General features: G+C 35.6%; 3 protein-coding genes across 9 annotated transcripts; 2 read left to right on the top strand and 1 right to left on the bottom strand.

Annotated features, from left to right (window-relative positions):
* The first annotated feature begins 271 nt into the window (after positions 1 to 271).
* Positions 272 to 6,010, top strand: KCS10 (3-ketoacyl-CoA synthase 10). Its single transcript, XM_006843835.4, has 3 exons — positions 272 to 822; positions 4,465 to 5,090; positions 5,194 to 6,010. Exons 1-3 carry the CDS (start codon positions 409 to 411, stop codon positions 5,741 to 5,743), a joined length of 1,590 nt encoding a protein of 529 aa, XP_006843898.1. The 5' UTR covers positions 272 to 408; the 3' UTR covers positions 5,744 to 6,010.
* A 17,871-nt stretch (positions 6,011 to 23,881) lies between these two features.
* Positions 23,882 to 32,906, top strand: CPN20 (chaperonin 20). Its single transcript, XM_011624828.3, has 6 exons — positions 23,882 to 23,980; positions 24,164 to 24,337; positions 31,396 to 31,575; positions 31,886 to 32,041; positions 32,394 to 32,471; positions 32,581 to 32,906. The coding sequence occupies exons 2-6, from the start codon at positions 24,170 to 24,172 to the stop codon at positions 32,752 to 32,754; spliced, it is 756 nt and encodes a 251-aa protein (XP_011623130.1). The 5' UTR covers positions 23,882 to 23,980; positions 24,164 to 24,169; the 3' UTR covers positions 32,755 to 32,906.
* A 3,660-nt stretch (positions 32,907 to 36,566) lies between these two features.
* LOC18433752 (auxin response factor 19) lies at positions 36,567 to 48,461 on the bottom strand. Of its 7 annotated transcripts, XM_020666743.2 has the most exons (14): positions 47,647 to 48,288; positions 47,320 to 47,556; positions 45,910 to 46,031; positions 45,704 to 45,802; positions 45,564 to 45,620; positions 45,277 to 45,432; positions 45,087 to 45,171; positions 43,268 to 43,358; positions 42,828 to 42,992; positions 42,296 to 42,494; positions 42,027 to 42,165; positions 40,046 to 41,496; positions 39,535 to 39,725; positions 36,567 to 37,832 (listed from the first exon to the last, which is right to left on the bottom strand). In XM_020666743.2, exons 2-14 carry the CDS (start codon positions 47,360 to 47,362, stop codon positions 37,652 to 37,654), a joined length of 2,979 nt encoding a protein of 992 aa, XP_020522402.1. In that variant the 5' UTR covers positions 47,363 to 47,556; positions 47,647 to 48,288; the 3' UTR covers positions 36,567 to 37,651. The 7 variants fall into 7 exon arrangements, with proteins under 7 accessions (XP_020522402.1, XP_011623129.1, XP_020522403.1 ...); XM_011624827.3 differs by having other exon boundaries at positions 47,320 to 48,461; XM_088854092.1 differs by having other exon boundaries at positions 36,733 to 37,832; positions 40,046 to 41,510; positions 47,320 to 48,288.
* Between the last annotated feature and the right edge of the window lie 23,628 nt (positions 48,462 to 72,089).

Below are 72,089 nucleotides of genomic sequence, written 5' to 3' on the forward strand. Positions count from 1 at the left end.
ACGAGTTTAGTCAATGGAAACAAACAAGTAAAGAAGAAGAAAAGCAAAACCCAAGAAAGACGTAGAGAGACAGAAGAGATATAAAAAAAAAATAGAGAGTGAGAGAGGGGCATATGTGCAGCAACTGTTATTTACTTGTGGACATTTACTTCCTCCATTGAATGTAGTTCATGGCGGTTCCAACTGCACCACATGGTTTGGTACACCATTAAGACAACCTCCAACTACCCCTAATTACATATAACTCCCCCTTCGTCCCCTTTGCTTTCTCAGTCTACAAAACCACTTAAATAATCCCCATTCTCTCCCCCAAGCTTTGCATGATCCACCCCCTCCTCCCCCCAAGTTTCTCACTCTAGAAACCACCTCTACCCTTCCAAAGTTTCTCTCTCTAGAATCCCCTCAGGCATGGCCGGGGAGCAGGCCTTCCTCTCTACGGAGATCGTCAACCGGGGTGTCGAGGCGTCCGGCCCCGATGCCGGATCCCTGACGTTCTCGGTTAGAGTGAGAAGAAGGCTTCCTGATTTCTTGAATTCTGTTAATCTCAAATATGTGAAGCTTGGATACCACTATTTGATAAACCATGCAGTTTATCTCTCCACAATTCCAGTTCTGGTGCTGGTGTTCAGTGCTGAGATCGGGAGCCTTAGGAGAGAGGATCTGTGGAGTAAAGTTTGGGAGGAGCCACCGAGGTATGATCTCGCCACTGTGCTCGCCTTCCTCGGCGCACTCGTCTTCACGGTGTCTGTGTACTTCATGTCGCGACCTCGGCCCGTCTACCTTGTCGATTTCGCTTGCTACCGGCCCTCAGATGAGCTCAAGGTGAACCCCTCCTTCTCTCTCTCTCTCTCAAACACACATCTCTCTTTTCTCTTGGTTGTTCGATCGTAGGAATTGAACTTGAGATGTAGCATTGTTAATCTTTTGCCGTCAAGCACTTAGCTCAAGCTTGATTTGTAACTCTCACTTTTGAATGCACAATTACATGAGAAAATATACAAATGGATCATTTACTTTTAATACAAGAATGTCGTAATCAATTTTGTCCATCAGACTTCAATTCGGATGGTTGTAAACTCAAAAATGAATTTCTCGATCCTTGGGAATACATCAAGCCCTCAAATGACTAGTACCTATCGTGACTGCGTTGTACAAAAAAAAAACAGTCTCATAATACACAATCTAAATATTTTATAGGACGTTGTTAGCACGTGGGCCAGGCCTGTACATATAGAAATGTGGGTCTATTAATAAATCTATATTTGAAATTGATTTTTAGACTTAATTTTTAAAGATGGAGATCATAAACATGAAAAAATAAATAAATTTTAAAAACTAGAAATAATAATTCTATAAAAAAAATATTTGGCCTAACTCTAAACTAGAGGAATTAGAACCAAGTTAGTAGATGTTTATAAGTATTTCCATGGAAAAGATTTACCAAATCAATCCTAAACTTTGAACTATATGCAATAGGATTTTGCTTAGACTGAAGTTCTAAATATCACCAATCTCCATGGAAAGAAAAAGAGCAGATACCAGGACCCCATACTTGTTCTCAAGCAACAGAGCTGCTTAGCGTGTCAGTAGATGCATTTCAGGCTTTAATAGCATAGTGGCACACATACTGAGTTAGGTGAAGTATTCAAAACTTCTATTCTTGATGACGCGGGATATGTATAGTTATGTTTATGTGTGTGTATAGGGAGAAAAACTTCTGGATCATTACAATTATAATTTTATAATTATAATTTTATAATTATAATTTTTTGAGAAAACTTCTGGATCACCTTATAATTCATCAAATTGCAATTCAAGCATTATAAAACTTTTACATCGATCATCTCAGATTGAACATATTAGTTGTCAAAAAAAATTAGAATGTTAAGCTCTAAAAACCGTGTATATTGTATCAAATTATCTACACTGTCCATTTCACCGTAAAATTAAGTGTTCATAGATCTATAAGACTTGTACCATTTTTTTAGTTTCAAATTTTATTATCAACATCGGAAATTGATTTATATCTATCATAGAGATCTTCCTAGCTAAAAGTGCTTTCCAAATGAGGATTTGACATGATGCTTTATTTTATTTACATAAAGCCTACACCCAGTAAAAATTTCATTCATATATATATATATATGGAAAAGGCTGGGATTAGCCCACTAGCTCATATGAACATATGAGCCTAACGACCCAGATTGAAATGGGCCGATCTGACTATCACAGGTGTCTGGTAATGTTGAAATTTTAATTTTTTTCTACAAATTCAAATCACTTAAAATTTTAATAATGTGTTCATAATAAATAGTTGAATTTTTAAAAAATATCAAAAAAATATTTTACATGAAATAAATTGACCAAAATACCCCCGAAAAGTTTCCGCGCTATTTTGGTTATTTTTTGTGAATAATGTTTTTTATATTTTTATTGGGTGCGTATTGATGAGAAAAACACACGCTTAAAATTTCAAATGATTTGAATTTGTAGAAAAAAAAATTAAAATTAAAATACGAAATGAGGTAGTAACGGGTAGATTTTAGCTTATATTTAATCTAAGCCGTTGGGCTCATATATTTATATGAGTTAGTGTGTTAATCCCAGCCTTTTTCATATATATATATATATATATATATATATATATATATAGGCCTACAAGTAAAAAATGAATAGTGATTTTGCCTATTTCATCACTGTTCAAAGTTCATCACATAGTTACGATTATCTGGTAATGTTTTATTTTTCATTTTTTTTCTACAAATCAGGTTGATATGAAATTTGGAGCGTATTTACATCTTAGAGTGGCGTACCTAGTAAAAATATAAAAAATTTAATTCAAGAAAAAAAATTGATCAAAATACTCCTAAAATATTTCGAAGGTATTTTGGTCAATTTATTTCATGTAAAATATTTTTTTGATATTTTTAGTAGATTTGTCTATTTTTTATGAACACAGGTTTTAAATTTCAGATCATTTTAATTTGTAGAAAAAAAATTAAAAATAAAATACTATCTGACAATTGTGACCGTATGATGAACTTTGGATGGTGATGAGGGTAGGAAAAATTACTATTTGTTTTCGCCTATATACGTTTTGTAGTATCTTCCTTATATATATATATATATATATATATATATATATATATATATATATATAATTGGGCCTAGGCTTTATGGAGACAAAATAAAACATGACATCAAATCCTCATTTGGAAAGCACTTTGAACAAGGAAGATCTCTATGATAGATATAAATCAATTTCCAACATTGATAGTCTTAAGTATGTAGTTTATTTGCATATAGCATCAAGTGAATGTCGACCGTTAATCGTGGATCTAAAGCACAAGCTGGGGTCCTTTGTATTTAATGCCCTTACTTTCGGGCATCCTGTATTAAACAGTAAGGCCCCGCACTCTGTTTTTTCTCCACATGACAGCAGGAGATTTTACTACAATAATTAAACCATGGTTATTAGTATGCAGACAATGAAATATTAAAAGACACTATTTTTACGAGTCTTAGGATTTATATGTATATATATGTTCCCTCCTTGTGATCTATTTTTGAAATGGATTTTGGATTTAATTTATTAGGTGCATATAATCTCTAACAGAGATATCATTAGTATATAAAAAATACATTTTAAAAACTAAAAATGATAATTTTTGGAGGATGCAAATGTAGTTATACGTCCCCCAACGCATAAAGCACCTTTCCAAGTTAAAACCATGGTGTTAATGTGCACATGATAGCCTTTAGGCATTCCAGACTTGGAGTCAAGATTTAATGGTATTGTACGAGTAAATTTGTACACTTGCTCCCTCAAGCAAACTTTATAAATGAAAGTTATATATATATATATATATATATATATATATATATATATATATATATATATATATATATATATATATATATATATATATATATATATATATATATATATATATATCTTAGATTTAGTGAATTTGGTTATAATATCATTGTCAAAGCCTCTTTCCAACTAATTGGTATATTTTCTTATAATATTTAGATGAGAATTTTCAAGAAATAAAAAAGAATTTTGCAATTTTAAACACTTAAATCGTGTAAAAAGTGGACAATTTCTTAGGAGATATTTTTCAGGGTCACATAGAGTGGGAAAGAATATGCTTTTATTTTATTTTTTACTTCTTTGTTAGGTTTGGTCACTCAGTCATCAAGGTTACATCCCCAAATATTATCTTAGGCAGGGTTTTGACCGTGGGAGTAAATGTATAGTATGCTCCTAGACAAGGTTTTACTTTGAACCATGTACATGTGCATCATTATTGACTTTTGCATTTCTCTCATATGTCAAGCACAAACCACAAATTTACCAAGAAAAGATGGTCATTTGTATTCCCCCAACATTAAAAATGGGCCTTCACAATTAATTATCAGTAATTAATTCATGTTATCCTTTGTTTTGCTGCAAAACAGGTATCCAAAGAGGAGTTCATCGAGCTCGCTCGAAAATCCGGCAAGTTCGACGAAGCAAGCCTCGAGTTCCAGAGCAAAATACTGAAATTTTCTGGCCTCGGTGATGAGACATATGTCCCTAAAGCTATCGGTTGCCCTGAAAACACTGCCACCATGAAAGAGGGCCGGGCCGAGGCCTCTACTGTGATGTTTGGTGTGCTCGATGAGCTCTTCCAGTCATGTCGGGTCCGCCCTAAGGACGTCGGGATCCTTGTAGTGAATTGCAGTCTCTTCAATCCAACCCCCTCTCTCTCAGCTATGATAGTGAACCATTATAAAATGAGAGGAAACATACTTAGCTTCAATTTAGGAGGAATGGGGTGTAGTGCTGGGATAGCAGCTTTGGATCTGGCTCAGGACATGTTGCAAGCTAACCCTAACAATTTGGCTGTTGTGGTGAGCACTGAGATTGTTTCCTATAGTTGGTATTCCGGAAACAAGCGCTCGATGCTCCTTCCCAATTGCTTCTTCCGTATGGGGTGTGCAGGGATGTTGCTGTCAAACAGGCGGCGCGATAGCAGGCGCTCCAAGTACAGGCTCGAGCACATCGTGCGAACACACAAGGGTGCCGATGACCGCAGCTTTAGGTATGTGTTGTGGTTGCCTCTATGTGTTTGTGTTCTCAATGAGTTATTGAGTGTGTCTGTGTGTGTGACACAGTTTCTCTGCTCATGTGGCACTGTATTGTAGGTGTGTAATGCAAGAAGAGGACGACCAAAGGCTTAAGGGCCTCTCCGTTAGCAAAGACCTCGTGGAGGTGGGTGGCCATGCCCTAAAGGCCAACATCACAACCCTAGGGCCACTAGTGTTGCCCTTCTCTGAGCAACTCCTCTTCTTTGCCTCTCTAGTATGGAGCTACCTCACCAACAAGGGCAAGGGCAAGGCCACCAAGCCCTACATCCCAGACTACAAGCTTGCATTCGAGCACTTTTGCATGCAAGCCTCGAGCAAGGCCATTCTCGATGAGCTCCAACGTAACCTCGAGCTTAGTGACAGAAACATGGAGGCTTCGAGGATGACTTTGCACCGATTCGGGAACACTTCAAGCAGTAGTATCTGGTATGAGCTTGCATATTTGGAGGCCAAGGGGAGGGTCAAGAGGGGGGATCGGGTTTGGCAACTCGCTTTTGGGTCGGGTTTCAAATGCAACAGCGCTGTGTGGCATGCGCTACGTGGGGCGAGACCCGCTCCACATAGCCCATGGCTCGACTGCATCGACCGATATCCGGTTCAGCTCTAGGAGTGTCTGTGATGGCTCATGCTTGAGTTTTAGGAGAAGAATATGCCCCCTCTTATGGAAAATTGATGGGGAAATTGTCTGAACTATTGCTACTGCTTGACTATGATAGTCAACTATAAAAACTATGCCCTTGAATTCTTTCAACTTTTCATAATATTTGTGTTTACGCAATAGATGAATGTTGGCGTCATAAAAAAACATGTAAACTTGTTATTGTTGCTCCTTGTGTTTATGATTTGATAGAAATGTCCCTCTTTTTTAACCTACTATCCTTCTTGTGTCATGGTTAGTGAAAATGTATATCTCCTTTTATTTTATTTTATTTTTTTTTGTTACAATTCAACTTTATTATATGAATATTGGGTCGTTTCGATACTAGGGCACACAAAATCATGTTTCGTATACCTAGGGTATGTTGGTATTTTTGGTTTGAAAAATATTTGTGTTTTTCAAAAACAACAAAATGATTTTGGAGGTTTTTCTTAAGCGGATTTTGTAGAGAGAAAGTTGTGGGTTTGAGTCCCATATTGAAGAGCAGGGAGTTAATTGATTTGTATTTAAAAGTACGTATTTTTATGCATTATATTTTTAGTACAAATGAGAGAATGATAATGCATATGCAGAGCATTTGCACGTATGAGGGCTAAAGGCTTGATATGTTTTTGTAAGCCCAACCTATGTAGGACAACTAACGATCATCTAACCATTGATGAAATGGAGGCAAAAGAGGTTGTAATAGCCACCAAATCAACGATCATCTAGTCGTCGATGAAATGGAGGTTGTACTCCCATTAAGGGATGGAAGTTACCTATGTGTATGTAACTTGTAACTGTTAGTGGTATATATAACCACCACTACAGTAAATGTGCATGTGCAATCTCCTTGCGGTTCTATATTAAGGGATATTTTTGCCGTACAAGATAAAGTTTCCCAGCCACTTGCATCTATCTCAAAACACCATTTTCTAAATTTCCAGAGAGCAAAACTAGTGGGATAACCTCTTTCTACTTGATTTTGACTCTTTCTCTAAACTATCAAGACTTGGGTGTCTAGTGTTTGAGTTCCAAACTCAGGTGCATAGAGCTTAAGAATATCAAATAGAGCTTTATGTTTTCCTGTATTTTGAAGACGAATTACCCCTCTTTTGCACATCAAATTTAGTATTGAATGGGAGAAAATATCGTATTGAGATCACGCTTCTGCTTGCTCGAAAATATGAAGAGTTTGAATTTTTAATTTTTCAACATCGTATAATCTTCTGCCCCCATTTCACCTACCAATTTTCCAACAGGGAATTGCACATAAAAATATATTTTGCAAATTTTTTGGAACCAATAATCATGTTTTGTGTAATAAAATTATATTTTGCAAATTTTTTGGAACCAATAATCATGTTTTGTGTAAGCAAAAAAGAGGGCAACACTTAGCTACACAATGTCAAAAAAAAAAAAAAAGCTGGCTTCTCCAAAACTCACCTTTGTGTAAGTAACACGAGAGAACCGCATCTCTTGAGGTGGGGAAGTACTTCCGTGGGTTAATTTTCACGCACTAGAGCCATGCACTATATCAAATACAAACAAAACATACAAATGAATTAAAAAGAAAACTATTTCAAATTTTAAGTTTTAGAGAGAAAGTATTTTAGAAATTTAAAGATAGAAACTATATTAAATTTTAGAGAGAAAATCTAGTTAAAGTTTTATAGAAAGAAACTATCTCAACTTTTAAGTTTGGAGAGAGAGAGAAAGAAAGTATCTTAATATCTTAGAGAGAGAAACTACCTAAAAATTTAATTTAGAAACTATCTCAAAATTTTTAGAGAGCGAAATTATCAAAAAATTTAAGTTTAGATAGAAAATATCTTAAATTTTAGAGAGAAAAACTATATTGAATTTTAGATAGAGAAACTATATGAAATTTTTAGAGAGACTATCTCAAATTTTAAGTTTTAGAGAGAAAGTATCTTCAAATTTTAGAGATATAAACTCTCACAAAAATTTAGGAGAGAAAAACTATCACAAATTTTAAGTTTTAGAGAGAGAAAGCATCTTTAAATTTTATAGAGAGAAACTATATCAAAATTTAAAGAGTGAAATTGCCTCAAACTTTGTAGAGATAAATTATCTCAAATTTTAAGTTTCAGAGAGAGTTCTAAGCTATCTAAAATTTTAAGTTTCAGAGAGAGTTCTAAGCTATCTAACATTTTAAGTTTTAGAGATGAAAAGTATCTTAAAACTTTAGAGAGAGAGAGATACTATTTGAATTTTTTAGAGAGAGAAACTATCTCAAAAATTTTACAGTGAAAAATTATATCAATTTTTAAGTTTCAGAAAGAGAAAATATCTTAAAATTTTAGATAGAGAAGTTATATCAAATTTTAGAAAGTTAAACTACTGAAATTTTTTAGAGAGTCATCTGTCTCAAAAACTATGTTGTTGTTGTTGTTGTTGTTGTTATTATTAAAACAATATATGCTACTATATTCAATAATAGCAAACACAGGTTATACCAAAAGATTATCCAAACATGAGATTTGCATAACCTGGTTACCATTCAAAGCCATCAAGATAGTCATATTTTTGCAAAGCTATCCAAGTAGCCATATTTCAATAACCAGGTTTTAACATAACCAAAGTTATGTTTCAATAAGCAGGTTTTAATATAACTAATGTTTAAAAAAATAGATCGGTGACTCAATTCGTCCTTACCCATACCTGTGTCGGATCGGTTCGGAAAATCGGCCGAATCGATAAATTTTGTCCCAAATTTTTATCAATATAAATATCTAAAAATAATGTATTTTTAGTTTCTAAAAGAAATTAATAGTGGTGCATTATGTACTTTCATTGCTTTGAAAAATCGGTGAATATTGAGACACTGTTTTCCAGTTTGGATGTATGTATAATTGTTTGTGATAATATAACATGATAATATTGCATCAAAATAATTTAAAACTATTAGAAAACACTCCCATATTATAAGATTAAATAAAATAGTTACCCATATAAAGCGAAGTAGTACCACATCAAACATTTATAATTTTCGTTACTTGGCTAAAATTATCACAACCTAACTAACTATAATATTATATATTGAATATAAATAAATTAATAAATATAAAGACAGTTTTCTTATGGCTCAAAATATGAATTTATAATCATGTTTTAATGAAAATAAAGAGTACATAAACAAATTTGTGCTTGTATGAGTTACTGTTAGTTACCTCAAAAAAATTTATTTTGACAAACTTACTATGTTTCAATTTCTACCTCAAAATGCATTCATCTAGCCATGTTATTTAATCACCCTTATATTTACTTCAAAATTTAATTACCTACATTTAATCACGCTTAGACCCCCCATTTAATCACCCTTAGACCCCCCCATTTCTAAATGAAATTAGGAGTGCTGCATTATGCAGTTTCATTATTTGCAAAAATATGTGAATATTGAGACGTTATTTTCATATTTGGATGTATGCATAATTATTAATTATAATATAGAATTAAAAATAATTTACTATACAAATAACAATAAATTTATAATTTGTCTTATAATTTCATCTAATTTTTAAAAAATTATTTACAGCTATAAAAAAATTAATACATTATATAACTTATAATGTAAATATATTAACAAATGAAATACAAGATTTGATTTTCAATGTATAATTATTAATTATAATATTGTAATAAGCATGATTCAAAAAAAAAAAGTGTGACCCTCACAAATAAATAAATCTACAAAAGCATAGAATTTTAAAATATAAATTTACAATTACATTTTAGTAAAATTAAGAAAACAAATAAATAAATTCATACTTGAAATGTCGGACAATTGATAAAGTACCTTTAAAATAGATTTTTAAGTGGTTTGAGCTAGTGTTATTTTTTTCTCTTAAAATATCTCATAAACTAATAAATTTTTTTAATGGTCAATAGACTGATATTTTATTTTTCTTTGCTTTTTTAATATCCTAAAAGCGAGTATTGTTTTTTTACTTTTATTCCCTATTGGCCGACATCTTAATGCCTAATATCTAATGCTAGAAAAAAGGGTTATTTTTTTATAGTAAAAGGGGTTAATTTAAATAATGGACTTTATTAAGGCCAGCGAGTGAGATGATGGACAATGAAATTTGTCTTATATCGAAGAGACGTGGAAAGAATTGACCACATAAAAGCTGAAATCACTCGAAGAACCATTGTGTTGTGAAGCTTTGAACCGCCCGGATCCCGTTTCATTAGTGGATTCGGGATGGTATCACTGGATTTGATTGTAGATCCAGGACAATATCACCAATATCCGACCGAATGGCGCCCGATTCCAGATCGAGCCATCGATTTTTTAAACACGGTTTGGCATAAAAGGTTATCATTCGAAACCCGGTTGCTCATGGCGGCATAAAAGGTTATCCTTCATCATTCGAAACCCGGTTGCTCATGGCTCCAAAGGTGCCATTCTCACCAACGTTTGCATAAAAGGAGCCATTCGAATTCATTCTCATGTATAGTGCATTTAATAGAAAAACACAAAAGGTGGAACCGCCTGTACCAAATCTGAACCGTTTAGATCCCATTTTATTAGTGGATCCAGGATGGTATCACTGATACCCGATCCGAAATCGGACGATCCGACTGAACCAGATTTGAATTGCTCAGGTCCTGTTTTATTAGTGGATTCAAGATCATCGATATATGATCTGGAATAAGACAGTCCGGATCGCTCGATTTTGGATCAAGTCAGTGATTTTTTAAATACTGAATATATCAACGATTTTTTAAACACCGAATGTAACCAAGGTTTGGCATAAAAGGTTATGATTCAAAACTCAGGTTTGTTTGCTCATGGAGCCAAACGAGCTACAAGTCTCTTGGGGATGGTTTCAATACATCACGTGGGGGATCAAGGCATACCTAAACTTGCATGGACTCATTCTGATGTATAGTGTATTTAATAGAAAAGGGCAAAAAATGGTGGAACCACCTGAGCCAAATGTCAACCGCCCGGATCCCTACCGATACCTGATCCGAATCACTTGATTCCGAATCAGATCTGTGATTTTTTAAACACAAAACATAACCGAGGTTTCGCATAAAAGGTTATGATTGGAAACCCAGGTTTGTTTGCTCATGGAGCCAAAGGAGCCATAAGTCTCTTGGGGATGGTTTCAATTGAAAGAATGTCAAGGGGGGTCAAGACAAAGCTGAACTTGCCTGGATTAGTTCATGTATAGTGTATTTGTAGAGAGTATTTCGTAGGGGTATGGCTTTATAAAATAAAAAAAGCCTCACCTCAAATATTGCGAAAAAATGCAGTTTTGGCATCATAAACTTATGAATGAGTTATCTAAACCTCGACAATTGTGGATCCAATTAGAAGTCTAAATGTTTACTAATTGGCAGAATCTGTAGTATTTTTTTATCTTCAATTCTTAAACCTGAAGCCTAATTTTTGCATCTGGAATTGTTCAAATTTCTCATTAGCATCCCATGAAACCTAATAATCTACTAAAAAAATTTCAAAGCAACATCTCAATGAAAGCATTAGAGGCAGCAGCTCTCTCTCTATCTCCTGCCCCTCTGCTAAGCATTATCTCCTCCCTCCCTTGGACAAATTAAGAAACCCTAGAGAAACCAGGAACCAAGAGCCCCCATTCTTATAACTTTCCTTGCCGTTTCCTATTTTTTATTTTCCACAAAAAAAAGAAACAAAGAAAGAACACCAATTTCATCCTCAAAAGCCTTCCCCAAAACCGGGAAAATGACAGAGGGAAACATGGCTTAGTCTGCTATGTTTTTGTAAAATCCGGCACAACTACGAGAGAGAAATACCTGATTTTATTATTAAAAAAAAATATTACAGCAGATTTCTACCACTCATCCACCTCAAATTTACTCTCTTCAAAACTTGCACGCACACCGAAGCCTTATAAATTGTGGTTACTTTTGATAAGAGAAAAATATACAAAAAAAAACAATTTACATTTGGTACGATGAAGTGACAATCACTTTTGTCTGTCAGATTTCAAATCGTAAAGCTGCAAGAATGTCATTGACAAGACTCAAAGTTCAAAAAAAATTTCTCGAACTTTATTACATGTTCCAAACCATCAAATTTGACATCTAATTACTCGAAATAATTATGATCTTCTTGACAAAAAAGAAAGGTCTTACGATACACAATCCATAAAGGCTTTTCTCCTGACAAAATTAACTTTTTGAAGTTAACAGGCACATGATTTGGGTGGAATCATTGATCCATTTGGAAATTAGAGAGAAACAAAGTCAACAAATGTTTTATCAGCAACTTTCATAAACATGGAACATAGGTTTTTTTGTTGAACCTTGGAGATTAAACAGATAAACAATTATTAACAGATAAACAATTATTTTTTTCTCTTATTCTTTCTTGATTTATGAACCTGATTCCAGAGCAATCCTAGAGAGAGAAACTTTTTGAATGTGAACCATGTTCAACATTTTCTAGAGAGAAAAACCCTGTTAATATTTGCTCTTCAGGTTTTTAATGGTAGTGAAACAAGCACTAAACAAGTACTAATTAGTTTTAATACGGTTTTTTTGGAAGTTCAGCAAACAACCAACTGCAACTGAGAAAATGTAAATTGACTTTCATTAGCAGGAGAACACAATGCCTAAGGAGGCAAACAAAGGAAAGACCAAATGGTGGAGGGCAATCCATTTGTTAAGAAAATTTGATTTTCATCCCTTTATAAACAAAACTTGAAAAACAAATAGGCAGATACATAAATTCGAATCCGGAACAGATTTTCAAGAATAACATAAGTGGTTTGGCATCGTGAAAGTTCCAGTTTAGTGCAACACTTTCTTATTTGCTGACAAGAAGTGCTATACTTTAAAAGCCTATGGGCTCTAGAAAATGAGAACGCGTAGCTTCTATCCCCCGAGAGGTTGCCTTATAGGATTGTTTATAATAAGACCATTTATCTTTTGTATATAAAGGTTACTATAGGATTGTTTATAAATTGTTTATAAAGAGACCATTTATCTTTTGTATATAGATGTTACAATTGCAATGGAAGTATAGTATAGGTGCTTCTCTTGCTGTAATTCCAGCAAGACCTCGAGCATAGGGGTGGTAATGGGTCGGGTACTAGTCAGGTCTGATTGGACCTGAATAGTATTTGGGTTCAGATTTTGGATATGGACCCGACCCGTCAGGTCTAAAAGTTGGACCCATACTCGTGCCCATCAGGTCCCAGGTCTGATCAGGTCCATAACCACCGTCACTATGAGCTTTGTTTTTTTTTTGTTTTTGTTTTTTTTTTTATCATCATATATCCATATTATTGGCAACAAGGTCATAATCATCTGCCATTAGCTTTCATGCCGTCTGATTTATCGTTTAAAAGCTAAAGATGATTACAAGTTCTTATTGTATACAATATGTAATATACCCAAATGAATAGGGCTCAAGTATTTTATCTCCAACAATTTATGGGTACGGGTCAAGTCCAATAGGACCCAGACTGGCCTTGTGTTCGGATCCAAGTTTTGGACCCAGGCCTGACCCTCTGGGGCTAAGTGTTGAACCCATACCAGGACTCGTGTCAGATTTACTTGGTGGGTTCTAGGTTGGGTCTAGGTCCATTGCCACTCCTATTCGGGCAAGATATGCAGCTAATTGTTTTTATCAAGTTTGGCCCATGAGTCAAGCCATTCAACCTCCAAGCAAGTATTACCGTTAGGATTAAGAAAAAAACAAAAATTAAAGATTTTTTATTTTTCAATTTAGGTTTCTTTTGTAATTTTTTCTTCGGTTCTTAATTTAGGTTTTTATTAAAAGCTTTACCATTTCTAAAAGCAATTGGAAAGTTATAACCAAAAGCGCAAGAGTAAAAAAAATGAATTATGTTTGTTCTTGCATTTTTAGTGTTTAAAATTATGTAGATTTCAAATGGTAAAACCCCTTTGAAAAATGCAAATATAAAATGTAAAAAAAAAAAAAAAAAGCTATTTGTTCTTCTTCTTTTCTTTTTTTTTCTCTACTTCGATTTTTAAACTTCAACTTTTAGTGGCTCACACAAGTAAGAAAATGTGAACTTGTAAAAGCCCAGGCATGGCAGGTGGGGGTGGGGTTGTCAAGGAAAGCGATAATGCTTTCATTGCTGCTTTTACCACCCATTTGGTATTGCATCAAACAATTATGTGGAATTTTACGTTGCGGAAGTAGGCATTGATCTGGCCCTTGAACTCCAATGTTTCCTCTCCAAATTGAAAGCAAGTAGTCATTGTTTGTAAATGCTATTCAAGAATGCTGCATGACTCCACGGCTCTATCTTTAATTAATAGAAAACGGGTAGGGGCCTTCTTCCCTACTGATTTACCCAATGAAAATTTGTAAAAGCCTTTACACATAAGGACCGTATGTGCAAAAAAATAAAAAATAAAAGTGGTATTTTTTATTCGGTTTGAAATTGTTTGAAGGTTTTTATATTCTAAGATTATAAAAGCCCTTAACAGGTAAGAACCTAAAAAACAAAAAGGCAAAAAAAAAAAAAAAAAATTATATTGAAACCCATAAAATTTAGATTTTTTTAGGGCCCCCTACAATATGTAATAAGAAAAAACAGAAACGAAAAGAATAAAGAATGAATTATTGTTTGTCCGATACTCTTTTAAGTACTGAATTGATACTTGATGTTGATGGGTTACTTCTTTCTCGTGATATTGTCTTTTTGAAATTTATTCTAATTTTCATTATTTTTCTTATTTTTTAATATATATATATATATATACAGTCAAGGTAGAAGTAACTCAATTAAAAAATAGAATTCAAATTCTTGAACTCCATAATAAACCTTCCGAAATAGACACTGATTCAGATGCCATTGAATTTGACCACTTACTCAAATCATATCATCCCAATGATTATATAAATCAATGCGAATCATCTACAAGGAAATCAGTAAATGTATTAAATAGAGTAATCACACAAAAATGGTTTGTCTTAGTAACTATTGTAATTTGAAGTACATTTGGACATAACGTATTCATAACTTTATAATAAATACGATAAACGATGGCTATGTTTTGAGAACCTAACATCATATTAAATCCTTGAGTTTTTAGATTTAAAGATAAAACATTTAAAATATTTGGATCTGTAAGAGATACAGAATAATTTGGAAAACAATTGAAATATATCGGTCCACTACATAAACTAGATTCGACCATACCTAGTAGAGAATCAGAAAATCTGTTATGTCTAGTATCACGTAAGCATACTAAGATAGAATTATTTAATCCTAGACGGTTTAAGGGTTTCACAGCTACTTGGATTAATCATATATATAAATATTTATAGTTTTTTGTTTTATGGACTTGTAATATTTTTTTAGATAATAATTGGAAATCTTCTTGATTACTTGTTACAGATAGAGTTTGTTCTACTGTTGTGATAGCATATCCGATTTTTAAATCGAATGTGCCTTTCTTATAAACGTCTGATATTGGAACTTTGGGTATGTTCCAATTTTGTATTTGATTTTCCATATCGTTAGTAATAATTTCTTCTTTATTTTTTATCCTTAGAGTCCTATTAGTTGCACTGGTTGTTTTATCCGTCAGATTCTTAATAAATTTCTCCATTATTAGGTTGCGGTTGAGTGTTATCTGGACAGTCCTCTTTGACTACCTCTTACGTCTTCTAAACCTCAGCGGCTCTCCTGGCCTAAAAGGTCAACTGACTGGGTGTCTGAGCGTCTCTAACCTCAATGCTCGGACCAACTTTCTTTAATGGATTAAGTTTTTAAGTGTCTTAAGATAAAGAACTAGTGATAACTCTTAGTGCTCTAATTCAGGGTTGGCTCTGATACCATAAATGGAGAAAACAAAGAAATAAAAGAACATGTTTTTTTGATTGGTTAAAAGACATCATACACCAAAAACAAATTCCTATTCCTGATTTTGAAATAAATACACTGGAAACCCAGTATACATTATTCAATACTACTGAAGGAAACACAATCAAAGCCATATATCCTCCTGAACAAAGTCTTAAAATACAAGGAATAGCTGATACAGCCACTACAGGATCCGCCACTACAGGATCAAACACGGAGCATATAGGATCCTCAACCCAAATGATTGTATATGAAACAATAGCTACACCATACAAATTAAATAACGCCAATCTATTTCGTATGGAATTACTCCCACACATAATTGAACAAAACAATTATACGAATCACTATCTTCACACTATTGGACAACAAACTATTAGAATAGCAAATTTATTACATCCTCCCACCTATAAGGAAAAGAAACAATTATTCTTTAAACCTCCTCATGAATTAAATAAAGAAAAATTTCATATAGGTGATGATAATAAAACACTCATGGATCAATTAATTTCCAAATTATCCAACTTAGAAATAAAAGGTCCCAAACCTAAAGAAAATATTGTTATCCCAGACAGCGATAGAGGAAAAACAAAAATCCCAGAGCATGATAATATGACTCTTCAGGAAGAAATAATGTTCCAAGAAAATGAAAATATTGGACCTCCAATCGCCAATACAATAACAAATATACAAAAGGCATTTTCTGAACATCATATTTCCTCGGATACGATAAATCGAGTCAATTATAATAAAAATTGGCAACTTATAAATGCGCGACCATATTATAAGAGACCAACCCCAGTTGATATCCAATTAGAAGAAGACCTTACAAGTCATACCTCTACATATACTGGTCGAACTATTATAGATTGGAACATTGATGGAATTTTCGATCACCGAATATTAGATACAATGAACATATGGCTATGTATGCTTCGGCATGTAAAATGGCTGGTAGCCATGATCAGGAGATAGCAAAAGCCATAGTTTCATGATTTACTGGATGACTAAGAGAATGGTAGGATTCCTATCTCAATTAACAAACAAAACAACAAATATTAACAAATACTCGTCAATGGACAGCAAAAAATGAACACAATCATGATATTGTATATTCTGAAAGTGATGCTGTCAATTCACTAATTTATACAATTGCTCTTCATTTCATAAGAAATACTTCAATACTTGTAGCCCGAACTGCTGATCTTTTATCTAATTTACGTTGTCCTACACTATCTCATTACAAATGGTATAAAGATGTTTTTTTCTCTCGTTTACTTATACGAGAAGATAGTCATCTTGACCACTGGAAAGAAAAGTTCATAGCAGGACTCCCATATCTATTCGCCGAAAAGGTCAAGGAACGTCTGAAAAATAAAAATAATGGTACGATCAATTACACTCAATATACTTTAGGTGAATTATCCTCAGAAATATGTGCTAAAGGCTTAGCCTTATGCACAGATATGAAACTCAAAAAGCAACTTGATAAACAAAACATAAATGGTAAAAAAGAATTAGGAGATTTCTGCCAACAATTTGACTATCATATTAATAAAAATAAACCACATAAAATACATAAAATCTATAAAAAGAAAAAACATCGTAGTAATAAACCTGAAAAAACACATAAGTCTCTTCCAACCAAACATAAAAAATTTACTAAACGTTTTGCGTCTAAAAAATTCCCTCATAAAGGTAAGAAATTACCTGTATGCTATAAATGTGGAAAAGTTGGCCATTATAAAAGCCAATGCAAAGTCAAACAAAAATTAGACTCTATTACATTAGATGAGCAAATCAGAAATAAAATGTATGACATCATTCAAATATATGATTCATCCACTAGTTCAGATACAGACACTACTTCATCAAGTAGTGATACATCTTTTATAGGAACTATACATAATGATGCTTTTTATTGGTCCACATATAATAGTTCTGACACAGATGAAGAAATATGTAAATGTCCTATTACAACTTCTGATATTCATACGCTAACAAAAGAAGACAATCTTATTTTAGACCTAATAGAGAAAATTTCTGACTGATGAAAAAAGAGAAATAATTACTCAGTTTATTAATTTGACCAAAACAAAAACAAAACATATGCCATTAGTCAAACCTCCTGACAATTATAGCTTTTCTGATATAATGAAACGCGATAGTCAGCATGAAGCCACACAAAAAGAACCTACTATTGTTGAACTCAAAGCCGAAGTAAATACAGTCAAGGTAGAAGTAACTCAATTAAAAAATAGAATTCAAATTCTTGAACTCCATAATAAACCTTCAGAAATAGACACTGATTCAGATGCTATTGAATTTGACCACTTACTCAAATCATATCATCCCAATGATTATATAAATCAATGCGAATCATCTACAAGGAAATCAGTAAATGTATTAAATAGAGTAATCACACAAAAATGGTTTGTCTTAGTAACCATTGTAATAAGTTATGAATATGAATTCCAAACTCTAGCCTTAGTAGATTCAGGTGTTGATCTGAATTGCCTCAATGAGGGATTAGTTCCTACAAAATACTTTGATAAAACTACTCAAATCCTTAACACTGCAGATGAGAGTAGACTATTTATTAAATATAAATTATCTAATGCTAAAATTTGTAATGAATGACATTGTTTTCCTACTCCATTTATTATGGTCAAATGACTCAGCCAGGCTGTAATCCTTGGTGTACCTTTCCTCACTCTGTTATATCCAATTACCATTTCCCATACAGGTATTGAAACAAGTATCCAAGGTACCCCTATTAAATTTGAATTCCTTGATAAACCAAAAATCAAAGAAATTAATACTGTCAAACAAAATATCAAACAAAAAGAAGACTTTATAGGATCGTTACAACTTGAAATTAAACACAAGATTGTCAGTGAAAAACTCCAAACTAATGATACGATAAAAAAAATACAACAACTTAAAAGTCTTATTGAAAAAGAAATATGTAATGATCTACCAACCGCTTTTTGGCATAGAAAACAACATATCGTTGGATTACCATATGAACCAAACTTTAGTGAAACAAAAATACCAACAAAAGCTAGACCTATTCAAATGAATACGAAATTATTACAAGCATGTCATAATGAAATTAAAGATTTGCTTCACAAGAAACTCATACGTCCCAGTTTATCTCCCAGGAGCAGCTCTGCTTTTTATGTCAATAAAAACGCCGAATAAGAACGAGGAGTTCCACGACTAGTTATTAATTATAAACCCCTTAATAAAGTATTACAATGGATTCGATATCCCACTCCAAATAAAAAAGATTTACTCGATAGACTCTTACATGCAGACATCTTCTCCAAATTTGATTTAAAATCTGGCTTTTGGCAAATACAGATAAAAGAAGAAGATAAGTATAAAACAGCATTTAATGTCCCTTTTGGACAATATGAATGGAACGTTATGCCCTTTGGTCTTAAAAATGCTCCATCTGAATTCCAGAAAATAATGAATGATATATTTAACCCTTTCTATAAATTCATGATAGTTTATATTGATGATGTTCTAGTATTCTTTGAATCTCTTGAACAACATTTTAAACATCTTTATACTTTTATTCACACAGTTAAAAATGCTGGATTAGTAGTCTCTGCTAAAAAGCTAAATCTTTTCCAAACAAAAATTAGATTTTTAGGACATAATATAAATCAAGGGACAATTATCCCAATTGATAGATCCATTCTCTTTGCTGATAAATTTCCTGACAAAATTTTAGATAAAATTGAATTACAAAGATTATTAGGATGTCTGAATTATATAAGTGATTTTTACCAAAATCTAGCTCTTGATGCTAAACCCTTATATGACCGATTAAAGAAGAATCCTCCACCATAGACTGATGTCCATACTTTGGCTGTACAACGACTTAAATTAAAAGCCAAAGAATTACCAAGTTTAACTTTATCTAATCCTACAGCTTTTAAATAATTGAATGTGATGCTTCTGAATTAGGTATTGGTGGTATATTAAAACAATCAGTTGATTCTAAAGAACAACTAATACGATTTACTTCCAAAGCTTGGAATCCTACACAAAAAAATGATTCTACTGTGAAAAAGAAATTACTTGCTATTATTCACTGTGTTTGTAAATTTCAAACTGATATTTTAAACTAACACTTTCTTATTCGCACCTATTGTAAAGCCACAAAAGATATTCTGCAAAAAGATGTTCAAAACCTTGTTTTAAAACAAATATTTGCCCGATGGCAGGCCATTCTATCTACCTTTGATTTTTCTATTGAGCATCTTCACGGCTCTGCTAATTCTTTACCTGACTTCCTTACCCGTGAATTTTTGCACGGGGGACCGTACATTACCCACACTTCCCGAAGAAGCTAGACTTTCCATACGTTTTGCAACTATTTCTTGCCAATAAGAATATCAATATGAATAATCCTCCAAACAAAAGAGGAAAACAACCTATGGATTTAGTACCAAGTAATATGTCTAGGCCTCTTATGCCCAGCTATCCCTCTTTGACTCTGACACCTATGTCACCTCTTCGATTTACAAACATACCTAAATACTTGATTCAAACTCCTACTCAAAGTTCAATACAAACCCCAAGTCCGGCATTTTCTCCTGCAACATACCCAAATAAGCAAACCTCTACTGCTACTAAGTCAGTCTATATAGACACAACATTCCTAGCAGATATACCCATTTCTGATAACCATGCACAAATTGACCCAAATAAATTGTCTCCCCTTTACCTTGTAAACCATTTAAATCCATCACATGGAGTCAAAACCCGTGAATGGTATGAATCCATTCTCATGGAAACCGGTTCAGTTTCGATTGTTCATTTTTATCAAGGAACTACTAAAGTATATGCTTATTCACAATTTCAAATCAAAAAATTACTTTCGTATGAAGATTGGGGATGTAATCCTCTCCAAGGGAAAAAGTTGTTAAATCCAGAATTTCAATATAAATATTATAAATATGCTGAGTACATAGAAGCCTGGCATAAGGTATTCTCATACCAGAATCCAAATAATACTCACTGTTGGTACTTGTAATTTAAACTCCCTATTTACGAAAGATTCCCAAACTGGTTCCGCCACTAGTTTTTATTATGGGGATCGCAGACACAAATCTTACCAGATTCTTTTCAAGCCTTTCAGACCAAATTCGCACAACATAATACTTGCACCGAACTAGATGATTTTCATCTCTACTTCATGGCCATCTACCAAATACCTTGGATCCTAAATTGGGATTATGCCATCTTTGAAAATAATACACATAATTATGAGTACATTCCTAAACTTGGCAAAACCATCAAAATTAAATGGTGGGATAGTTTTAGTATTGATCCTGCCTCCTTACCCCTTAAACGCATACCTCCTCAGAACAATATCCTAAACCCACATGCACATAATACAGTCAGCCTACCTACATTTTCTGCATATTTGAAAAAAATGAGACTAGCACACCCTAATGCTACCCTTGAAGAATTAAAACAAAATCTTCTCAATATCTTTGCTCCTGATACTACTGCACCTACTATTTCAGAAGAGACAGTTCAATCTGGCAATCCATTGTTAGAAGATTTCAGCCAGAGGCCCGACCAATAATTGCTACCCGATACTACGACCCGACCAATACAATCAGCATCAGCAGTAGCCTCCATGATAAGACGCAAAGCAAATTCTTATATTTACCTTTATTCGCGACATGACTCCACTTTATGCACGATATGACTCCACCTACAGTAATATTCACGACATGACTTCAACCACAGTAACACCTTCTTCGACAGACCGCTACGTAGCCTCATTATATTCGCGATGTGACCCCAACTACAGTCACACCTTCCTCGAATGCTCGCCACAAAGCCTCAAGCACAGTACCAGAGATTCCTCCGTCACATCAATCCTCCGGCAACCAATACACAGCCACCACAAACTCGACAAAACTCCGACAACAATGAGTCACTTCAACTTTACATCCCATCTTTCGCCTTTAACTCCTCTCACTGACACAGTAAAGGACCAACGAATCAGGGGTGATACCTTCGACACCAAGTTACCCCGCACCCACTATAAATAACCCCCTTCACTTACCAGAAGACAGGCTTACAAGGACTTCCTGCAGACCTAAGAAGATCAAGCCCAGACCTCTGCTCTTTTCTCTTCCATCTTCTCCTACTCTCTTTTGCTCTTCTCTTCTTTCTGCTCTCTTACTCTTTCTACGACAGTAGCTTAGTACTGTTGTAAATCTACCGTCTCTCAAGTCGGTAACTTCTTACTCTTTACTTTTTGTTAATACATGTGTGATTGTAATTTATCAACTCTACCTTCTTACTGCCCTCACGAATGACAGTCATTTTCCAGCTTATATATTTGTAATAATCCGTAAGTGTGTATTATTTTCCTGTATTTCTTTTCTTGGATCAATATATGTGATTATTATGTTTTTCCGCAATGCAATTTAAATTAGTATTTAGCATAAAAATTCGTAATTATACTCATACTTCGTGGATAGTCATAGATATATCTATTGTATCTGCTATCTTTATCATCTTAGCATTCTTATACTATGTCAGCATATTACAGCAAGTAGTATCTTATCATAGTTTAATATTTCAATATTTAAGATAAGTTCAGTATTAGGGTTTTTTATTAATATGGGGTGATCTTGGCGCATTTATATATATATATATATATATATATATATATATATATATATATATATGAAAATTTTTATATAGAGCCGAAGCTTTAAACAATTAAATTAGAGCCTATCTCAAAAATTTCACTAGAAAAGGTTATTTTGATGCCCAAATATTCTCAAATTAATAATCTCGACAACAAGATGCACGGACATAAGAAAAAAATGGATTTCAAGTTTTGGAAATAGGGTATTTATTAATGCATTTTTTGACTGTCAATTTTCAAGTTTTCATAGATCTGTCGACCTGCACTATTTTTTAAGCTTTCAACTTTATAAATAAAGAAGAAAATATATTTTGAGACTATCTCAAAGATTTTAAGTATTGAAACCACATTTCTAGATACTATTTGAAGGTAGGCTCTATACAAACCACACACACACACACACACACACACACATATATATATATATATATATATATATATATATATATATATATATATATATATATATATATATATATATATGAGTGGATTCCATACGCTCACGGGCTGACTGCTACAGTAAATGCCCATGGCCCAGATTGAATATGAGTCGATTTGATGGTTACAACATCATTTCGTATTTGAATTTTAATTATTTTTCTACAAATCCAAATCACTTGAAATTTGGAGAGTTCATTATTCTCATCAAGGCGCACCAAATAACAATATCAAAAAAATAATTTGCAAAATATAAATTGATCAACATACCCTCAAAACATTTTAGGGGTATTTTAATCAATTTATATTTTACGAATTATTATTTTTTATATTTTTATTAGATTATACTATTTTTGAAGAATAAACGACTCAAATTTCAAGTGATTTGAATTTGTAAAAAAATAAAAATAAAAATTTAAATACAAAATGAGATCGTGACCGTCAGATCGGCCCAGATTCAATCTGGGCCGTGGGCGTTTACTGTAGCAGTCAGGTCATGGGCTGACATGATCTTTTCCCTATATATATATATATATATATATATATATATATATATATATATATATATATAGATCACCCATCTTACTAACGTTTTTAAAATTGGTGATCCAAATTGGAACTGACTGATTTAGTTTAGGAATCAATCAAGCTTATCCAAATCCAACTAAATATCAAGAAAGGGCTGGTACTCCCATGAATTGGTTAATTTTTGGCATTGAACCAGCCAATTTGTATTAGAGAACCAATCACATTTTATTTTTTAATACTTTTCAAATTTTCAGTCCCTAATTTTTTTATTCTTTAGTTTATTTGGCCGGATTGTTGATGTAGACTGCAGATTCCCCTATCCATACCAATTTTTAAGTGAAACAATAAGGTCACCAACCGTGCTTTTAAACTTCGCCAGCTGGCTAGTGAACCGGTCCGGTCGGGTCCGTCCAGCGGGCCTGAGCCATTTCCAACGTATTACAAACAATTGGGGTATTTTAGTCATTTCCAAATGCTCTACAACATTCTAGAACCCACTCCTTGTTTTGTCTATGATTCCATTGCCCCTTCTTATGTAAAGGGTTTTAGCATTTAGCATTATCTTCTCACTAGGTCACACTCTCTCTCTCTATGCAGGTGGAAACCCTAGAGCCCTAATTTTAGCCCTGAAATTCTTAGTTTTCCTCTCTCTCTTCTACACTTGTGTTTCTTTCGGTTCCTTCTGCAACTGTGAGTTCTCTCCTTTTGCTTCTCCAACTAACAATTTCAGTGTTTCCTTGTTGGTCTTGCTGGAGCTGCATTTTCTCTCTCTAACTACTTGAGTGTTGCTCTATTAATCTAGAAATTTGTTTAAAAGGATTTGGAACTCTATGTTTATCTTCAGATTGCTTATTAGTCCTGGGTTCTGTGCAGAGATTCATGGCTTCTATTCAGTTTGCCGGTTCCTCTGTTTCAAGCAGAAGCCTTCCCTCTTTCGACGGACTGAGACCCTCTCTTGTTAGGGTTTCTTCTGTGAGGCCGTTGTGCCCAGTCTTCAGGAGTTTCAGAGGCCTTGTGGCCAAGGCAGCCACGGTTGTGGCCCCAAAGGTTGTTTCGCACCTCCATTTTTTTTATGTGCAAGGATCCAAGGCTTTGTGTTTTAGGGTTTAGGATTTATCAATTGAATAACCATTTTTTGGCCCCCCCCTCCCTCCCCCGTCTTTCAGTTTTTCTTTTACTAAGAATTGATTAGCTCTCTGGTTATTTTTGGTCTTTACTCCTGTATTTTTAACATTCACTAGTTGATTAATGAAGTGGATTGGTGCATGCGTAGTTTGATATCAGACTGATTTGTTTGTGGTTGTTTGTTTGATTTAGATGGATTTGGTTTTTTTTTTTAAATTTTTTTTGTTCTCATTTCATGGAGTAGTGATCTGGTTTTAGATGGGTTCCTAAAGTTTGTGACATCTAAAAACTAAAAAATATAATGAAAATATGCTACTCTTTTCTAGGGAGAATGATGAATTATTTGGCCATAGAGCTGAATGGATGGCCTAAGCTTGCTAAGAAATTTGGGGTACTTCTTTCTTCTTTGTTTTCACGCTATTAACAGTTGTAATTCTACAGGCCTACCCTTGTAAACATATGTTCCCTTGGAAATTTTGATCGTTTTTCTATGAACATTAAGATTGAGAAATTGCTAGAAAAAGGAAAGAAACTCTATTATGAGAAATGCATATTCATGCTTCTCTAGATTGGTATGAATGCAACAGTGCCGAAGTGTTTGAGGTTCTGAGGTCATCAACACGGCCTAATGTGCTATGCTACATTCTGCTTTCTTTATGGTGTTTACGTGTTTACGCGTGATTCTGGTGTCATCTGTGACAACTATGCAGATGTGCACTAGAAATGATTGTGGATTAAGATACGACCTTAGATTTTTGCTGTGTTCACTGCTATTGGATCGATGACTGCAAGTGATGGCAGGCTGTTCATCGATCATTGTTGTTTAGAATGTTTACTAGTTTGATATTAGTTGCTAGCTTATATTCATTTTGCAAGAGACTGTTTGAACTTTGAAGAAATTCTGGTCCATTTAAACTCTATTGAATCTGGATATCAAGTGACATTCTAGGTTTGTATTGGGATTGTAATAGGAGCAGTGCAAAGTTTGAACATTCTTTTGGAAATTTTGTTGAATAAAATGAAGTGGTATATGGTTTGAGGTTAAATGCATGCATTGGATGCTATATTGTCAAATTTTTCTTTAGATTATTGTATTTGGAGGAAGCAAGATATTTAGAGAAACAATAGAGTGAATGATAAAAGCAAGATTATGATTAGGAATGATTAAAATGGATTGGGAAGGAATTGAGAGGGGTGCCCCAATTCATGTATAACATGTATGTAACTGGGTTATGGCAAATATTTTATGTAAAATATTACCGGTTATGGGTTATGTAAGTAAGAGATTTGTATATGCTGGTCTTTGAACGGCATTATGAGGATAATCATAGCTAGTTATGTCCTTGAGTTGGATGCAATATCTTCCTTAGCTATTCTCTAAAAAGAAAAATCAAATGTCCCCCATAGAGTGTGATGTGGCACCCATGTGGCAGATAGATGGTTCCCAGAGGGTTGTATTTTATTTATTAAATTATTGTCCCTTGCCCAATTACGAAACATGGAAAAAGGCCACTTTTCATATGAAAGGTTTAGTTGGATGGGAAGACATGCAATGACACTCTTAAGGGGCTTGCCAAATGGCATGCCGTTTGCATAAAGCTGCTTTATGCATACTCAAATCAAAGGAGAGAGAGCTGAGGGTGTGGGACGTCCCACTCAGAGAGAGAATTCTCTCTACACTATCTTGGCTCTTGGTTTGATCATTTTATGGTGGATGTAAGGCTTTCAACTTAAGGGTTTTGAGATCATAATTAAACCTTGGTTAAAATTTGAATTCCGATTTGAATTAGGGTTTCTTTAAGGGGATAGTGGTGCGTTAATCTCAGCCTTCTATATCATTGCCAATGGATGAATCATTGCCAATGGATGAGTTAAATGGTCAAGATCTTGACCTCTCTCACCCTTTGGATGCCCTCTTTAATCACTAAGGAACCTTCAAAACACTAGCCTCTATATACTCTTTTTCTCCCACATTTTCATGACATACTTGAAATTTTGAAAAGAGAGTGAGACCAGCCAAGAGTGGCACACCATCCTCCTTTTCTTTACCTTGTGGTCAAAAGCCTTGTTAGAGAGAGAATATATATCCTTTTGAGTAGTCTATTAATGAGGATTATGCATGGTAGTCATGCATTGAAGTTTCAACACCATCCAAGTTTCATGTTCTAGTTGTAACTCCACCTCAAGAGCAAGGTAAGTTACTCATCTTGATCTCACCTAGTTGGTTTTAGCTCATGCATTTATACCTACCTTGTTTCCCCATATGCTTTGGTTGGCATAGATTAACCTAAGTTTCATTGAGCAATTTGTATCCTACATTTTCTAAGATTTCTTTGGAGTTGCAACAAGCTAAAGTGGTTTTTATCACATTAGGAATCTTAAATTTTCAAGAATTCATTATACCGAAATTCTCCCATAGCTATGCTTGAGCATTGTACCATATCACTCACTTCAAGCCTAGGTGTGCCACATACATACTCTCACTTTTCTCCATATCAGCCTCTCATTTTGAGCATCGTAAATTGGAGTTTTATTTTTTTGAGTGTGGGTTTATGCTCCATAGTGTTTTTCCTTCCTTTTGATTGATTAAATTTGGATCCATGGTCTTGCTCTATTAGTAGTCGGCGTCCAATGAGTGTAAGTAATCCTCGGTGGTAAACCCTGTGTATGTGCTATTTTAATGGCTTTCATGATATTAGATAAAGTGCACACATTTGGTTTGTGTCGCTATAAGTGGAGATTGAGTGTTTCGCGTTTTGTAAATTATCCAAGTGTATGTCTGAAGAAGCCTATGTTTATGTTGCTGTAATTTTCTGTCATGATGGTGTAATTTGATATTAGACTCAATCTCCAAGTGTTTAATAGAGCGGGAATTTTATTAGGACCAACTTCATGTAATTTGTAGTGATTCTATGTGAGGAAATGAGTGATTTGTAGGCACACCTTTCATGTAATTCGTAGTGATTCTATATGAGGAAATGTGTAATTTATAGGCACATAAGGTGTGCTATAATTATGTAATTGAGTGTACTTTGGCATTGTAACTTTGAAAATTTTTGTTTTATACACCTTGAACTCGTCCTCTATCTCATATGGCCGGTTCACCACCGACGATTGCTTACACTCCTTGTGTACGCTCACTATCGATAGCGTATGATCATGGGTTCAAGTTTAATCAATTAAAGGGAAGCAACATATTGTGGAGCTTAAAATATAAAATAATATTCATAAGAAGGTCCAAGGTTAATCAACTAAAGGGAAGCAACATATGAGTACTTTTTTAGGCTCAAGGGGTGGGGGGGATTTGTGGTGGGGTGGGGGTTTATCTCTCTTCCTTCTTCTCTTAAGCTTTTGATCACAAAAGGAAAGAAAGGATGAGGGGGGCATGCCATTCTTGGCTGGTCCCACTTTCTCTCCAAAGATTTCAAGTCTTGAGTGAAAATGGGAGAAAAAGGGTATATATAGATTGCGGTTTTTGAAGCTCCTTGGTGATTAAATATGGACCATTGATTAAGGGCATCCAAGGGGTGAGAGAGGCCAAGATCCTAGCCATTCAACTCATCTATTGACTATATATAGATAACTGAGATTAAAGTACCATTATCCCATTAAGGGGACCCTATTTCAATTATAAAAACACCTTATTCAAGGTTTAACATCAATGTCAAAACCCTAATATGTAAGCATCACATCCACCACAATATCCAAAAGAAGGGGCAAGATGTTGCAGGGAACTCTCTCTCTGGCTCTCTCTCTCTCTATCTCTCTTCCCCCTTTAAATTTGCATAAAGTAGCTTTATGCATATGGCATGCCATTTGGCTAGCCCTTAGGGGTGAGAATTGATCCGATCTGGATTTGAAACCCGGATTTCGGACCCTATGCAGATCTGGGTATGGACTTAAAAGTTAGGTTTGGATCCAGGTATAGGTGGATCCGATCTGGATCCAACCTGGTTTTTAAATAGTAAATTTTTATTTTATATATGTACTTTTTTTAAATAGTATATAGTAATTCGGATTTGGATCCGAATATGAGGTATACTATTCGAATGCAGGTCTGGATCCGAATATCTAGGATCCAATTTGGACCAAGATCCAACATGGATCCGACGTAACTATTCTTGGATCCGGATCTGGTCGGATCCGGCCCTGATCTGATCTTTTCTCGCCCCTGTTAGCCCTTTACAAGTGTCATTGCATATTTTCACATCCAAGCAAATCTTTCCATACCAAAAGTAGCTTTGTGCCTTGTTTTGTAATTAGACAAGGGAGAATAGATTAAGGAAGAAAATATAATCCTATGGGCCAAGCCACATGTGAGCCATGTGCCACAGATGTGCATAAAACAAAATAAAGTTAATTAAGGTATCTTACCAAACCAAACACAGTCATAAAGAGTACCCCACACCATACTATTCATTTCACCCATAAGGTGTGGCATGGCACCCATATAGGAAATATGTGGAGCCCATTGGTCACCTGGGCCTCACATGATCCACATGTATGGGTGTTCTTGACTGTCATTTATCTTGAACAATTACGAAATTCTCGATTTTGCTCACAGAAAATTCTCAAAAAATTCAAAAAATCCTAAAAATATTTTTAACTATTTTTCACGATTTTAAATTAGTTAATATCATCAAAAAATATATGAGGGTATTTAGGATCCTATATGAATTGAAGAAGGGGACTAGGGTACTCCACTCAGCTACATCCGAAACCCTAAGTCAGTTTTCTCGGACTGACCAAACAATGCCCATGGCCCACATAATCTAGCTAAGATGCTTAGCTCATCAAAGCCAATCCAAACAGATAGCTAGGTCCCAAATTTGTAGTGGATTGCAGGTGCATCCCCGAGGGACATGCACTCTTGTTGATACTGAGGTGCTCTCTCTTAGCACATGTGTGTCTCTCTGAGGGGATCTTACCTTGAGAAACATTGACTAATTTCCAATTGTGTATGTACATGCTGTGAGTAGGCTCATGATCAGAGAATTTGGCTAATGTTCTCTCAAAGCCTAGCCGACTCACACTGGGTTTACAGAAGTACTCGTGCTCGCAGTAATACTCAAGAAACCATCAAAATAAACATGCTCTGGCTCACTTGATCATGAGGTATGTACTAACCGACTTGTCCAGAGGAAACCCTCCACGACCTCTCGGTATAAAAACCCTTAAAAACAAGCTCATGATCAGGGTTTAATGTTCTTCCAAATCCTAGTTTACTAAGATCCGGTGGGACAAGGGTTTTAGATTATTCCTCTGAGGAATGCTAGAATCAAGGCCTTGAAAGGTCATAACTCTAACATTCTCCCACTTGGCCTTTTGAGACCTTGCAATGGACAATCATTCTCATACATAAATTAAATAGATGCTCACACAAATACGATCAGAGATGCTCAAGTAAACTTACAATAGTAATGCACATGACCACAAATGCTCAAAACGCTCTCAAGCAGTAATGCTCATAAATGCATGCTCAATCATATGCGCTTAGACCCATCCCATGAGCGTGTCTTACAAATGTACCCATCAATACCCCTTTGGTCATAGTGTCTGCATGCATAGCCGCATTGAGGGTATAAGCTAGGTCTACCTCTCCAATCTCAATATCTTGTCTAATATGGTAGCAGTCCGCTCTTATGTGCTTAGACTTGCGATGGAATATTGGTTCCTTTGTTACACTTATTACTGCCTTATTATCACACATTATTCTCATGGTCCCACATCTTAATGGTTCATAGCTTAATTTGTTCAAGAATTTTGGTCGATATTGCTTCCATGGTTGCTAGGCAACAAGCAACGTATTTAGATTCCATCATAGATAAGGCTATCGTGTTTTGTTTCTTAGAGAACCAAGATATTCCCCACCATATACAAACAGGTGGCCCGAGGTGGACTTAAGATCATTAGGATCTCCTTGGAAATCGGGATCCGAGTATCCAAGTACAACTAGGTCTGACACATCCCCATAGGTGTGTGTGTAGTTGACCGTCCCTTTTAAGTATCTAAAGATCCTCTTAACTGCTCTCAATGCTCAATACCAGGATTGCTTTGGAATCTGCCATTCATACATCGGGCGAAGGCCAGGTCTGTTCTTGTTCCTTGAGTTAGGTACATAAGTGATCCTACGACACTCCTATAAGGCGCTCTAGTTAATTTGTTGGCAAACTGAGTCCACATTGTAATTTCCTTATTATCCTTTTTCTTGTTTTTCGGTGGAAGTAATTGCTTTATCATGGAGCAGCTCAAGATGGTCTTCAACTTTTTGGGATTGACATCTTTTTGCTGGTTGCTTTGTTGCTTTCATTGTAAGCTTTAAAAATATGGCTTTTTTATTCTACTCTTTCTCACCCCCCTTTCCATAAGGGTTTTGTACTTTGAACTTTCCACCTTTGGTTAGCCCCTTCTTCTCTTAACTCTGTACTCTCTTATTACTATAATTAAATGTCATTTATCCCAAAAAAAAAGAAAAGAAGCAATTGCTTTGTCATTCTTATCCCCTTTTAAATGTATCCGGAGACCATAATGAACCTCTATTCTTTTAAATGGAAGCTCTTGCATTTCTTAATTTTCAACTTGGCTCTTCTCTCTATCTTATTCATTTGATTTCTCATTAGACTTGAGTTGCAATAGTGCTTCCAGCTTTTGTAGTCCCTTCTCCATATCACAGGCTGCCGGTGTTTCTAAAGTTCTGTATGAGGTTCTATGCCACCTGCTAAGTTTGATTCTATTTATTCCTGTTATCCATTTGGGGCTTTGCAATATCTTATTCTAAGCTGTAGTCCTAAGCTGTCCATAATATTAGAAACAGAAAAAACTATACTTCTATTCTTCACACTACTTGTCGACAAAAAAAAAAGGGAAGATATTTCTTGGCGCACTACCTAGTGATTAGATTATTCTCAAACTAATGAGCATTTCTGCAATGCGTCCTATCATTTTTGTTTCCTGATGCTATATGTTATCTGTTGTTGAAGTACACGAGCATCAAGCCTCTAGGTGATCGAGTCCTTGTCAAGATAAAGATTGCGGAGGAGAAAACTGGTGGTGGCATTCTCTTACCCACAACTGCCCAGAGCAAACCGCAAGGAGGTGAGGTTGTTGCTGTGGGGGAGGGCAAAACTATCGGCAAAAACAAAGTGGAAATCAGTGTTAAGGTAACACTCGCCCTCTCTCTCTCTCTCTCTCTCTCTCTCTCTCTCTTCCTACCCACACCCACCCCTACAAACAAAAAATCGTACATATCAAGTAAGCTGGGATCTCGACCTACTAGTGAATGTAGACATGAGTTTGTGTTTTAATATGCATTTTTTTTCTTTTTCTTTTTGTTTTTTTTTTTTCTTTTTCTTTTTTTGGCTAGCTAGGTGCATATGCCTGTTACCTTTCTTGCTAAAATATATGAATTTTTATGACCAAGATTCTAAACTTGATTGGCTGGCTGATATACTAAGAAGTTACTGAATATAGGCTGGCGCCCAAGTAGTGTATTCGAAGTATGCAGGGACTGAGGTTGAATTCAATGGTGCGAACCATCTTATTTTGAAGGAAGATGACATCGTTGGTATTTTGGAGACCGATGATGTAAAGGATCTTAAGCCTCTCAATGACCGTGTCTTGATCAAGGTCGGTGAAACTTCCATTATTTGATGTTGTATTATTGAATGAATGTCATCTTTGCCTAATAAATACCTCCTTTGATATAGGCTGCCCCTATTTTCGTTTTTTTGGATAAAGTGACTTCTTGTGTTGCTTTCTTTTTTGGTAGGTGTCTTGACCATGGTTGCATATTTATAAGCGCCACTTTGAAAGTTTGTATTTTTACCTTGGTTTGGAATGGTTGCGAAGTATATTGTGATTATGAGCATGTAACTATTTAAGGGGATATTTTTTACATATTGTCATCATGAGCAATTAATTGTGATATTTTTCTATGCTAGTGACTCATTTACTGGTGATGTCTTCTTTGTTTTCTCAGCTTGCGGAACCAGAGGAAAAAACAGCTGGAGGTCTGCTTTTAACAGAGGCAACAAAGGAAAAACCTTCCATTGGAACAGTAAGTTTTCCGAATCTGAAACTGGGTTTATCGAACCCATATTCCAGTTTCCTTTTATATTGTGATTGTTATGTTGAGCCATGGGAGTGGGATTTTGGTGTGAAAACAGGTGGTTGCAGTTGGGCCAGGACACTTGGATGAGGAGGGGAACCGAAAGCCGCTAACACTCAGTCCCGCTAGCTCTGTTTTGTACTCGAAGTATGCTGGCAATGACTTCAAGAGTGCTGATGGATCAGAGTATGTAACTCTCAGAGTGTCCGATGTGATGGCCGTGCTCTCTTGATTGAGAGAGATGCGATTCCTTTTGCAGCTAGCATTTCCTGGGTGAGTCTCCTTGAAATGTATGTCATCTCATGCAAGTGTGCCTTGTAATGACCCCAGTTTCTTTGATAATTATTGCGGCGCTTTGAATTATATATAACTTGCTTTCTCTCACCTTTTTGTGCCTGTGGGTGTGTTGGGCACCATTTGAATAAATTTGACCTTAAATAAATTAGTTACATTCGCTAGATTCAGTACCCTATGACCAAAGCAAGAGGCATTGGGTAATAAGGGAATGGTGGGTTTTGCAGCACCCAGAACGCATCATGGAGAAGGATTTTGGATCCAAAATCCGAAACTTGAAAGAAAGTCATCATCTCATTACTAGGTATTTAATGTAAAAGAAAAGTTAATTTGGTGCCGCAAAAATGATTTTTCTTGCACCCTTTTACATCTCTTGTTTCAATTGTTTAGGGTTCATCAGATCTTATACAACTTTTGGAGCTCCATATTATTTATGGAACTTGGAGCTTTGCTGAAATAGATTTGCAGTGGTTTAGGGTCTGTTTTAAGTTCTAAAACCCCCAAAAATCTGGATTGTGAGGACTTTCACAAAAATAATTGTCGTGTTCCCAAATGAATGGTTCTTTTTCTAGAGTGGACTGGATGGTGGACACGCGTGCATTATTTGACTCTTGATTGTACGTTGCGTAACTTCCTAGCACTCGAAGCTTCATTAGACATGGATGTCATTATGGGTTAGTCTAGATAGAGAAGTGGTAATTGGGTCTGAGTCGACCCGCAGATTGATGGGTTGACTTGAACCTGGCCGAGTCTGGATCCATGTGAAACCTAGGCAGGTCTAGGATGGGGTTGTCCTTGGACCCAGTCCAATCTGTTGCCACTCGTTTAAGTGCTCAAAAAACTGATTTGGATTAGAATTGGCTGGTTATTTTGGTGAAATTTATATAGAAATCAAAATCATTAAAAAAAATAAACTAGTGTGAGCCGGTGGGGGGATGTGGAGGTGGGTCTTAGATGCAGCCATCCCCTCTAGTTCGGAGCCAGCTGGCCTGTTTTTAGAACATGGGTTTATGGGTTATGATACGAGAGCACATCTTTATATCTTGCGGATTAGGGTCTCACCTTTTCTCCAGTTCACGTGCCTCAAATTTTCTTAAGGGATTTGAGTATTGTACGTACAGTATGTGTGTAGCTTTCAAGTATTATTTGCCTTTCAAGTATTATTTGCGAGCCCAATGTGGGTGGGGGTGGGGGTGGGGGTGGGGGTGGGGGAGGCTTTCTCACGTTTGCCGAACGATTGCATACTGCAGGAAGCTTAATCCAAGTAGTTTTAGGTTAATACAAGGGTATTTTTGGGTACCAATCTCTCAGCGTGTTTGATTGTTTGGTTTTTTGAAGATGAGTCTTCCAGTCCTATGGCTTCTCTCTCTCTCTCTCATTATGATTCTGTTTGGGTGGACATCCTCTCGCATGTTTTTACTCATAATCTGCTGGGGGGTATGAAACTAACTATCTTGGATATATGTTTTTGCTCATAATCTGCTGGGCGGGGGGGGGGGGGGGGTTGGTATGAAACTATCTTTTTTAACAACTGTATCAAGATGTATAGAGACTTTTCATTTTTGGGGGGTTGGTATGAAACTATCTTTTTTAACAACTGTATCAAGATGTATAGAGACTTTTCATTTTTGTATGCAAGTTACCTATAAGACTAGTTTAGTGGAGTTCGTACCAAGTTTTACGACAAACTTGTCCCAATAATATTAAACAATGTGGTTTGTACAAGGTTGCAACTTCCCCACCAAATTTTTTCATACAATGTAATGTTGGTGTTGAAATTTTTTAGGGTGGCCCAGGAATTCATTATCTCTAATTATACAATTTTAGATTTCAAATTTGGTTTAAATCAGTTGGATCAATAAATATATGAAGATCTTGAAAATGACACTAGATGCACTATTTTTGGGAATTGATTTTGTTTTTTTTTTTTCATATTTATAAATATTAATGTCGAGATAATCAATTGAAGGGTTTTCCAATTTCAAAACAACATTTGATAATGGATTTTTTGTTTGTATCTTAATCCTACCTTTTAAAGTTGCAACCTTATACAAATTTTTCCAAGCTAAGTTTTTTAGAGGTATTTTTAAAAAGAAGAAGTTTATATAGAGCTGAGGTTCTAAACAATCAAATTTGACCCCACTTTAAAAATTTCTCTAGAAGAGATTGTTTTGATGTTCAAATATCTTCAAATTGATCATCTTGACATCAAGATTCATGGGCACGAGAAAAAAATGGATTTCAAATTTTGGAAATAGTGCATCTTGTAATGCATTTTTTGGATTGACAGTTTTCAAAGATATGTTCAATCTATACTATTTTTGAAGTGTTAAAATTTATAATAAAAAATGAAAATATATTTTAAGGCTATCATAAAGATTTTTAGTATTGAAACTACATTATTTGATGCTATTTGAAGGTCCACTTTATTTTGATTGTTTAGAGCCTCGGCTCCATACAAATCACACCTTTTTTAAAAGGCATTCATGAGATTTGATCAGAAAATCTTCTTTAAAGAAGAAGAAAATGCTGTTGGCGAAAAATCATTTATTGGCAAATCATCATCGATAAGATAGATTGTATGCGTTTATTTCAGGGCTTTATATGAATTTTAATATTCATATGTATGACAATTTTAAATTCATTGTGCAATAATACATTTAATTATTTATTAATGCTAAAGTTGCTCACTCTAGTTCTAGAAGTATACCCATCTGTGAGAAGATGAAATACTTGGATACAATTTAGAAAGTGCTTTAGCGGCAGGTGGTCTGACCAATCAGATCGGGTGGTCTAGTCCAATCTTTTAATAATTATGTTAACCTACTCATATAAGTTGCACAATATGCGCGTACAATGTGCTTCGCCTGAACAGTTTTCTCTCTCTCTCTCTCGTTCTTGAGGTGCACCATAAACTATAATCTAGTGTATCATCACCATCCTATACTTTTCTCAATTATTTGGGATTGGGTATATATGAATCTTTGTTTATCATTATGCTTTATCAAAGATAACGTAGATTTAGGATTCATGAAAAATTTTGAAAAAGTTTTACATTGGCTATCTAATTAATACAACCTACCTCTTTCATGGGGATTGAGATGAGTCAAGGAAAATTTTAAAATCATGACTTTTTTTAGGCTATAATCCACTAATGTGATGTGTTTTTTCTCACAAGAGTAACAACTCTCTTCCTCTCTCTAAATGTGGATTTGAAATTTACGCAGCCTCTTTAATAAAATAAGAGAAAATTTAGAGGGCCATTTGGTTCATCGAAAATCTCGCTCCATCAGGTAGATTTCTTAGAAACTGGATACAAAACCATGGGTACGAAGCCACTTTATCACGAAATAACTTGTATAGGGACATATGCCCACAAAGATCATCTAGATAGAGATTTCCCACAAGCAAACATAAAGGAATTGGCATGATCAAACTAAAGGAAAATTGTTTCATACGGTGGGGACTGCATTTCTACATTTACGGCCCTTGAGGTATAAACCATCCATCTTAAAGATGGATGCAAATAGATGGTCCATTTAAAATTAATTAGAACTACCTGTACAAATGTTTTCTTTATAGAATACGTACTTTTAAATTTATTTATTTTTCATATTCATGATCTCCTTATTAGAAATTGCAAGTCCTTAAAAATTAGATAAAAAAATCCATCTCAAAAATAAAATTTTAAGAGGTAACTCATTTCTACATGGACTCATAGAAACCGTATCCTAAACTATAATCAACAAATGGAACAAAACATTGCCCTTTAATTGAATATACATAATCCACAAACTCACCCACACTAGTTTTACATGGTCAAAACCACAATCCAGATTCTCTCTCTCTCTCTCTCCCTCTCCCTCTCCCTCTCCCTCTCCCTCTCCCTCTCTCCCTTACCCTGAAGGGATCACAGAAACACTAATATACAGATAGTTAACAATCACGAAAAAGTAATATACAGTTAGACGCATACTCTAGCACAAACCTACAAGTAAATACATATTCACACTTGCACAGCAAACAATGTCCATAGAGCTGATTTTTTAAGGCTTCCCAGCTTCCTTTTTATGATTTTTTTTTTTTTTTTTTTTTTTTTTTTCAGAAGTGAAAATATTCCAGTTTCCTTTATGAAATACAGATTTCAGGTAAATTGTAGAAGTTTGGTACACAATGAACCTACAAATTTTAACCAAGAAAAAACTCCTGGTTGGATTGAAATTTGGAACATCTGGTGACCCAGAGAGAGAGCCTGCTCCCGCCATTAAAATCCGTTTAGATTTGAGACCAGGCACACCTATATGAAAAGCAGTTCGGATCTCTCTCTAGATGATACACAATGCCCTCTATACATCCATCCACATGTCTTGACATCATATGGATCATTTCTCTCAGTTTCTCCTCTCATGAGCTTCATTCTGCTAAAAAGGAGGCCATTTATATCCCTTTTAATAGGTCACAGTGAGCAGGAATGATGCCTGGTCCAACACCAGCGATCCCTCACTCAATTCCCTCTCACTTGGGCTTTCAAGCCATCTCGAGCGCTGAGCCCTATAGCTGGCCGTATTCCAAAGAGTAATGCCAGAATGTTCCAGAAGCTGATCTCTTGGGGATATTCTGAAAGGTTGCTGTAGAATCTCTTTTGAGCAATCTCTGCTCTCATTATAGGTTCTTGTGACAAGACAGCTGTAGAGCCAAGCAGGCTTCCAGAATGTTCTCCAAGGCTATCAAGAACATTCTAGTGGACTTTCTGGAACATTCTGGAAGGCTATCAAGACCATTCTGGTGGTTTTCTGGAATGTTCCAGAACGCTGCCATGGGCTCTCTGGAATGTTCTATGTGCTGTTGAATCTGCTGGAGTGGTCGTCACTTTGGGCTCTCCAAAGGTTAGTGTTGTCTGAGCCACTGCATGCCTGATTGGGGAGGGGCATATTCATGAGGTCGGCTTCGAGACTCATCTGTTGAACTTCGGCAGGCGACAAAATCTTGATTCTTTGGACACAGCTCACAAACTCTCTGTTGAGAGACGGGGAATCAGATAATTGCTAAAAGATATATCATGAATTCTTGGAAATCAAGTAATTTGCAGTAAAACACTATTACTAATTGCAGTATAAAAAATACTTCTCTCTCTCTCTCTCTCTCTCTCTCTCTCCTCGTGCACTTCTTTTCACAAACAAACTTGAAAGCTACACAAACAAGAAATGTCAAAGAAATCAAACAGTCTCAATCGCCATGGTTAGATAGAACTTAAAGACACAATATTCACGATCTATCCCCCAAAGAAATCAAACAGTCTCAATCGCCATGGTTAGATAGAACTTAAAGACACAATATTCACGATCTATCCCCCAAACATTTAGGAGAGCATCTATTTGGGATTCTAAGCCGACTCCAAATAACTGGGATAAAGCTTGGATGATAATGATAATCTATCTAGGATTCTAGTGACAATATCGGAGTCCATAACTTCACTTCATATAACAAGGTTCCAGTCCCAGCTTGTAATCTCCAAAGAATCTTTGAAACCAGTCCTAACCTGATATATATGACTTGTTTCAAGTAGATAATTATATCATAAATTCAAAAAATTTTAAACCACAAAAGATAAAGGGGAGGGCACTGCAAACGTTACAGTGTAAGAAAACTCAGTTAAAATAATGATATTGATGGCACTTGTAGGATAACACATCAGCATATGAATAAAATAGAAGAAACTTCAAGTTGAGAACCATGAACCATATCTAATTCCAATTCCATTAGGAGACAAGTTAACATACATATGAGAAAAATTGTGAGCCAAAATCTTCTCATCCCACTGAAAAACAAAATGTGAAAGAAATCCATCCAGAAGGCGTTTTCGCTTAGGGTAAATTTGAGAATTAAGGCTTCCTACGAGAAATTCAAATGGAATTCCAGCGTTTTCAAAACCAGAAAGAATCATAGGAAAAGAACCCAGGCTTAATTGGTTAGCGCTTGATGATTTGCAGTGCTATGTCCTAGGCTCAATTCCTACTAGCGTAGGGGCCCTCTCCCCATTGACTCACCCACAAAAAAAAAAAAAAAAACTACAAAGAATCACACTGGCTTCTATCCTCCTTATATATCACTCAGAAAGACATAGATACCTATATATAAACAGTTACAGGCATATGCATATGCATCAATGTAGAAAAAATAGCGGCTTTCTTCTTGGAACAGTTATAGCTGTATTTTTTTTTTATTTGAAAGGTGAGAAGAACTTTTTTTTTTTCTTTTGTTTTTAATCAGTTGAAAGAAATAGCTTGGACTTGGCTTGCCAATCTGGTAAGCAAAATCAAGTAGCAAGCTCGTTTCAAATTCAAGATTAGTAACACTTTATCGGCTGAGCCCTGTGAAATGAAGCAAGTCCCAATTTGGCTCATATATACCTGAAACTTGAACTCGACACAACCTTGTGTGAGCTGTGTTTGCTGTGTCAAGTCATGAGTCAAGAGGAAAGAGGACTAGTAGGTGGGCGGTGGGAACAAAGTAAGATCAAGTACCAATTGAGTCCTGGCCTCGTAAAGGCTGACCATACACAGGGGGGTTGGTGGGGGGAAGAAAATGTTGGGAACATATTTTAGAATTCATGAGTGCAAAAAATTCAAATGAAGGTTGTAGTATTCATCAGTTGACCAGTTAAAAAACAGCACCAAAATGAATTACCCAAAAAGGTTAGAGAGAGAGAGGAACATACACCCAAGGATCATCACCAACTAATAGAGTCTCATTCTCCTTATCAACATAGACCAATTTCCAGCCTGATTGATGAGGATCTTCAAGCTGGCCTTCCATCCCAAACATGCAAGCAAGGCCTCTCCGTAGCTCGTCATATCCCTTATAACGTGTCACATCTATCAATCTGCCAACGGAGCCTCTTTTTTGAACCTGCATCCACATTATTAAGAGGTGAATAAAAGAGATCAATCACAAATCACTCTATAAAATACCTCGTTACATGTAGCAGTCAAACCAAGACTAGCTGGTAAACATAAAAGGTAAATGCGAAATAAATTCCTATTTTGAGAGAGAGAGAGAGAGAGAGAGAGAGAGAGAGATCCAATGAATAAAAATTTCTAACTACGTAGAGAAGTTGTGGACATTATGTAATAATCATTCCACACCAAGAACCCACAAATTAGTGGAAGCAACCATACAGAACTCCATAACAAAAACAGAATTCATATACCAAAGGGCACAAGTCCAACCTTGGTGTATGTCCTCATGCACAACTGGTGTGGAGGCCATGGTCCCCTGTTTGCCATGGCCCCATCGCTCAGGCGAGCATCACTTGAGCACCCAGGCGTGAACGAAATATCAGGGACCCCAAAAGACTGTGAACTGATGGCTGTAGATATATCAGTTTCCATGTCTTTTGGAGACTCATACCCCGAAATCATGCTCTGAAGATCCTTCCCTGAAGCAATGCCCCTCGATAGCAAACTATCTGGTGCCAAAGTCCCATCTATACTAACCCCAAACAAAAGATTATTCCTAGGATCGAATGCCAAATCAGAGTCCTGAGAACCCAAGTAAGCAGACTGATGGAAAGAAGGCATCGGTGAACTTTGATGGAACCCCCCATCTAAACCATAGTTAGCAGTAGAAGACAACTCTTCCAAGTGATTAGAACCACGAGGCCCATTCTTGATCTGACCATTTAGCTGCTGATCTTGCACTGTGTTAGTTACTGCCTGAGTCAGCTCTTGGGTTTTGATCAGAAAACCTGAAGAGGCAGAACAGTTGTTTGTGGAAGGCGAGGTCGAGCAAGATGATGGGTCCCCGTCAGTGTGTCCAGAATGAGCTCTTGCTTGTATTTGGCTTAGCAATGGCTGTAACTGAGCAGATATATCAGCTGACTGAATCAATTGCTGACGTTTATTTTGGTCATGGTTATGCAAGCTCTGAGAAAATTGGTTGCTATTGAGCTGTTGCTGTGATGCTTGGTGTTGCTGGTTCTCTGAGAGTTGGCTTTGGGGTGACTGATTTTGTGACAAACTTGAGCGAAATTGGGGAATCAACTGTTCTTGTTGCTGCTGCTGAAGCTTCTGTAACATATGGAGCTGCTGCACCTGTTGCTGTTGAAGGTTATTATTGTGTTGCTGTTCAACTTGTGGCTGTAACAACTGATGCTGATATAGAGCTGACTGACTAATGTTTTGGTGGCTTTGAAGGTGGCTTTGTTGGTTTTGGATAAAGTTTTGTTGTAAAATTTGGTTGTGGATCTGATTATGCCCAAGAGGTTGATTGACTACAGATGATTGTTCTTTGTGTGGTTGATTAGTAACAACCTGCGGGTGCACTTGGGTCTGCAAATTCATGGGTGCTGGCTGTTGTTGTTGCTGGAGATGACCAGTGTGCTGTTGGGTTAGTTGTGGAACTTTAGGGAGATTGAACTGTAAAGTGTGGGGTGGTTGGAAATGGGTCTGAAAATTTAGTTGTTTCGAGGGGTCATCAATATTGAGATTTCGTACACGGGGAGGAGTGGTTGACAAGTAATCTGCCTGAGAGGCTTGAGCACCTAGTTGAGGGTTTTGTCGCATGCTCATCCACTGAAACAGACTATAACCGGGGAGAATATTCTGAAAATCCTTGACACTGATATCGTCATTGAGCCATGGCATTGCCCTTTTGAATACATTTTCTGTTTCAATGTCATCTGCAAAACCACTCCTACTAAACCTCAGTAAGTTAATGAGAATGTGAAATAGTTAGATCAACATTCCCACAAAATTAGTTAATAAATGATGGTATGGATTTTGCAAGAAGCCAGCACAACAATAGGCCAGTCATCAATGGATAAAATGAAATTTGAGAGTATTGAATAAAAAAAAAAAAAATTTCATTGTGGTGGTTTTGAGGGGGTAGTGGGGCCCCCCGGGGAGGAGGGGGGGGGGGGGATAATGGAGGATTGTGTTTAGTCTAGTGGCAGGACTTTTAACTTTGAGATGCAGTATGGCAATTGTCAATGTGTAAGCCAATCAAGCCCAAGCCTATATCCTAAACCCAATAATTCCTTTTTTTCGTGTATTAATACACCCATCAAACATGAAATTAGAACTTCAAAGTCTATTAGTTGTGTCATCCAAACAAAAAAGCTTACAATATATATATATATATTTTTAACATGTTAACTCTATTGATCTAAAGAAACTAAGTACAAATGCTTACAAAATTTTAGAAACACACCTTGCATTCCTGGCTGTCCAGGGTTTTGGGGTCTGAAAAATGGGGGAGGGCAGATATAGAAAGGTGTGGCCACTGGTTCAATCTCCCAAACTGAAACTCTGTTCTGTCGCTCACCAGCAATTGATTCATCCCAGCCGACCTATCCAAGAACAAAAATTAGTTCATTCTTTAACTTTTTATTGCAGAAAGGGAATGTTTTAAGGCTGAGAATATAAGACTATTTGAAAGAACATGGATGAAGCATTGCATGAAAAGAAGTAACATCCAACCTGAAGGTTACGCCAAGGCGAACCTTTCCATCTTATGGGATCCAGATCACTGATGCCTGTAATTGTGCCCATATACCTGCGCACCCCTGAGTCTTCTGTCTCGAACATCATCCTGAACCTCATCCCAGGGGATACTTGGGTACCATAGATTGCTTTGTTGTACTTGGATAAAGGGATAACAAATTCTGAGGGACTTGCCCTGTGATCCGTTTAGTTAATGACCACAGTAGGTAAGCAACTCAAGCATAAAATTTAATGGGAAAGTACACTCTAGTCATTAGTTAATCATCATCAGTTGAAATCAGCATGGTGATGGACAGAGAGGGGCCCACAAGAACAAGATATCACCTCCCCCAATGGTGGTCCCACTCTCTCTCCACCACTTCAATGGGCAGTTATCTCTCTCCATCACTTTGATAGGCAGTGGTGTTCCAATGGACTGTGGTTTTCCCATAATTCGTTCGATTTAGTTAATTTTCCCAGGCTTAGTAGTTTCAAATGATCATATGAGATTTGAGGTCTAGAAATGTACCTTGGATTGTAAAATATAGAGAACGGACTGTTGTTTGCAGCGGCATGGGCAGCAGCAGCAAGAATCCCAATATGCATGCTATCACTAGACAAGACTGAAGATGACAAAGTAGGCAGCTGCCTATTGGCACGCCTTACTCCCAAGCAAAGTTGGGATTTCTCATCTCTGTACACAAGGCAGAAGAAGGCGAAAAAAAAATAGTTTTTTAGTAGTGAAAAACAAATTTGTAATGGGGGAATTTTAACCTTACAATTAGTGGTGTCTAATTTTCACAGCCACTCTTTTAGTAAGCACACCCATCTATGAAATTCAGACCGATACGCATACAACTCTTTTATACATAAACAGCCTGAATTGCTCAGCGATGGGTTTAGTTGCTAAATAAGTAGGCCAAAACTTAATCCCTGATTAATTAACCCAATTGATCTCATTTTTTGTACCGTATAAATATGACGGAATCACCAGCAAAGAGTCTTTTTGCACTGACAAACACACTCCAACCAGTTGTAAGCAGATGCCTTTTTGGTTGACCTGCAATCACACTTTCAAGCATAATTACAAAGGAACTTCCAACCAATTATCAGGTCCAAGCCCTAAGCCACACATGCATCAGTTGTTATGTTCTTTAAAATCCCCAACGAATGAAGAATTCAAGATGCTTGCCTTATTCTATTATTGTTTCAAATGCAAGCTTGACAGTCAAAACTACAAGTCAACATCCCTGTATGGGAACATGATTCCACTACTCTGCTTTCAAATGTGAATGAAGACAAAAAAAGATAAGTGACTTCATAAGTTGGGAAGATCCCTAGAATCCAAGAAAGAATAATGAATAAAGAAACATTACAAAAAGTGTTTTGCATGGACTATTAAGTGTAGAAAGAAGAAATGGCAAAGTAGTTGTATAACCTCTCTCTCTAGAAAGAAGAAACAACAGAGCAGTCGTATAACCTCTCTTTCTCCCTCTCTTTCTCTCTCACACACACACAAAAAAATAGTGGTTATATAATCTTTAAACATACATTAGATGGAATGAACAATTTGATATACACTCACCACTATAAAAACTTGATCTGATTTCAAGTGAAAAGGTAAAAAGCAACATTATGAATCCATAGAATGAATAAATATAAGACCATGATATACTTCAAAGTCACCTTTCGAAATGTTAGAAATAGACACCTATTGAAAAAGGAATATACCATATTTACCCGAATCAATTCAGAAACTGAATCGCTTTAGGAATAGAAAGCGAGGAATCGCTGGCGACTGGAAAATTCTTATTTTCGGAATCGACATTCGTACAAGAGGAATTATGGGGGACAAGATTCCTATTTTTAGGAATCAAGATTCGACCAAAATAGAATCGAGATCCCTACATAAATGAAATAGAGATTCCTAACTCTTAGGAATTCAGTTTCCAACTGAGTTGGAATCGAGATTCCTTCATTTATGGAATCAAAATTCCGACGTCTTTGGAATCGAGAGGGACTTGAGAGAGAAACAATACATGCCTCAATGTCATTCATTGACTAACATACCATACATGCACGTTTACATTATTTCTAACCTCTTGGAGTTGCAATCTCTCCATTGGATCAATAAAATGCACATTTAAATAATTAAGTACATAACGTGGACCACCGCTTTTGTTTCTATTGGTCATTTCATACCAAAAAAAATGACTAAATCTTGTAGCTTAATATCGTATATCCAGCTTGAGTAGTTTGACTACTTGAAAACTTCTAAACATCATTTCCAAGCAAAAAAAAAAAAAGGAGAAGTGGTAGAATTGCGGTAAATGTGGAAACAAGTTTCAACGTGTAGAATGAGATACATCGATTGCGGTATCGAGAATCAATAACTATTGGATATAAGATTCTATAAGTGTTGGAGTCAAAATTCCTAAAATTAGAAATCAAAATTCCAAACTTTACAGAAATAGGTTATGTGACGATTTTAGTCAGGATTGCCGAATCGGGGTTCCAAATCAAAATCGTGACCTTGAGTGAGAGATTCGGGTGATTATGGAACATACGTCCTCTCTCTAAAAGTAAAACAATCCTTCGGATCCATTTTTCTTGTTTTCAGAGCTAAATAGTGAAACTAGGATTTGATAAAATCTGCACTCAGCACCACTTGGAATAATTAAATTTAAATCAAAACCTTGATTCTGATAACAAGTTTATCAAATTAATAGAATAGGACTAGAGGGTGGGCACGACACAGCAAAACTGAAAATAATTAACCAAGACATACCGCGATAGATATGCCGAAATTTCCACACGTTATCATGCAAGTCTCTTGCTACTAGCTCTTGAGCTGGAGGTTGCATTGAAAAATCCTAAAAATTGCCAAGTCAGAGAACTATTAGGCATTAACACATCTTTTTTGTTCCATACAACAACAATTAATTTGGATAAATAAAAATAAATAAAAACATACATACTAGTGGTGGGAAAATCTTTTCAGCTGCACGACGGGGAACAGAAAACCCGCCATGAGTGCTTGTATCACTTGCCGTCAGTGTTTTGCAAAAAAATTCAGTCGGCTGCTTGCTTTGTTTGAGGCCAAAATCAGATGCCAATAACATATCCTTATCATTCTAAAGAAGATAAAAGACACCAATTTAGTAGTTCACGGATATAATACTTGCGCGATTAAAATGTGTCTAGTCGTACAAGGCAAATGACGTGATGTGATTGAAGGGGTGATGCTCTTTTTCAACCTACTTACTTTATTAACAGGCTGAAGAGTCATCTGAGCATAAACTTCATCTGTTTCAGTATCCGCCTGGTTGCAAAGAAGATCATGACAATGAAAATCCCCCACAAAACAAGGTATAAAACTTTGAGGTTTTACTGGAAGAGGCATACATGTAGTGTGACATTGTGAAGCAAGCAGACCAATTTAGAAGGAAGATTGGGATAGTTGGGTATTTGCCCATCCATCCCCTTTTGCATTGATGCCGTAACCTGAGAGAAAAAACAGTCCAAAACATGTCAAGAATCAATCAGCATAAGCGAAGGGGATCTTCTCACAAATTGAATAAAGAAAATCTTAAACTGTTGTAATAATGTACCTGTTCACTGTGTCCTTGTGAGAAATATACCACAAGACTGCCAACTGGAGGTAAAGACACGAGTGGGCCGGCACAAGCATGCCATAATTCTGAATTAATGCTTCTTCTTTCTCCTGTTTCAACTGAGAAAGGCAAAGACCTTCAATTTTAACATCATTTGAGTAGTTAAGACTTAAAGCAAATGAAGAAAGATAAGACAACCAAATGAAAAAAATCAGCGAAAAGGAAAGAACATAAATATATATATATATATATATATATATATATATATATATATATATATAACAAAAACATTTAACTGCTTCAAGCATGAATTTTTCAGCAGTTTGAGGCTCTAATTTAACTGCTTCAAGCATGTATTTTTCAGCAGTTTGAGGCTCTAATTCAGGGAACCAAGAAAAAAAAAACAAACAAGAAAATTTCATTAAAAACATACTAAGTCTGTAGCAAGTACAGATGGTTTCTAATGACCTGCAAAAAGAAAAAGAAAGAAACTTTTCAATTCATTCTCCAACCTTCTACCCATTTCTCATATGAGTTTCTTCTTTTCTATCCATGCAACCAAACTATAGATGATAGCTTGTTTGTCTCCACTTTAACAAAAGTTTTGACTTGATGGATTTAATAAGGTGGTCGAGGTTTTCTTATAAACTTTGGGATGCCGGATGTTCTTTGAGTTTTGAAGTTTGTAAGGGCCATGTTCCCAATATTATATCTTAGTATCAGCAAAAGAATCATTTCATAAAGATACCATCCAGCGACCATAACCTGCATATCCCAAGTATTCAACCTTTCTTGTAATTTGACATGAAAAGCTGAAATTATAATATTTACTCCTAGATTCAATCATATGCCAATGAATTTCTCTTTCTCTCTTGCGCTGAGACATTTCATTAAAGCCGAACACTATCTGTACACAATATGAGAGAGCTCTATATGTATTATGATCTAACCTCTATTATAATTTCAAATTTCTGCAGAAAACTAAAAGCACAATCCAGTAAAATTAACAAATAAATATACAACCACCATAACACACAGACGCACATGCGCCGCCGAAGACGCACATGCTCCCCCGAACACACACTCACACAAACATGCATATGTGCGCATGCGCACACACGCAGAGAAATATATATTAGTGGTATGATGGAGCAGTGTGAGCCCAAAGGCCCAGATTGAAACTCTCCTTGAAGAAGAATTTGTGGTTTTTGCCAGGATATTCACAACACAAGAAATTACTTTGCCTAATCGATTGAAGAGTTTGGTTCTTGCTCTTATTTCCCAACAGTTTAACAAATATTCTGAACTTCAGTATTTCCGAGTTTATGGGCTACCATATAAGACAGGGATTTTGACTATGCTGAAATTATAATCTCATTAGAAGACTTAAAATTGAGAAGAACTCACCTTCGCCAGAATTAGCCATGACACTGTTTGCCTGAGCCTTCATTCTTGCATATCAATCAGCCACATTTACCATTGATTAGTCGAAAAGGTGTATTTCTCTGCAAAGCAAATGTACTCACCCACTTCCTTGATAACTTATTCTGTAGTTTCAATAAATTCTTGACTATAAGCCACTTATTACTTAGAAAGAAGCTTTCCTCCCTAACGAGTTTTCCTCCCTCTCCTGAATCCTCAATTCTGCAACTTTTACCACTAAAAAATCAGTTTCTTGAGCTCCTTTGAGCCACCTCCACCATTAAAACCACAAAAATAGAATAAATCAAGAACCTTCAAGACATTCAGACGACTGAAATGTTAAGAACAAAGCTCCTTTTCCAAAGCTTGTGCTTTCAATCTATTGAATAGTAACGGCTTCTCAAGCTCAGTCTAGCTTTTAAACAAGATTCTAGCTCACCAACCAGAATTAGGGCAAAATGAAACATGCAAGCCTTCTTCTCATCAGCCTTTGCCACTTTCCCTATAAGAATCATCACACAAAAAAGCTGTTGCCCACAGTAAATAAAGTTAATGCAGAATAGCCAAGACCCTGCAACTCCAGAGACATTACGCATATCCTCTACAGCTCCTCAGTTACCTGAATTCTCCATTTTCTCAGCTCATTCACCGAATTCTCGGAGTCAGACTCAAGCTTTCCCTCTCTAATTTCTATGGGAAACCACTCCTCTGCAACCAAATAGAGAGCAAAAACAATAGAAGACCGTAATTTTCAGGCTCAAATTCGATTCTCGAGCGAATTAAGCCATGTGCGTATCAGAGAAGCACATCACTGGAAAAGAAAGAAGTATGGAGGGGAAAAGAGGTCCGTTTTCGACTGAATATTACGAGCTCTGCAACTTCCGGCGAAAATTCCGGCCGTGAAACTGACGGAAAAGCGAATATCGTCGCCGGAAACCTGAGACCCTCAGCCTTGTATTATGAGCCGACACGACGCCTTTTAAAAACGGAGGTTGCCTCGCTCATTACAGACAAATTCGGCCCAAATGAACCTAAATTCCATCTAAATTTAAAAATCCCCGAACTCTATTTTTTCGGTTTAAAAAATGCCGAAAATTCCCGTTATTCTGCCGAAAAACCTGGACCCTCTCACATGCATTCCTGCTTTGTTACATAAATATTAAAAATAATTAACATTGTTTTTTGAAGCAATCAACTAATAAAAAATGTCATAAATAATTAATATGGGGAAAATGACTGGACTTAACCAATCTTTTCTTTAAACATCTTAAATACCCAAAATATCCCCATTTATCCTACCCAAAAAATCCATTATATATTCCATAGTTTTCTATATAATTATGGTGTGTTTGAGAAATGATTTGAAAATGTGGTGTCTTGTATTTTGTGTTCATCATACTCCTTTGGTGTAAAACATTTTTTTTTTTTAAAAAATCATATTTCAAAAGAAGATCCCGACTCTTTTTTTCTTGTTCTTTTTAATTGTCGAGATAGATATTCGAAAAAACAAACAAACCAAGGGCCGGTTTCGAGAAACTGGTAAACCGGCTGGCTCAACTAGTCTAACCAGTAAGTCCCAGCCTATCAAAAAGTATTAAAGACATTTAAAAATACAAAAACATATAAAAAATATGAAAAGTATATTTAAAGCACGATTAAACAAAATGAAGTTGAAAATTAATATAAAAAAAATTTGGATTTTAAGAAATCAATTTGTACTCAAGCGTGTTTCTAAAAGTTTTCAAAAAAGATGAAAAAATATAAATATAAGTACCCATGGCCAAAAACACTTTCAATCTTTGTCAAAATGATAAAAAACACATTTAAAAACGCATTACAAATAAATCCCCTATTTTTTTGTGTGTGTGTATATATATATATATATATATATTTCTTTTAAGATACCCAAACAGATCACCAAAACATGCCAAAATCAGAACTGGCCAATGCCTAGTTCCGATCTAACCGGCTAGTTTCGAGTTGAACCGGTCGATATTACGAACACAAACACAAGTCGGGATTACCATTTAGAATTCAAATTTACAGGTTTTCAACTTTCAAAAAAGTTACACAACTCTTTAAACAAAGGATAATTATTTGGAAGAAGAATATTTGGGGGCATTTGCAAACTAAGCTTGCGGGAGCAAAGTCTTATATAGAGGAGTTGGATAACCTTAAGTTTACATGAGGCTTTCTAACACGTGATCAATTTAGAGATAAAAGCTTATGGGTGGCCACATACAAACAACTGTTTAATCCGAAAGAAAGTCATTGGAGACAAGAATCTTGTGTGAAATGGATCAAGGAAGGGATAGAAACACGAGATTCTTTCACTCTATTGTTGATGCAAGAAAAAGAGGCAATTCAATCTAAAGTCTCCATATAGAAGGCATAGATTGTGATAACATTTCAGATGTTGAAAGGGCTCTAATTGATCATTTTAAAAATGCATTTGTGGCTGAAAGTGGGACTCATCTCTCCATTCGTGATCTACTTTTTTCTAGACTATCGTTAGTATAAGCTCAATGGTCGGAAATAAAATTTGAAGAACAAGAAATCAAATATGTTGTTTTCAGCTTAGGCAGAGATAGGTTCCTGGCCCAGATGGTACCCAATGACTTTCTTTCAAATTTTTTGGGATATTTTGAAAAATGATATTGTTCAATTATTTGAGGAATTTTATTGGAGAGGTACAATTAATATTGCAATGAACTCCACTTTCATTGCTTTAATCCCAAAGAGAAATGTCATTGAGGAGATCAAAAATATTCGGCCTATTAGTCTCATTGGTAGCCATTACAAAATCATAGCTAAGATCTTGGCTAATAGATTGCGTCATGTGATTCATTTGGTAATTAAAGGGCCACAATCAGCATTTTTGAAGGATAGACAAATCATAAATAGTATTTTGGTTGCCCAAACATGTGTTCACTCAAGAATCAAGGAAGGCAAACCGGGTCTTACCTGTAAGCTAGATTTTGAAAAGGCTTATGATAAGGTTGACTGGGGGGTTCTCCAAAATATCATGACTAAAATGGGTTTCCAATCAAGGTGGAGATTGTGGATTGATGGTTGTTAGTCTTCTACACATTTCTCTATTCTTGTCAATGGTAAAGCAACTGGTTTTTTCAAATGTGCTAGAGGATTAAGACAAGGGAATTCTTTATCACATTTTTTATATACTATGATGGCTGAAAGCTTTAGTGTTATGTTGAATCGATTGGTAGCACGAGGGGTTATATCTAATGTTAATATTGACAATAACAAAAGTATTGTATCACATGTACAGTATGCTGATGATACCATTATTTTTTGCGACCCCCAAGTTAAAGAGATCACCTGCTTATAGATTTTTTTTGAAATGTGTGGAACTTTGAATTGGGCTTAAAGTTAATTTGAACAAGACCAAGCTCATCGGTATTGGCTATATGCAATCAGTTGTTTCAAGAATGACACATCTATTAGGTTGTGGGGTAGAAACTTTACCTTGCACATATTTGGGTATTCCTTTAATGGATTCGAGGCCTTCAATTGCTATTTGGGATCCGGTGGTCGAAATATTCTACAAAAAATTAGACATTTGGAAAGTTAAAACTCTTTCTATGGGGGAAAGATATGCGCTTATTAAATCATCTTTGTTTAAATCTCCCAATTTATTTCATGTCCTTGTTTAAGATGCCAAAAGAAGTTGAAAAAAGATTAGACACAATTATGAGAAACTTTCTGTGGGGAGATGATGAAAGAAGAAAAAGACTTTATTTTGTGAGTTGGGCAAAAGTTTTTACACCTATAAAGGATGGAGAATTGGGTATTAGGAGATTAAAATATATGATTCAGCACTATTAGTAAAATGGTGGTGGAATATTCACACATAACCAGAGTCTTTTTGGGTGCTTGTTTTGATAAATAAATATAGAATAGATTTAAATTATGGTCTCATTAAAAGTCTGAGAAACAAGACAAACTTATCTCGTGTTTGGAAGGATATTGATTATGAGAGATTGTTATATCAAGGCAATTTCAGAAAGTGATAGGGAATAGAGAATCCACACTCTTTTGGTTTGGCAAATGTATTGGAGATTGCCCTTTAAGATACTTATTTTCTGAGGTTTTTTCAAAAGTCTTAAACCCCCTAGCATCTATCAATGAAGTTAGTGGGGGTGATTACGCTAACATTGTTTGGTCCTTTCCTTGCAGGTATAGGAGAGTCATATATAGATTTACAGAGGAATATCAAACATTATTGGATTTGTTGCATGACATATATTTGACTCCAAATGTGGATGATTGTTTCATTTGGGATCTTACTCCTTCTAGTAAATTTTTTAGTAAAGTTAATTTACAATCTCTTATTCTCTGACCCTAGGAGGGAGCTAGATGTTGGTCTCTCTCAAATCAAGAAATTACATGTGCATCTTAAAGTGTCTCAATCTCTTATTATCAATGCCCTGTTGTTAGAAATATTTGGGATTAGGCTCGTCAGTATCTCAATCTCTCATTACTAATGCCCTGGAATGTCAGAGCACTCATTGATCAATGGATCACGCGTGATATCTCAAAGAAGAGAACCATCCTCTAGAGATCTCTTTGAGTTAGCCTTCTTTGGAGTAAGTGGAAAGAAAGAAATAGAAGAGTCTTTGACAATATATGTACAGATTTGTCAACATTAAAATCAAACATCATCGCAGTTGCAGCAAATTGGTTCAATGTCCATAAGAACTGTGGTTTCATTCCTAAGAGTCATATTATCAACAACCCCTTGGTAGTGGCGACTATGGGTATTATTACTGATACTGGTAGTGTGGTTGTTTGAAAACTACCACCTGTAAATTCCTTCAAATTTAATTTTGATGAAAGTTCGCAATCCTGGGATAGCAGACTTTGGAGGAATCATTAGAAATAATTTGAGCCATATTATTTTTTCCGGCATCACAACAGCAAATGAGGCTGAAGCACGAGGATTATTAGAAGGGTTGAAATTGATATCTACTTTGGAAGGAGGCAAGATTATCGAACGGGATTCAGCAAATATTATTGCTTACAGCAAGAGAGAGGCATATACTCCTTGGAGATTAAGGACTATTTTTATCAAATTTGAGATATTTTGTCATGCTCCACAACCATTATTCAACATTGTTACAGGGAGACGAATGCAAATGCCGAAGCCCTCGCCAAAGGAGGAGTTCATGCTCCTTCTTTGTTGGTCACTTTTTTTCAATGATCTTATGTTTTTTTGTACATCTTGTTTTCTTTTTCACCTTTGATTAATGGAAGTTTTACGTTACCTTTCAAAAAAAAAAGAGTGCACATTTACACTATTGGGCAAAAGACCTCTCTTATAATGATTTCTTTTATCTCAAACTTTGAGATCTACTTCGGAAATATCAAATTACCGAGCACTCGCAAAAAAAACAAATTGAATTTTGAGTTATTAAACACTTAGAATTGATTGTCAGGAAGTTTGACTATTTATATTCAATTTCATGACATTATTTTTCAAGAAAAATATAATTTTTATTTTTTGAATTTGTCGAACCACCCCAAAACAAGAGGTCCTAAACATACCCCTAAATAATCTTTTTTTCACCCCGCGTAATAAGCGTAGGATATGCTACCGCAATTAACTTGTAATCGGTTGCCATTACATCTCTTCCTAAAAGTGATTTTAGACTTGAACTTGATTACCAGGTTGCGATGAGTCATACTTTATCATTCTTAAAATTTATTTACAAATTTTTTTAACTAGAGATTAACGACAATAGAAAGAACGTCGAAATTCAAGCACTACCGAACCCATTTGAATGGCCTATCGCAATGTTATCAATAACAAACCAAACTGGCTAAGTCCATTTAGCAACCAACGTTTTGGTTGGTTTGATTCAAAGTAAAAAACCAAATTTGATTGAAATCAATTAATATAATATTTCGAATGATTTAGAGAATTGAATCAGCTAATTTTGACTAAGCTAAATAAAACTCGACAATTTTTTCTATAATATATTTTATAAATTTAAAATATAATGCACAATTAATTTTTATTCTTGAAAAAGCCTAGGGTATTGTTGTCATATTTTCGTAGGAAAAGGGTATTTAGGCCAAATGGGAACAAGGTTGGTGCTAGGTCATTAAAGAAAATGGAAATGTTGTCATTGATCACTTTTGTGACTTTTTGGGTGCTATTTCATCACGGCGGCGATGGGCCCTACTCGCTCTTTATTATTCTAATTTAGTAAGGTGTGGTAATGGTATCACAATTGCCTTTTTTGCATTTGCAGCTACTTTACCACTACTATTTTTACTCCTAGTTTTAAGGAACATGCTCGAGCTGCCTCATATGAACGGTTTGTTCGGACTTTGGAGTGTTCCGAAAATCGAACCGGCCTCACAACCTGCCCAAGGGCTCGTTATGACTACCAATAAACCGGCTGGTTTAATCGGTCTAAGTTTTAGTCGGTTAAAAAATATTAAAAAAATAAAAAATATATATTTAAAAAATAAGGCACATCCAAACTAAGTTGAAAACTAACGAAAATAATAGATTTAAAAAAATCGATTTGTGTACAGAAGTACTTTTAAAACTTTTCAAAAAATATGAGAAAAATGTAGAAATAAGTATTCATGGCCAAAATACTTTCCAATATTTGCCGAAGTGATAAAAAACATTTTAAAAAAAGGTATTAAAAACAAATCCCTTATTTTGAGGATTTTATATAATTTTTTTAAATACCCTACCGGACCACTAAAACAGGCCAAAACTGTATCGGCTTGTGCCCAGTCCAGGTTTGAACGGCCGGTTCCGAGTTGAATCGGTGGAGTTTGTGAACACTAGTATAGAGAGACATAGGGTTGACAATGGGCTAGGAGGAATGGGCTACAAAATGTGCTTCGAACGAGGTTTGAGCCACAGCCAGTTCGAAAAATCGACCGGTCTCGGAAACTGGCTAAGGGCCGGTTCTGAGTAACCCGTAAACCAACTGACCAAACTGGGCCGGTCCCGGTCGGTCAAAAAAGTGTTAAATAAATAAAAATTACAAAAAATAAAATAAATGAAAAGTATATTTATAGTATGATCAAACAAAGCACATTCAAATGAAGTTGCAAAAAGAATGGATTTTAAAAAATCGATTTGTGCCCAAGGATATTTTTGAATTTTTTTTAAAACAGATTGAAAAATATAAAAATAAGTATTTATGGCCAAAACACTTTTTAATTTTACAAAAATGATAAATTTTTTTAAAAAAATATGCATTACAACCAAGTCCCTTATTTTTTTTGGACTTTATATAATTTTTTGAATTCTTTTAAAATACCTAGCCGGAAAATCGACAAAAACCGAATCGGCTAGTGCCTGGTTCCGAGTGGAACTGGCCGAGTTTCCGAACGCAGGTATAGAGAGACATAGGGCTGGCAGTGGACTAGGCAGAGCAGGCCACAGCTCGAACCATTTGGGCCACAACAGCCTGGCTTGGCATGGCTCACCTTGATCCGGGCTTGGGTTAGGACCTGTTCAACTTGGTCGTTATCAAGTATAGAGCGATATAGGGCTGGCAGTGGACTAGGCAGAGCAGGCCACAGCTTGAACCATTTGGGCCACAACAGCCTGGCTTGGCATGGCCCACCTTGATCTGGGCTTGGGTTAAGACCGGTTCAACTTGGTCGTTATCAAGCTGAGCTGGGACATGTTCCTTACGAGTTCTGCGCTGGCCCGGGCCGTTGCTAATAAATGACATGCATGCATGTAGGACTAGTGTAATTGTGCAAAGGGGGGTTAATTTTGTGTGCACGTGTGAGAGAAGCGAAAGCACCTGGTGTGAGAAAGAGATGGAGGATTTGTGCGTGCTTGAGACTTGGGAGATGATCATATTGGGTAGAGACTAGAGAGAGAAGTATTGACCTTTGAGTGCAAACATGCATGGTTTTAAAGATCATCAATTTAGTTTTTTTCCAATTAATTGGGGTCGGTTATGCATGTTTTTTATCTTAAAGGGAAAGAGTATCTTTCTTTTTAGGTTCTATGATAAACGAGCAAAGTCATATCATATCATCATCATCATCAAAACTTTTTCCTTATTAAAATAATGAAAATCATATATCACAAGAAATCATACTTTCAATGTCAAATACGGCCCATTTTGATGATCTTGACTTCAATAATTATCAATCTAAAAAAAAGGATTTCAAGCCATCTAGAAGTGTATCTTGTTTAACACATTATTTAGACTATTTATTTTCAAGTATTCACAGACTTGCTAAATCTTCATAATTTTTAAAGAAATAGATTTAAAAGTTGAAAAAAAGGTTAGAAGTGTGCTTGAGAGATAGATGGCTATTATGTAGAGAGAGAGATAGTTATTATGATGAGAGAGAGGGGGAAGAGAGAGAATGTTGAGAGAGAAAGAGAGTAATACGTGACAGAAATGGAAAGAAGATGGGGGTGTGAGAGAATGTGAAGAAAGATGGGTTGTGGCAGTGATGAGTTCAATAACAAGTTAATTTTGAATGGATCTCTTGGAGTTTACTTTAAAACTTGGGAGTAAAGGATAGCTATGAAAATTTTGAAATAATGTTAATGGAGAGCAGAGGTTTCGACCCTCTCTTTCTCTCTCTCAATGCGTGTGTTAAATAATGGGTTTATCATCATCATTAGTCTTATTTCGGGTTAGTTATGGGAAATGTTAGGATAAAAATAGATTCGGGATTTATAGAAAGTTTTAGCATAATTTTACATTGGATGTTTATTTAACACAACCCATCTCTTTTACCGGGGATTGAGACGGGCTAATTTAAGGTCTTCACCTTTCTTAGACAGTGTTAAATAAATGTGGTGTAACAAGATTTAGCAAAATATATTGGTGATCTGGATTGTCCATCTGAAAAATTAGTGTGGTTCAACATATCAGTGCGAATCGACAATCCATTTGAGTGACCTAATAAAAATACATAGAGAACAAAAAAAATTTGAAATTTTAAAATAAAAGGTGGGGCCAGTTCTGTCAGAGAACCGGCCTAATGATCGTATCCAATTCGAATCCCATATCCAATCCAAATCAACCAGTTCCAATCCAACTCATGGTTTTTTCAAACCCTTATTTGAAGTGGTCTTACCATTGGCATCTCTTGTTTTCATCGCTTTCTACTTTTTCAAGGCTGTTGAGTCTGAACCCATTATCTTTTTTATTTCTTTTTCTTTTAATGTGTCCGGATCCATTATCATTGGAAAAGTGTTGGTGATAAATATGAAAAGAATAAAGAAAATGTGGATTAACCCCACTACATAGATGCCTGCTTCCTTGAAGGTGCAAATATCTTTCCCATAGTAATTCTCTCACTCTTTATGAAAATTGGAATTCTCTCACTAACTTTGTTAAGATAAATTCTATCTCTTGAAGGGACATAACCCCCATCGCACAAGTGGGTTCCATGGAAAAAGTTTATATAAGGTGTCAAGCTTATACTGTACAAGTAAATCACACTTAAAAAACCCACTAGACAAGGTTGTTTTTATGCTAGAAAACCCTCAACCCCATCATCTAGAGATCGAAATTTATAGGAAAAAAAAAGAAAAGGTAATTTCCAATCATAAAAATAATTAATCTTCTAATACATTATCTGGATCGTTTCCATTTTCAAAATTTTCAAATGTTTATAGATTTTTCTTGATCATCACCATTTCCGAAAATTTAAATTTCATAATTGGGGACAACAATATATTTTCATATTATCGCCAAGCTTTGCGGCACTAAAATTGCATTTTCGGCATAGTTTTGAGGCGCACCTTACTTCAATAATATAAGGTTTACACCTTATACAAACCTCATCCATCTATCTATTATAGATGTATATGGGAAATTTATATTCTCTCTATCTATCTCTTGAAGAGACCCCACTGTCGTAGCACATGTGGGTTCCATCTATATTATAATGGCTTTCATGTCGATGAAAAGATGAGTTTTAGAGAGACAAACACTGACTTCTATTCTTCCACCATCTATTGTCTGGTGACAGATCCGACATGGTAGTGCCTGTGAAAGAAAGACCTGGAAATCTATGGAATCCTCAAATAAGACCTTGAAATCTATGAAATCCCTAAATCCTTCTTAATGCTTGAGCATGAAATAGTAGCTTTTATAGTTTAGAGAGAGAGATTGGTGGTTTAGAGAGAGAATGATTTACTAGCAACAACTTGGAATGGAAAAAAAGATCGCCCACCCGACTTAGAATATGCCAAAAGACCTGAAAATCTATAAAATCCCTAAATCCTTTTGGATGCTTGAGCATGAAATAGTAGCTTTTATAGTTTAGAGAGAGATTCATGATTTAGAGAAAGAATGATTTACTAGAAACAACGTAGAATAGAGGAAAAGATCTCCCATCCGACTCAGAATATGTCAGAGTTAGACTAGATCGTTAGCTGGTATTTTTTATTCCAGAAGCCCCCCGAAACCTCCTAATTCTTAGGTTTTTAGAATATTTTTCAAATTACTTAATTAAATACAGTTTGATCTAGCTCAAGAGTTATCTGAGTAAGACGTCATGAAATAGTAGCTTTTACGGTTTTAGATAGAGTGATCCAGAGCATTGTACCAGGAAAAACAGCTCATAAAGAGATAAAAAGATTGCTAATTAGACTCAAAATATGTCTGAGTAAGATCGGGACTGCTACCTAAGTAAGATATTTTAAAATTTTTATAAATACAGTCCAATTTAAATCAGGAATCACTTAAATAAGACATATCAAATAAAAAACAGACCCTACTGACTCAGGGTCCGATTCCGATTTTCAAAACACTTTTAGAGAGAGAATGAATGCCGACTTTGTTAATAGATGCTAGATGTTTAGATGTTGACACATGCAAGATACCACACCCATTTAGTGTGTTGCATTTGTTGGCAGGCATGATAGGACTAGAAATGGACGGCTGGGATTAGTGCAAAACATCCAATGAACAAGCTCTTTATACATGCATACATACATAATTGGTGGGTAGGAATTTTAATGAAACCTTCATTTAGAGAGAGGAGGGAGAAACCTACCACTGAGCCTTTAGTACGTGCACATGGCTAGTTGGCATGTCCTAGGTTTGTCCATACTTAATAACACCCAGAGAGAGAGAGAGAGAGAGAGAGGTACATCATCTATGTAAAAGTATTTATATCTATTCTACTTGTATAAAGTCACCATTTCATGGTAACTTGTGTTCTATTTTGATTTCTATCACTTTCTATAATAAATACTTCGAAATTTTATCAAAGTTCATGTGAGATTTAAAGTATTTAATGTCTTACCTATACTTTTGGTTTTTTTTAACCAAATTTTAAAGGGTGTGGTTTGTATAAAGCTAAAGTTCTAAACAATCAAAGTAAGGCGCAAGTTCAAATAGTATTGAAAGATGTCATTTCAGTATACAAATCTTTATGATGGCCTGGAAATTTGTTTTCATCTCTAATTATAAAATTTAAATATTAAAAAGTAGCGTCAATCACGAAAATCTACGAACACTTGAAAATATTGAAAACTGACGGTCTAGATAATGTATTATAAGATGCACTATTTTTAAGACTCGAAGTCTTTTTCTTTTTTAACGTCCGTGTATCTCAAGGTCGAGATCATCAAATTTAAGGGCTTGTTTCATTGAAACAACTTTTTCTAATAAATTTTTAAGGTGCGTCTGCCTCAAACTTATATAAATTTTTTAATGCCACATCAAAATGGAATTTACAATTTATCAAAATCATACCAGCGAAAAATGTTAAATAGTTCGACTTTTAGGTGTATTTGGATATATAAATACTCTAATAAAAATACAATTGGAAATATGATAAGAAATTTACTTAGAAAGAGAAATTTCCCTTCAGTAAATACTTTATCTTTATCCTAACTTGGGAGTAAATATTACGTCTCCTAGATTGAATAGTATTGTCATTATTAGAGACTTATTCGTTGATCCTCAAATTTTAAGAAATTTTTTTTAAAAATAACTTGCTTTGATTACCTGTTAGGAGGTGCGAGTTGGTTCAAGTAGAAGGCTAAAAAAAAAGTAATGGGTGGGTCCAAAAGGACATGGTTGCAAGTGGTGAGAAAAGATATGGGGACTTATGGCTTAGGTGAGGATATGATCATTGATAGAGTAGAATAGTAGGCCTGGATTCATATAGCCCATCCAAATAATTGAGAAAATACTTTGATGATGATTCTTTGATTAAGTCTTTAATTTTTATGGTGATTTATGGATTGTATTTTTTGGTTAAATCCTTATAAACTTATGGTATGACCAAGGATATGGTCTTTGTTATAGCAGAATGGCTGAACAAGATTCACGTAGCCAACCCCAAGTAATTGAGATAAAGCTCGAATGATGATGATAAACTTTTTTTTTTTTTGTTACCATTTTGAGATTGTAATATATATGACACATGCCCCTTGCTTGTCTAAGATACAGTAAAATATGTCTCAGCCAGTGTCATCATATACTTTCTTAGGAGGGCTCTTCATTTTGACTTTTGAACCGAAAATGGGAAGCAATTCAAAATTCAGTGGAAATCTTCGAGTGTACATTTGAAAACAAAAAACTTGAAACGTTTCGTACAACTAGGCACTTTTGAAAAAAATTAACAAAATATAAATTCTATCAAATTTTGAGGATGAAGGGGCTACTACAAATAAATTTTCTTTTGTTTAAGGTGCTTTTAAGAAATTTTGAAAACATTAAAGATACTTTCACATTTTTTACCAATGTCATCAATTGAAGTGGAGAGTGATTCACTTCGCTTCGGTTTAGGTCATGAAGCCGAAAACTTCGGCTATCTCGGGAATCCAACAACGTCCAGTCTCAACTATATCTCTTCTCAACGGGTGAGATAAAGGGTTTGCTTATCTGCACATTGAGTGTGGACGGAAGAACTCCATCTCAACTTTATTCTCAGCACATCTCATATGTCGTTGCACGTTGTGACTTCTAATCCCACTAATAGCTTCAAAAACCACTAATTATTTGAAAAAATGAGCAGAGGTCTGTCTTCCCCCTTAAATTACCCAAAAAAACACCATATTCTCAATAACAAACAGTTGATAGTGCATTAAATTACCCAAAAAACACCCTATATTCAACAACAAACAGTTGATAGTGCAAGTACTTGAGCAGTAATTGTAACGTGCTATATTCTCCCATGTGATACTTTCTCTCTCCCTTTTCCTCACTCCATAATGTTTTCTTTAGAGTTTTACCCAAGTGGAGACAATTCTGAGTGGCTTTCTCCCCTCCTATCTCATCTGCACAATCACTCAAACTTTAACTTTAGATATGGTAGATTTCAGGTTTTCATTTTCGACACAAACATTCCTTTCATTTTTCAACATCCGACACAAGTACTTAAGGTTGGTAAAAGGTCATGCTGTCTATCCTTGAAAAACTAGAGCCAGGGCCACAAAATGTAGTTTGAGGACCGGGCAACCATGGCCTGAGGCCCTAGCTAGGCCGGACTTGGGCTTGGACCACAATAAGGCCACGCTAGTCCTGCCGTGCCTGGCCTGTATTTTCTTTTGTGTTTTTGAATTTTTCTTTGTATTTTATTGGGCTGGGCCTAGATCAAGCCCTGGCCGGGCTACGGCCACCACCATAGGCCCGGAACTGGGCCAGCCCGGCCCGGTGCCCTATATTTCCTCCTCTTTTTTTTCATCATTTGATGCAAGCATCACTTTGAATTTTAATCATTCAACACATGCATTTTTTCTACTGATTGACTAAACCTATCAATAGGACACATGGCTCCAAGAGGTCATGCTTGTCTCCTTGCATCCAGACACTCCATTTGTTTTGTCGCACCAAAAGAGGCAAGTGTGGGACCCAAAGAGAGTGTCCACGTCATCCACTTGTCTAGTGGCTCAATAGTGTTGGGACCCACATGATGTCCCTTATGGGTCCCATGTTGCCTGTTACATGGTAGATGTGCTTGATGATTTATACGGATAAAAAAAAACTAATTAGCAAGGTGCACGTGCAATGCACTATCCATGTTAAGACCAAATATTAAACAAAAATTGGAAAAAAAATGCAATTCTAACAAAAATATAATTATTCCCTAACAAATTTGGCATGGAAAAACAATATTTTGCATTTTTTTTTTAATATGTTAACAACAGAAATAGAGGGTAGGACATTATGTTGAGGCATCTGCATCCCGGACCACCAATACTCCAACACCATCCCTCAATGAGAAAAAAGTGTTCAATTTTGTGAATCCCATATTTAATAATTGGAAATAAGCAAAAGAGAGGTAACCTTTTCATTTCTATTCTTGATTGAGTGGTTTGATATTATTTTATATATGGACATTTGGGGCTAGCCACCAAAGAAGTAAAGGATGATTTAGATACAACAGTAGGTGTGTCTTTAAAAGCCCAAACAAGCTGACCTACCTTTTCTTCCTCTTTTGGAATCTATTGTATCAATTTACATTTTGTGTAGGGTTGGTACACAATGGGAGTGTTTGGTTTCAGTCAGCTAGCAACTCCTCATCTGCCAAATGGCAGACTGTAAAAAATTTAGGGGCTTCGAGTGGAGAACCGACACTCTTTAGCTGTCGGTTGTCGACATGGGATGGCGGCAGAGCTGCTAGCAAACTGTTTGAACCCGAACAGACTTTGAGTGGAGGAAGGACACGCCTCATCTTACAAGGTTGATGTCAGATGGGTAGATTGACAGTTTAGAAGTTGCTAGCAGATTACCGGAGGCCCAAATGCCAGCATGTTATACCTTTAATTGATGCACCTAAGAAATCTATCAGAAAAGGCCGTTTTGAAGTTGGAAAACTATCTAATTGGTCATCACAACATCAATATGTATGAATATTAAAAAAAAAACAAAAAGATTTCAAATGCCAAATACCAAAACTAGTGCATCTTGCAATGCATTACGTAGACCATCCATTTTCAATATTTTTATGTGTCTATAGATCTACTTGATTTGAACCATATTTTTTGTCCAAAAGTTTATAATTAAAGATAAAACTGGATTCTCAATCCATTCTAAAAATTTTCAATACCAAAAATATATCTTATAATAAAATTTGGTGGGGCATCTTACTTTGATTGTTTAAGGTTGCAACCCTATACAAACTGCACCCATAAAAAACAACCATACATGTTGTTGTTAAGTATGTTGATGTTTTCTTGTGATGTTAGGGTTAGTTGAGATTTTATTTTGTTTACAAAATATATTGTCAGGGTTAGATACTTTTACTCTAATTTCTAAGAGACTAAGGTCTAGGTAATAGGAAAAATGCACAAAATTATTAAGAAATTGAGGGAAGAAAGTGAGAGATGGAATGGCATAACAACCTCCCATTATTTGTTTGAAAATTCAATCCAGGGATAACACAAACAATTATTTAAAAATAGTGGGCTGGAGGGCCCTTGGTCCACACTAACTCGGAACTTGGGAAACATTACATCAACAGTGGAGAAGCTTCGCATATCTTATCATACAAAGAAAGAGAGAGATTAGATAATAGACGCATGTAGGGTTGTCAACGGCCCGGCCAGGCCCGTCTGCCCGGCTCGGGTTTGGTTAGGCCTCGTAGGCAAGATTTCAGCAGGGGCCATAATTTGTTCTTCAGGCCCGGACCGGGCCTATATGCTTTCGAGCTGGATTCAAGCCTGGTGCCATATAGGGGTGGCGACGGGTCGGGTCCGATCTGGCCCAAAAATAATATATATATATTTAATATATTTAAATATTATGTTAAATATATATATGTATAATTAAAATTTTTAATTATATTTAATTAAATATTATTAAAAAAAATTTATATTAAATATTAAATATATAATAATACTATTCAAGTTGAGTCAGGGTCAGGTCAACATGTACTGGACCTTAATAGTGCTCGGGTCCAAATTCTTGGGCCCATACCTGGACCAGGGTAGTCCTATAACAACCCTAGGTGCACACTGGCACTAATTTTGGCTAGCTAGTATTTGCAACAATAGAGAAATTAAGCAGAGGGAACTTTGTACCCCTTTCTCTTTGATGGGACTTTGACCTAGCTACTTGATGGATGGGTTTGATGAGGAAAACATGTGAAAGAAATGACATTGTGAAAATAGGGAAAGGATGGGTTGCAATCTCCAATTTATATTGATTTGAACTAGATAAAAGAATGGGTTTGTGAATGAATTGGCATAAAATTGACTGAGTTTGACTCCAGTGTTCATGGTAAGTTCTTAAAGAGTCAAATTATCACAGTACCTTCAAAAGCTACACGAAATTTAGGTCAAAACTACATCCCCATAAAAATTCAAGCTATATCCCCATAAAAATTCATCGAAATGGTACGGCACCTGGACCATTTAATAGAGAATTAAACAAACTTTCCATTGGTCTATGTCCCATGTGAACTTAATATACCTTTTGAAAGTTAGGGTTGATTTATTGAACAAACTAGAAATACTAAATAGGTCTAGGAAATAGATGATGAATTGGCCATAAAAACCTTTTTAAAAGGAAAATGTTTATATAAGACCTCAAAAACCCAATCAAAAAAGGTTTTTGTACTAGAAAGTATCCAATTGATCATCATGACTATGAGAAGTATGGACATAAAAAAAATGATATTATGTCTTAGAAATATTTTATCTTGTAACATATTATTTGGACTGTTCTTTTTTCAAGATTTTAGGTTTCTTGGATTTATAAAAATATAGCATAAATGAAACATGGGCCACCACGATGGTCGTGAGAGGAGCCTTGGTTCATTATAAGCCATTTTACTAGTATTATTCTGTTAGCCCTAGAGCTAATTAAATTACTCTATGCTAGCCCTTGAGCAAATTAAGTTACTCTCATTTTTATACAGTTTACATATTCATTGTAGGGGAGATTCAAGATGATAGATATGCAAAGTTTTTTATTATTTATCAATCTCCAAGATGGATTTTGGAAGGGTACATATATGATTCATCATGTACATCCTAATCTTACCCAGATCATCGTTAGCAAGTCCGGGAATAACAATGTAGTGACCAACCACAACATTGGCAATAAATCGTTTTTCAAAAAGTAGGAAGCAAAAAATCGAGTTAGAAATTAATATTACAAAAAATTAGGTAAGTTTGACAATCATGAATATTGTGGATTTGGCTCAAAAAAACAAAATGAGAAAAAACGGATATGAAAGATAACACAATATAAGATTGAGTTGCAGTTATTAAAACCATTGAACAATAATTTTATGTCATTAGCTTGTAGCATTAGAGTCATACTTGACAAATTTTTATCTAAACTTCCAATAAATAAAACAATAATTCTTAGTTGTCACAACGAAATATATACCAACTTTATTAGGAGTGCACAACAAAATAACAACAACAATACTAAATACAAGAACTACATTAGCAAAGAAAAAAAGTTCCTCAAGGTATTGTTTAAAGAAAAAATAAAAAAGACCCCAATATAGGATTCCAATTAACTAAAGCACAAAAACAAAAAATTGTAAAATGGACCATTTGAAATGCTATATTGTATACATCAATGAAATAAAAAAAGAAAATGAAAAGGTGAAATTACCCAAACTTCTATATGCTGAAAGAAAGCAAAAAATACTTAAGCAAGTCCAGATGTTCGAAATTTAGCCTTGTTCCTAGCCACCTAAATTTTTAGTTGCCATTGAATCTCTATCTTGCTCTTTAAAATGATGCTATGTGTTTAGAGAAAATAAAGATTTTTCATTGGGTTACTCTTCCTCTAACTCTAACTATTATTTTGAGATATATGGTTGTTTTGATTTTTCTTTTTTTTTGGAATATATTGCACTGCTTTTAAAATGACGTATTGGTGAAATTGTTTATTGAGATTTTTGTTAAATCAAGGTTCTTAATGTACTCCCACCTTTAATATGCATATCTCTTAACCAAAATTCAAATATGTTAAATCAATTAAGAGATGAATTTATTAGGAAAATTTTTATTTGAAAAGGTTTTCTTCCATTAAAAAATACAATTTTTTAAGATCATTTGAAAAACTCGAAGTTTTTAACAAATTTCAAAATTGGAAATTTTCTCAAAACTACGTGTTTTAATCGTAGATGTGCTAACTACGAGCCATATATATTTGCGCAATGATCTAAAGCAACAGTTGTATCATAGTATAATGCAATGACACTTCTAGAAAACATGTTTGTGGTATTTGTATGATCCCAAATTTTGTACACACACTCTCTTCATCTCAATAATCAATCCCAAAAAAAAAAGTTCAATTTTGACTCTAGATATGATCAAAATGAGTCCCCTCCAAAACTGAATATAGACCATTCATTTTGTAAATTTCAAGATCTTAGCATTTATAAACTCAAAATATTTTTTTCTTTTTTTAACATTGTTCATTTAATGATAACAAATCCATCCAAAAAAATTGGAAATGAAAAAATCCTTCTAAGTCCTAGATCTAAGAATCTCACCAAAATGAACGGCCTATGTTAATTGGGCTAAAAAAATATTTTCTACATTATGTTTTCAAATTTTCATTTTTTTGTGATTGTTCATTAGAATGAAAAGAGCGTAAATTTCAAACTTTGGATCAAACAAATGGCCATAAGATGGTTTTTTAAAATTGTTCAATCATATTACTACACAACGGTCGCATGAAATGATTGCCCTATATATTTTGGGAAGTCTTTTTTTGTTTGGAAGTCTCTCATTATTATCATGTATTTGTTTAAAATCATCTTCACAAATGAAATAATTGAATTTCATCCCCTAATATATTGAGAGAGGCATGAATGAATTATAGCTTCTCACCACAAATTTTCCCATATACTTAAAAATTATTGCAAAAAAATTATTGCAATACGTTTATTTTGTATATTATAAGCTCTCTATTTCTTTTTTTATGACTTTATAAAAGACATAGTAGGTAAAATGTGTGTCAGGCGTTCTTCACATGAAAATTCTCATAAGAATGTGCCAACTTTGTACTTTGTTATGAAAAGAAAAACATTTAAATCAAATTATGGTTAATAAAGTTTGTGGACTTGATAGGCCGTAATTTGCATATTTTGCATTAGTTAAACAATGAAACGCTCATAATTGGGCAATGTTAAGGATTACCAAAACAAACAAAAAAAACTCAATCTTATACACATTTGAAACTCTATCCAAAATGAAGTTCATATTATCGTGAAGGAAAAGTATATAATAAGACCATTTATTTCTCGAACTTTATGACGCACTCAAGCTATCAAATTTTACATCGAACTTTATGACACACTCAAGCTATCAAATTTTACATCATATGGTTATAAGCAATTGTAACCTCCTTGTACAATACGTAAATAGCCTCATTGTATACAATCCCTTATATGAATAGCATGAATGTGCATCAAGAACACTGGCATTTAAGTTGGGGTGCTATGGTTGTTAGATCAAATAGCTAAAAGGTAGCCTTTGTAAGTCCAAAAATAAAGAGAAGAAAAAATTCAAATCCCAAGCCATCTAAAATGGCTAGTAGTAATTATGGTCTTTTTTGTAACAATGATAAATAGTCTCATTGTATAAATCCTAATTAAATTTCACATGATTTTTTGAGCCCTAGGATTCATATATAAATATGGAGCCCTTCTTCAATATCTGCTTTTGGGAAAAGTTTATATAAGATTGCAACCTTAAAATGTAGAACTAAGGTGCACCCCAAAAATCCATTATAAAAGGTTGTTTTTATTAGGCATCCCATCCTATGAGGGAGGGGCACCAATGGAAAATGTCTTGTTCGAAGGGCAATTTTGAAAAGATGACTTGTTGACCGAGTCATTATCCCATAAAATATGAGAAATCTTACGTAATTGTAATGGGTAGATATTTCTTCTTATCTTGTACTTAAAATAGATAGAGATGAGTCACCTTTTAAGAGGTTATAGGATACTCTTTCCATTATAGTCATTATCCCATTGGCCCATATAAAAGCAATCACATTAGGGGTTTGTGGTTGTTTTTGGTTAGTTTAACCAAAGCCACTCACCTTGGGCCACTTCTTTGGGCATACCCCTCTCGATGTATTAGAGATACAAAGCTTTCTCTTAGGGAGAAGAAGAAGATAGGCATTTTCTTAGAGAGAAGAAGAAAAGATAAAGAGTTATCTTTCTCTAAGAGTGAAGAAGAAGAGAGAAAAAGTTACCCTTCTTCTTAAAGAGAACAAGATGATGAGAGAGAAAGCAATTGACCTTTTTCTTAAGCCTTTTCTTTGTAGAAAAATAAAAGAAAAAGAAGAGACAAAATAGGGAACATTTTCTTTTAAAGAAAAGAAAAGAAACCTCTGATAGAGAGAAGAACCTCAGAAAGGGAAAATCTAGAGAGAGAAAATCTCTAGAAAAAATCAAAAAGCCTAAGATAGCTTGTTTCTTAGGAGACTATTATAACTATTGGTTTTAATAGTAGATTTTGACTCTTCCTGCCATAGATGTAGTATGAAAAAGTGAACCACGTAAATATCGTTATCAGTAAGTTATTTGCTTTATTTGTACGTTTTTCACTCCTGCACACGCATCAGTTTTTTGTATATTTTTGTGTTTCATATCCGCGTTCCGCTGCACATCCGCATTCGTGCGAGATGGTTCTAATTGGGTGAGCCCAGCAAGTGGTATCATAGCCTTCCCTGGTCATAACCTAACTCTTGAGGATATGCTCACAAGAAGGACAGGTTCAGTGGCTCTCAGTTAATCCTGATCTTTGATCACTGTCATTGCTCTTAGGCTCTGCTTCGACTTTGGCTGTTTTGATTAATTGGAATTTTCGAGATGTTTTGGGATACATCGTCAGTTAGAGAATGTCGGTAAGTGCCCACTATGCAAAGAAGGTCATGATCGACAGACCACAATAGTGAATCGCCACTTGTTAAAAATGTATTGACCAATAGACCGTCAGTCACCAACTTGACCAACAATGAATCACTTTAACCACTGGTTGACTGAGGGTGACACCCTAACCAACGGTGAATAGCGTAACCGATGGAGGATAGCTTAACCAAAGGTAGATAACTTAACCGACGGTGGATAGCTTAACCGATGATGACTAGCTTAACCGAGGTAGATAGCTTAACAGATGGTGGATACCTTAACTACCAATGAATAAAAGAGAGGGGTATGAAAGATAATGTGTGCGGATTTTAGATGGATTACAGTACCGAGAGCATGATGATGTCGCTCAACGGGAATAACTTGATCATCTAGAAACCAATAATCTATTATTCTGTAGGGACTTTTACACACCCATTAAAAGGAGTAGAACACAAGCTAGAATGTATGACAAATGATGAGTGGAAGAAAATGTGTTCCACCATGCGTTGACAGAGACATCGACAAGTCATTGTAGGATAAGCTACATGACTTGTATGAAAGGAAGACCCCTAAAAATAAGGCGTTCTTGATTCGAAAGTTTGTGAACATGAAGTTCAAGGATGGGGGATCCATTGCAGAGCACCTAAATGAGGTGCAAAGCATTGTTAACCAACTCGCAACGATGAAGTTGTTCTTGGAAGATGAGCTACAAGCTCTATTTTTGCTCAGTTCACTGCCGGACAGTTGGAAGACCCTGATAGTCTTTGTGAGCAACTCGACACTTGATGGGATAGTGACCATGAATCAGGTTACTGATAGCCTGCTGAATGAGGAGATGAGAAGAAGATCCTTTGACACATCATACTCGCAAGACCTTGTCACAAATAGAGGAAGGTCAGATAATGGGGATCAAAACTGATCAAACCGATCTAATGATAAAGTTAAATCGAACACAAAGGGGGGATCACATGTTTTCATTGTGGCAAAGAAGGGCACATCAAGAAATATTGTCAGAAGCTCAAGAAAGAGTGAAATGAGGACAATGCCAGAAAGGATGGTAGGAAAACTACTACAGTGACGACAGATGTTGGTGTGGTCAGAAACTGTAGTGAAATGTGCATTAATATTACATCATATAACTCAAACTGGGAGGCGGATACCGGAGCATCGTTTCATGTTACTCCACAAAGATGTTATTTTTCTTCTTACAAAGTGGGAGATTTTGGTTCTAAAAAGATAGAGAATAATCGTTCCTCAAAGATTATAGGTAAGGGAGATGTACACATTAAGATTGATAATGTGATGAAGCTTGTGCTAAAAGACATTAGATACATATCAGATATTCGTTTAAACCCCATCTTAGGATAGTGTTAGATGATGAAGGGTATCACTCAGTGTTTGGAAGCTGATAAAGGGATCTCTTATCATAACAAAGGGCAAGAAGTATTGTTCACTCTACAGAAGTCAGGTGTAAATCTTCAATGGCGAGGTTAATGCCACCATGAAAGGACCCTCATAATACCTGTGGCAAGGCATCTCGGCCATAAGAGAAAAAGGAATGGAAATCTTAGTAACAGTCTCAAGAATGCATATCTAACCTCATATGACCATTGTTTGCTAGGCAAACAAATACTAGATTTTATGGATTCAGATGTGTGTGGTCCCATGGATGTCAAGTCGTTTGATGACGCATCATACCTCGTCACTTTCATTGATGATGCCCCAGGAAAGGTATAGGTGTACTTGATAAAATCGAAAGATCATGTGTTTGAGATCAAGATTTCCATGCTAAGATGGAAACAGAAACAAGTAAGCTGGTAAAGTGTCTAAGAGTTACGAGCATGTTATCCACCGCCAAAGCATATAGGGGTGAAGCAATCATCACAACATGCTACCTAATAAATAGGTCTCGTTGTTTTCATTGGATGGTCAAATCCCAGAGAGAATTTGGACCATAAAGGATATCTCTTATTTGCATTTGATGGTGTTCGAGGCATTGGTGCAGATGCCCAAAGAACAAAGATCTAAGTTGAATGAGAAAGCACTCATATGCATCTTCTTAAGGTACTTAGATGAAGAGTTTGACTATAGGTTGTGGGATCCTGAGAACATGAAGGTGATTAGGGGTATGGATGTGGTCTTTCAAGAAGGCCTTACTACTGAAGACGTGAAGAAGCTAGAAAAGCCATGAATCTTCAATGGTTCGGAATCGATCATAGTTCCTCCCACCGTGGTAAATTAAAACAAGAGAGAAGTGAAATAAGAACATGTGTCCAAAGAGTTTGACATGTCAGTTATTGGTGATGAGGAATAGGGGGAGCAGCTTGTTCAAGAAGTGTCTGGTTGGAGCTGATTTCTCGTCTTCTCAGGTCGGCTCAGATATGGGTGACCCGGTCGGAGGAATCCTCTCTCAAACAACTGCAGGGCCCACTCACGTGTGTACGTGTGTGCTTGTAGTGCAGATAGGACCAACATAGATAGAGATTTTAATCAACAAAGAAGGGATCAAGCGCCTACCTTGTCATGTTGGGTTCGAGGGATGTGTCCAGGCGAGTCACCCTCTTAGATCATCTCGAAAGCCCTCCGGCTGTCTTTTGCAGCACAGTTTGAATTCAGCTCCCTTGCTTTCCTGTGCAGCACTTAGATCCATGCACTGAAAATGACCTTCAGAGTATACTTTTTGGGGATCTCCTCCTATTGGTGGTATGGTAAATTGATGGTCTAAACCGAAGGCTAGAGGGGTTGTGAAGATTAGAGTGTGCTTAAAACAATGTAGGTTCAAATGGGTGAAGTACGAGTGGAAGTATGTGAGTGAGAGTGAGTGTGACTTACGTGTAAGAGAGGAAGAGAGTGTGTAATAAAGTGTGAGTGAGACTCATGTGAAAGAGAAGGGTATGTAAGAATGCGGCATAAGGGAAAAGGGAGAGAAAGATGGCGTGAAGGAGAAAAGAAAAAGTGACGTGAGAGAGAAGTGAAAAAGTGGTATTGAGGGAAAAGAGAAAAAAATACGTGAGGAAGAGGAGAGAGAGGTACGTGAGAGAGAAAAGAGAGAAGAGGTTTAAGAGAGCAAGGAGGAGAGAAAAGTGGCATGGAGGGAAGAGAGAGAAAGAGATACATGAGATGATAGGGGGATATTCAAGGGGTTGGGAGAGTTGAATTAGATAGAGATGATTTAGAGAGTTGATTCAAAGAGAGGATTTGGATAGAGGAAAAGCGATTGAACAGGATAGAAGGAGAAAATAATGGTATGGGATAGAGGGATACACATGTGAGAGAGAGAGGAGAAGGTGGCATGTAGGAGAGTGAGATAAGATACAAAATAAGAGAGAGAGAGAGAGAGAATAGAGATCTGATTGAGAGAACATGAAGAACTAAGAGAGAGAATGATCGTGTGAGAAAGAGAGAATGATTGTATAAAAAAGAGAGATAATGATTGGGTGAGGAGAGAGAGTAGACAACTAAGAGAGATATAATGGTTATGTAAGGAGAGAGTTAATAGGCAACTAAAAGAGAATGGTTGCGTGTAAAGGAGAGAGAGTGTGGTTGCGTGTAAAAGAGAAAAGAAGGAGATGAGCACAGATGGAGAGAAAAGAGGGAGATGAGCAAGGGTGGAGAGAAAAGTAGGAGATAAGCACGAGTGGAGAGAAAAGAGGGAGATAAACGCGAGTGGAGAGAAAAGAAGTGCTTCTGGGCACAGAAAGAAAATAGGGAAGAGAGAGAAAGAGAGAAGAGAAAGATAATGGACAAGCAACGAGAAAGAGGTGTAAAACGGAAAGTGTGCACATGTGATAATGATGAAGAGAAAAGAGGGGTGATGACGTGTATTCTCCTAGGCGCTAGCTCGAGATTATGGTGAAGAGGAGAGATGGATAGATGACGTGCACACCCCCACGTGTGTGCCAACGGATAGGGGATAAAAGAGAGGGAGAGAA

The sequence above is a fragment of the Amborella trichopoda genome, chromosome 12, assembly GCF_054954075.1.
Source record: "Amborella trichopoda isolate Santa Cruz 75 chromosome 12, AtrichopodaSantaCruz75HAP2 v2.0, whole genome shotgun sequence".
Lineage (NCBI taxonomy): Eukaryota > Viridiplantae > Streptophyta > Magnoliopsida > Amborellales > Amborellaceae > Amborella > Amborella trichopoda.

Bases quoted from the DNA above. Each gene is read 5' to 3' on its own strand.
- LOC18433752 (XM_011624827.3), bottom strand. From the start codon at position 47,362: ATGAAGGCTCAGGCAAACAGTGTCATGGCTAATTCTGGCGAAG. The intron at 45,172-45,276 runs GTATGTATGTTT...GGCAATTTTTAG, and splicing joins AAAAGATTTTCCCACCACTA to GATTTTTCAATGCAACCTCC. The intron at 42,495-42,827 runs GTACATTTCTAG...AACGGATCACAG, and splicing joins TCTATATTTTACAATCCAAG to GGCAAGTCCCTCAGAATTTG.
- CPN20 (XM_011624828.3), top strand. From the start codon at position 24,170: ATGGCTTCTATTCAGTTTGCCGGTTCCTCTGTTTCAAGCAGAAGCCTT. The intron at 31,576-31,885 runs GTAACACTCGCC...TACTGAATATAG, and splicing joins AAGTGGAAATCAGTGTTAAG to GCTGGCGCCCAAGTAGTGTA. The intron at 32,472-32,580 runs GTAAGTTTTCCG...GTGTGAAAACAG, and splicing joins AAAAACCTTCCATTGGAACA to GTGGTTGCAGTTGGGCCAGG.
- KCS10 (XM_006843835.4), top strand. From the start codon at position 409: ATGGCCGGGGAGCAGGCCTTCCTCTCTACGGAGATCGTCAACCGGGGT. The intron at 823-4,464 runs GTGAACCCCTCC...GCTGCAAAACAG, and splicing joins GGCCCTCAGATGAGCTCAAG to GTATCCAAAGAGGAGTTCAT. The intron at 5,091-5,193 runs GTATGTGTTGTG...ACTGTATTGTAG, and splicing joins GCCGATGACCGCAGCTTTAG to GTGTGTAATGCAAGAAGAGG.